The sequence below is a fragment of the Homo sapiens genome, chromosome 5 (genome assembly GCF_000001405.40).
Source record: "Homo sapiens chromosome 5, GRCh38.p14 Primary Assembly".
In the NCBI taxonomy this organism is placed as follows: domain Eukaryota; kingdom Metazoa; phylum Chordata; class Mammalia; order Primates; family Hominidae; genus Homo; species Homo sapiens.
In genome coordinates, this window is record NC_000005.10 from 6,004,047 (window position 1) to 6,076,135 (window position 72,089).

General features: G+C 40.9%; 1 annotated feature.

Annotated features, from left to right (window-relative positions):
• Positions 34,042-34,543: an enhancer, noted in NCBI's record as "NANOG hESC enhancer chr5:6038201-6038702 (GRCh37/hg19 assembly coordinates)". NCBI's record gives its function as "activates a minimal SCP1, AML or CMV promoter by ChIP-STARR-seq in naive H9 embryonic stem cells {active_cell/tissue: H9 hESC(naive)}" and the evidence as "EXISTENCE:reporter gene assay evidence [ECO:0000049][PMID:30033119]".

The window sequence follows — 72,089 nt, forward strand, 5'->3', positions numbered from 1 at the left end:
AGAGTGCCATCTGCTTCTTGCAGACCCTCACTAATGCAGAACTGATAGGACCCCAAGATCTTGGCAGCTTAACTCAAGACAAGCGCATTCTCCCTCTTGTGAAGTCCAACCAGGTAGTTCTGTGAGCTGGTACCCAGACCCCTTTTTTTTACTTGTGGCTCTCAGCTTCTTGAGGCATCTAGGAATGGGAATTGTATAAGCCAGTCCTGGAAGTGGCATCCATCACTTTCTAGAGTTTTGTTTGCCAGGACGTGGTCACCTGGCCTCATCTAAATTCAGAGGACACTGGTCTAGACACTGTCCTGAAGAAAAGGAGATGGGCTTGAGGGAAAACCAGACAATCTCTGCCACACCGTTTAAAACTATTATCAGTGCAGAAAAAAGTATTTTTGCTCCAGTGCATAATATGTTCTATCATGGCAATGTCTGCATCCTGCGCTGATGGGTCCTGGGATGTGGCACAGAGTAGGTGTAGCCTGTTGGGCACCTGTGAAAGGTGGCACAGAATCATGTCAAGCCAGTGGCAAAGATGTTATGATTACTGAAACACTGAACAACTTACTTTTTTGAGACTGTAGGAAAACATGTAGGAAGGTAAAGAGCTCTACTCAAAGAGCACCTTCGTGCTGGAGAACTCCCAAGGGGACCCTAGTGTGACGGGGGATGAGATGCTTCTGCAGAGAGCTGGAAGGGTGCTTGACTGTAGAAGTGACTTGTATATTTTTCTGCTTTTTAGTGTTTTAATCCTACAAGAGTGACAATAAAAATCCTATAGTGTGAAACTCTGGCACTAAGCTGAGAGAACTAGAAAGAAAATTTGGAAAACCTAGATGAAATACACCATTTGGGACACAACTTAGAGAGTCTTTAGAGGAGAGTGGTTTGGTGGTTTTATGTTAAGTGAATTTTCATTACATTTCAGAGCTGGAAGAATCCCATGATCTGCATGTAAGAAAGCTCCAACCAGCTCTGCGAGTCAGTGATTTGCCTGTCATGCCTGGCAGCGAATGAATGAGCAGAGGAAAGACAAGATGCAAGTTTCACTAATTTTCCCAGGTATCTCCTGGGCACTAACTCCCATTTCCCACCAGGGTAGCTAGTTTGACGATGAGCACTTTGTTGACTGCCTTCCCTTTTCTCTCCCACTTCCCCAGTTCCAGCCAGTGATTCCTGCTCTTCCCAAATATACTCCCTGAATTCTTGGCTCAAGTCCTGCCTCAGGAACTCAAAATAAATAATTCATGAACAATATTTGGACTACTTTAAGCACAATAACTGTTACCAGCAACATTCATTTAAGTGGCAATCATGTATTTTTCCTTATTACCTTACAACTCTTTTTTGGTTATAGTATTTATTTCCAAGTATGTCTGTGTGTGCGTTTAGCTCAACAACTCCTTTTTCTTTAGTAATTCCTACAATGGGCACTGAATCAATACTTGCCCAAGTAAAGAAAAACTGAATTGAAAAGACCCAATGAATGACAAGCAGAAGTATGGGGATCTCTGTTTGAGCCATTGTTCAAGGAAATGGCAGAGTAAGAAGGGAAGAAAAATGAAAGGTTGCTTTTCTAAAAGGAGAAGTAGAAGCTGGGAGATGATATTAATAAATCTAGCAGAGAGAACTAGATGCACAGGGCTAAAATAAATAATAAATAAATAAATAAATAAGTAAATAAATAACTGAAGGAGAAAGCAGGAGGGCGCCCCGCTGAACAGTAGAGGGTAAGCCAGTGCAGAGTTCTGAGCAGTTTCAGTTTTGCGTTGTTCCAGCACCAATGGCCCCAGCACCCAGGGAGGAAGTAGTCATTTCAATTCCACAGAAAGCAAGCATCCCTGAGGACTCCCCTCCCCAATCAGTGAGCGGAGACCCTCAGGGCAGGGATCTGGAACCATCAAAAGTCCATGTTAGGGAGACTTCCTAGAACTAGGTAAGTGTCCTTGGTAGGCGGAAACAGGAACAAAGACAATTAAAAGCCCAGGCCAGCACAATGCCTGTAATCCCGGCCTTTGGGGGAGGTTAAGGAGTGAGGATCACTTGAGGCTAGGAGTTTGAGACCAGCCTGGGAAACATAGTGAGAGCCCTGCCTCTAGAAAAATATTAAAAAATTAGCCTGGTGTGGTGGCACACACCTGTAGTCCCAGGTACTCAGGAGGCTGAGATGGGAGAATGGCTTGAGCTCAAGAATTTGAGGCTGCAGGGAGTCGTCATGGAGCCTCTGCACTCCAGCCTGGGTGACAGAGCAAGACCCTGTCTCATAAAAAACTAGATAAATAAGTAAAAGCCCAGATCATTTCAGACACCTCAAGTTAAAATGAAATCTCATTTTCCATGTGATATCATGAGATAGTTAACAGGTTAGGATATCCACCTATTAGGAGGCACACCTGCCATCCTGCATCTAGACCTTGTGGCCATAGCAGCCCAGCGGTTTGACCTGAGATAGTTCCTTGCTGCAACCTGGTCTCGGTTCCACACCCTTCTCCTCAACACCTACCCTCAGCCTCTTGTGCTCAATGATCTCTTTCTATGTTCATTGTACCAGAATGCACCCCGAGGAAAGGGTCTGTTACTGTCATTTGTACTGACACGTTATTGTAAAGGCAAGGCATTACCCTTCCAGGGCCGCAGGGTAGAGCCTTACTGGAGAGGAAGGACCCAGGCACTGACTGCTATAGAGTGCTGGGGTGGGATCTGCCTTGCGCTTCCCCTCCAACCCAGCCCTGGGCTGGTTAGGCACTGCTCCCAGGTTCCCCAGACCCTGTGTTCACCTCTGTGACAGCTCTGAGGACAGCAGGTGTAACTGTCCACTGCCCTAGCTGCATATTCCTCTAGAATGTGGGCACCTGGAGGGCACAGGCTTATTTTTGTAATAAATTTTTGTGTTCTAATGCTTAGCGTGAGGCTTGGTGCTCAGTAAAAGCAGAGTGAGGAGTGAGTGAGTGAGTGAGTGCGTGAGTGAGTGAGTGAGGAGTGAGTGAGTGAGTGAGTGAGTGCGTGAGTGAGTGAGTGAGTGAGTGCGTGAGTGCGTGAGTGAGTGAGTGAGTGAGTGCGTGAGTGAGTGAGTGAGTGAGTGAGGAGTGAGTGAGTGAGTGCGTGAGTGAGTGAGTGAGTGAGTGAGTGCGTGAGTGAGTGAGTGAGTGAGTGCATGGTTACATTGAACATCCACAGGCTCAAACCAAGGATGAAGGGACCTGCACAGCCTTCATCTGTCTCCATGTTCTTCTTTGATCCTTGAGATTTTAAAGGTCCTTAACCCGTCATGCTGAATCTATTTGTCTATTTGGTTGTCTATTTTTGAACTCCTTCCATGTGTATCCTTGTTCTCAGTCAATTCTTCTCTCACCAACTCCCAGCAACTGGAGTGACTTTTGAGACACTTTCCTGTTTCTGATATTTCTGGACTTCAGTGGACATGTCCAGAGACACAAAGAATGATCTTCAACAGGCCTCATTTTGATCTTGATTTCTTTGGACAGAGTTTAACAGTGTCTCAGTACTGCCTTTAAAATTTAATAAAACCCTAGATCTTGGCTATTAGATCGCTAATTAACTGACCTTCTGTTACCTGCTGCTAAAATCTTCTGTTAAATACAATTAAAGTTATTCACTTCCAACATGGGAACCCGCTGTGCCACCCTTTACTCTCAGTGGCCTCTCTCCCATCTGCATGTCTTGTACATCTCTGCACAGGCTTCGCAACAGACTTGCTCCTCCCCTTTTCCAAGATTCAAAAACAGACCAAACTGACTCCACTAGAGTCACTGAAATCCTTCTATGCTCTATCCTCAATTACTTTGAACCACTCTTAGACCCATCCTTCGTCTTTCCCTCCTTCAGAGTTTCTGTCTTCAGGGGACACAGGAAGGTTTGTTTCCTTTCCCTTACCAGGCTTGCCCATCCTGTTTTCTGGAGATGCAACTCCCTCCAGCAAAAAAGCTCAGCTTTACTCTTTGCGGCCTTTTCCACATGGATTTCCAGAGTTATCTGCACCTGCAGTGCTGAAGGTGAGCAGGAAGAGATGACAATCTGGTTAGGCACTGCTCCCAGGCCCCCAGACCCTGCGTTCACCTCTGTGACAGGTCGGAGGACAGCAGGTATAACTGTCCACTGCCCTGTCTGTGTATTCCTCTAGAATGTGAGCACCTGGAGGGGATGGGCTTATTTTTGTAATAAATCTTTGTATTATGCAAGGATTGGTGCTCAGTAAAAACAGAGCATGTGAGTGAGTGAGTGATACACGGTTACCTCCATCTGCCCGAGGGCCCTTAGAGATATTGCCAAGCATGTCTGTCCACTCAAAATGCAAGAATATTCCCATTGCCCAGAAAATCTGAGAGCCTTTGAGAACAGGAAAAACACAAGTAGATTCTATTCATTTCAAGAATAAAGAATCAGCTGTCCAGGACAGCATAGTAACATCTGGATTCTCATTAGCTCCTCACTGGGACATGTCCTAATTTCAGAAGAACACAGTGCAAATGTGTGTCTGTCTTTGGGATCTTCTACCTTGGAGAAGACAAATTTATGAGGATGGACTGGCCTTCTTCAAACTATCTCCCTGAACTCTGTCTCTCCCACGGAGCTGAAGGCCAAGAAGCTAACCTGAAAGAAGCGAAGAAGTGGCTCATCTTTCCTTTGAAAAGAAAGCCATAACTTGTGTGATGTGTGTGATGTGTGTGTGTGTGTGTTTTGGGGGGGTCATGGGGTGAGATGGTGAAAATTACTACTAATCCCACAGAGTATGAATTGTGTCACATCACTCTCTAGAAGGAGCTAAAGACATAACTTAAGAGCCATGAGGAGAAATCCTTTGAGCCTGACTTGAGAGTGAGGATATAGAATGTTCATCCCAAACGCCATTTACCAGCCCTGAGAGAGTCCTCCTCGGTAGTTGGGGTGCTGCTAACAAAGGAGGTTCCCCGAGGCATTTCTGTGGTTTACCGAATTTAAGATGTTTTATATTTTATGCCCTTAAAGAACTTTTTGATTTTTAAAAACTTGTCATTTCTGAAACTTATTTCAGCATAGAACCATCCCTCACCCCCACTGTTGTTTTTCATGTGTTTTCCATTTCAAATGTGGGTCACATGCTGGGGAGGGTAGTCTAGTCTTCCTGCGACAGAGCCGTCCTAGAAAGCATTGTCTTCTGCTTCAACAGTTCCTGCACAGCTGCCAGGCCCTTCTAAGAACTCTACCCTCCTTAGTTCATCTTCCTTATTCTAGCCAACTTTGGGCTTAATTAATATTTCTGTTTCCCCAGGCCAACTTCTTCTCTTCTTGCTCAGTGATCTCATCCACTCAAATGGCTTACACCACTCACCTTCCTTCTGATTTCTAATAAATTGTTTTCTCCAACCCAGACTTGTCTCCTGAGCTTAGAGTCCGTACATTGAAGAGGCTCTTGAATATCTGTGTAGGTACCTCAAGCTCAGTATTGCCCCTTTAAAGCTATGCTTCTTCCATTATTTTCTATATAAGTAATATCAACACTCACCCAGCTACCTACCTTACTTTAGTGCAAAATATTTCCTAACTTAGTGGGAAATATAAATTGAAGTATTTAGGAGCAAAGATGTGAAATGTCTAGAACTTACTTCCAGTGACTTAAAATAAACGTATAGACAGATAAACAGATGGATACGTGGAAAACAAAGGAAGAGGGTCTCATGGAAACAGCGAGTGAATCTGGGTTAAAGATTTGTGGTAGTTCTTTATTCTCTTCCTGAAACTTTTCTCTATAAAATTTTGTCAAAACAAAATTTTATTAAAAAATTGAACCTAGTGTCAGGGCACAGTGGCTCACGCCTGTCATCCCAGCACTTTGGGAGGCCAAGGCAGGTGAATCACCTGAAGGCAGGTGGATCACCTGAAGTCAGGAGTTCAAGACCAGCCTGGCCAACATGATGAAACCCCATCTCTACTAAAAATACAAAATATTCGCTGGGCATGGTGGTGCATGCCTGTAATTCCAGCTACTCAGGAGGCTGAAGCAGGAGAATCACTTGAATCCTGGAGGCAGAGGTTGCAGTGAGCCGAGTTTGTGCCACTGCACTCCAGCCTGGGCAACAAGAGGGAAATTCTGTCAAAAAAAAAAAAAAAAAACAACCTAGTTTCAGTGAAAAAGTAAGTGAAAGGTAAGATGATAAAAACAACAAACTGAGCAAACTGAGATGACCAGGAAGCTGAAAGTAGCTAAAGATAGGATGGAATAAACAAACATATCAAAATCAAAGTATATTACTATATTATAATCTTCTGTTTCTGATTATATGTGGCCTAATCAGTCTGCAATAACGTTGCAACATTTTTAGAAATAAAAAAAAATTCTCTTGAACGTATAGCTAGACTAACAACATTATGAGAACTCTCTAAATTTCTTGCAGAAAAGGCTGAACAAGGAGTGATAGAATTGGGATTGTGCCTGCCATAGGGATGCTTTCTGACCTTAGTAACCATCGATATTTGTTATTGTCATGTGGAAACCAGATGTGCATTGCGTCCCCAGAGGGCAAGGAGTTGAGCTAAGCCTCCTAAACCAAGGTGGAACCGTGAAAGTTACAGTCTCACTAAAATAAAGGACAAGAAAGATAAAATACACATGTGTCAAAGAGAGATAACAGAGAAGTTAACAGAAACTTAGAATCTAGGATGAAATAAATGTGTCCTGAGAATGTATAACCAGTGGCTGCTCACTCATGGATTTATGATTTGAGCTTATATTTTCATAAACTAGAAGCCATCAAGGCAAGAAGTAGAGAAGTTTCTAGTCTGTCATAATATTGGGGGACATTACAAAGGCAAATACAAATTCTCTGGGAAAGAAAAACACTATTAATCTAGTACTTGCATTGATATGTTTCTACCAAATAAAAGTGCAAAATTCAGAACTGCAAAACATAGCAGGCAAAAACCATTCCAAATTAGCAGAAAAAAAACTCCTAAAATATAATATAATTAGCAATATGATATGGATGTGTGTCTCCTCCAAATTTCATGTGGAAATGTAATCCTCTGTGTTGGAGGTGGGGCCTGGTGGGAGGTGTTTTGATCATGGGGGCAGACCCCTCATGAATGGTGTATTAGTCCATTTTCAAGCCGCTGATAAAGACATACCTGAGACTGGGCAATTTACAAAAGAAAGGGATTTAATTAGACTTACAGTTCTACATGGCTGGGGAAGCCTCACAATCACGGCAGAAGGCAAGGAGGAGCAAGTCCTGTCTTAAATGAATGGCAGCAGGCAAATAGAATAGAGAATGAGGAAGATGCAAAAGCAGAACCCCCTGATAAAACCATCAAATCTCATGAGGCTTATTCACTGCCATGAGAACAGTGTGTGGGAAACTGCCCCCATGATTCAGTTATCTCCCACCAGGTCCCTCCCACAACACATGGGAATTGTGGGAATATAATTCAAGATGAGATGTGGGTGGGGACACAGAGCCAAACTATATCCTTCTGCCCCTGGCCCCTGCCAAATCTCATGTCCTTACATTTCAAAATCAACCATGCCTTCCCAACAGTCCTGAAAGTCTTAACTCATTTCAGCATTAACTCAAAAGTCCACAGTCCAAAGTCTCATCTCAGACAAGGCAAGTCCCTTCTGCCTATGAGCCTGTAAAATCAAAAGCAAGCTAGTTATTTCCTAGATACAATGGGGGACAGACATTGGGTAAATACAACCATTCCAAATGGGAGAAATTGGCCAAAACAAAAGGGCTACAGGTCCCAGGCAAGTCTGAAATCCAGTGGGGCAGTAAAATCTTAAAGCTCCAAAATGATCTCCTTTGACTCCATGTCTCACATCCAGGTCACGCTGATGCAAAAGGGGAGTTCCCATGGTTTTGGGCAGCTCCGCCCCTGTGGTTTTGCAAGGTACAGCCTTCCTTCTGGCTGCTGCATGGACCGGCATTAAGTATCTGTGGCTTTTCCAGGTACATGGTGCAAGCTGTCAGTGGATCTACCATTCTGGGGTCTAGAGGATGGTGGCCCTCTTCTCACAGCTCCACTAGGCAGTGCCCCAGTAGGGACTATGTGTGAGGACTCCCACCCCACATTTCCCTTCTGCACTGCCCTAGCAGAGGTTCTCCATGAGAGCCCTGCCCCAGCAGCAAACTTCTGCCTGGACATCCAGGCATTTCCATACATCTTCTGAAATCTAGGCAAAAGTTCCCAAATCTCAGTCTTGACTTCTGTGTGCCCACAGGTTCAACACCACGTGGAAGCTACCAAAGCTTGGGGCTTGCACCATCTGAAGCCACAGTTTGAACTCTACGTTGGCCCCTTTCAGCCATGGCTAGTGCAGCTGGGACACAGGGCACCAAGTCCCTAGGCTGCACACAGCTTGGGGACTCTGGGCATGGCCCATGAAACCACTTTTTCCTCCTAGGCCTCCAGGCCTGTGATGAGAGGGTTGCCATGAAGACCTCTGACATGCACTGGAGACATTGTCCCCATTATCTTGGGGATTAACAATGGGCTCCTCCTTACTTATGCAAATTTCTGCAGTCAGCTTGAATTTCTCCTCAGAAAATGGGTTTTTCTTTTCTATCACATTGTCAGGCTGCAAATTTTCCAAACTTTTTTGCTCTGCTTCCCTTATAAAACTGAATGCCGTTACCAGCACCCAAGTCACCTTTTGAATGTTTTGCTATCTAGAAATTTCTTCTGCCAGATACCCTAAATCATCTCAAGTTCAAAGTTCCACAAATCTCTAGGGAAGGGGAAAAATGCTGCCAGTCTCTTTGCTAAAAGATAACAAGAGTCACCTTTGCTCCCATTCCCAACAAGTTTCACATCTCCATCTGAGACCACCTTAGCATGGACCTCAGCATGGTCCATATCACTATCAGCATTTTTGTCAAAGCCATCCAACAAGTCTCTAAGGAGTTCCAAACTTTCCCACATTTTCCTGTCTTCTTCTGAGCCCTCCAAACTGTTCCAGCCTCTGCCTGTTACCCATTTCCAAAGCCACTTCCACATTTTTGGGCATCTTTTCATCAATGCCCCACTCTACTGGTACCAATTTACTGTATTAGTCCATTTTCACACTGCTGATAAAGGCAGTTAGAGTAGATAATTCTAAGTTCCAATGATTCTAAGAAAATGTGGCTTGGAAATAAACTAGATATTTGATTAGCTATAAATTTACAAAACAAGTATGAATGTTAAAATTTTAAGGGTAACAGTAGTAGTAAAAAAAGTAAACTTTAAAACTTCTAAAACAGTTGAGAAAAAAACAGGAATTTAAGAAAAATAATACACAAATAAATAAGTAAAACTCAGTCACCACCCGCCCCCACAAAAAAAGGCAAATTAGGAGAAAAACAGAACGTAGAAAAAGAGTAAGTAGAAAGAAGAATATAGAAATAGACCTGAGTTGATCAATAATCAAGTTAATATAAGTGACATATAATATAAGTAAATTAATAGAAGTCATCTATAGCGCACATAGTCATCAGTGTGCATCTTTTCAAAAATCATCCATGTATTCTTTGTAAGAATCACATCCAAAAGGCAAAACACACAGTTGTAAATAAGGGATAGAAAAATGTAAACCAAGTGTCTTATTCCCTTTTGTGCTGCTAGGACAAAATACCACAGCCTGGGTAGTTTATAATTGACAGGCATTTATTTGTTACAGTTTTGAGGCTGGGAAGTCCAAGGTCAAGGCCCCAAAATATGTTAAGAACCTTCCTGATGTGTCATCACATTGCAGAAAGCAGAAGGGCAAAGAGACAAACAGGGATCAAACTTGCCGTTTTATAATGGCATTAACCCTATAAAAAGCAGAGCCCTCACGGCCTAATCACCTCTTAAATGTTCCACCTCTTAGTATTGTTACAATGGCAAGTACGTTTCAGCATGAGTTTTGGAGGAGACAAGCATTCAGACCATAGTACAAACTTTAACCAAATCAAAGGAAATACTAGGAGAAACAAAATGTTAGTTTCAGACAAAGTAGACTTTAAGGCAAAATAATCAACGATAAAAATGTCAACATAACGACAATGGGTAACTTCTTCCAGGAAAATTACATATATTTATACAATTTTTAATAAAAACATTTATATCATATATATTTATAACATATATGTGTTTTTATTTTTTTATGCAAACATATAAATGGTTTATATATGCATGTCTCTATTTCTGACATTCAAGACACACAAAGGAAAAAAATAGTAACAGAATTAGAGGTGGAAAAATGTAAAATGTATTATTATTGTGGGAGATTATTAAGACAACCTGTTTCAGTAATCGAGACCTAAATATATGATATGTTTAACATGATAAGGATAGCTTAATGGCACAATTATAAAACATTGATTTTTTTTTTTTTTTGAAACAGAGTCTCACTCTATCACCCAGGCTGAAGTACAGTGGTGCGATCTCGGTTCATTGCAACCTCCACCTCCCGGGTTCAAATGATTCTCCTGCCTCAGCCTCCCGAGTAGCTGGGATTACAGGTGCATGCCATCACGCCCAGCTAATTTTTTTGTATTTTTAGTAGAGATGGGATTTCACCATGTTAGCCAGGATGGTCTCGATCTCCTGACCTCGTGATCCGCCTGCCTCAGCCTCCCAAAGTGCTGGGGTTACAGGCAGGAGCCACCGTGCTCAGCCTAAAACATTGATTTTTAAAGCATATACAGAACCATTTATCCTGAAACACTAACATTTGAACAGTTATTAATATTTATTATGTTATATAGATAAGAAAACCAATCACAATAAACTTCACAGACTATTCCTTCTAACCACATTCAATAAAGTTATAATTTATTCAAAGAAATAATTTAAATGTTAAGAATTTCCAAAAAAGTATATAGAACTTGTACCACAAAGAAGAGTATAATGAAAATTAGACTATATCTAGAAATGGATAATAACGGTACTAATTTTTGAAAGAAAGAACTACAGAAATATTTAGAAATATACTAACATTAGCAAAAAAGAATGATAGAAAATATTTAGTATTATTATTGAACGCAAGAAGTTAAAAAATAACAAATGAATAAACATAAAGAAAGCATTGGAAAGTTATAAGAAACAAGCAGAAGTTAATAAAATAAACAATGTTGGGTTTTTTTTTTTTTTTTTGGATATGAGGTCTTACTCTGTAGTCCAGGTTGGAATGCAGTGGTGTGATGTCAGCTCACTGCAACCTCTGCCTCCTGGACTCAAGGGATCCTCCCACCTCAGCCTCAAAAGCAGTTGGGACTTACAGGCATGAGCCACCACCCCTGGGAATTTTGTAATTTTTCTAGAGACAGAGTTTCACTATGTTGCCCAGGCTAGTCTCGAACTCTTGAACTCAAGCAATCCACCCACCTCGGCCTCCCAAAGTGCTGGGATTACAAGCGTGAGCCACAGCGCCTGGCCAAATAATTCATTTTTTTACAAAAGATAAAAACCCAATGAGATAATTATTTGGGAAAAAAATAATAAAATAGAAAACATCTAGCAAGAATGACAAAGTAATTTTTTTAAAAAAACCCATAAATTTATGAAGTTTTTTAAAATGAGAAATTAAAAGGAAAAGTGTAGTAAAACAAATTAGAAAATAAAGTGAAATGAACAATGTCTTGGGGTGGAGGAACTATAGTATAATGCTAAAAGTAACTCAAGATCAGAATCAGAATAAACTGTATAAAAGTATAGAATTCATATTTAAAATTCGCCAAAACTAAAGCAAATGAAAACAAAATGCCATTCAGATTCAGACAGTTTCAGATGAAAATTCTAACAATAACTTAAAGAACAGACATTCTAACATTTAAAAAATTGTTTAAAGGACCGGAAATAGCAGCGTGTTCTGAAATCTAAGAATGAAGTTGCTTAAAACAGGGACAAGAACATTATAAGAATGGAATTTTACAGACTAATCTCACTATTGACCAGAAGCAGCAAGAATATTAAATATCTTAGCAAACTAAATCCAGTTAGGTATTTTTAAAAATATAGCATAAACACATTGGGTTTATACCAAGAATGCAAGGATGATAAACATTTTAAAATCCATTATTGAGACTGAAAAATGTAGATCAAAAACAATTAACTTAAGACATACAGTAAATGTATTTAATTAAATACAATAAACATTCAAAATAAAGCTTTTTTTAACTATAAAGAGCAAAACTTTTTCTTATTGTAATAAAAAGTAAAAACTTATGACAAACTCAATATTTAATTATAGAAAGATAAAGTAATTTTTTTAAAGTAAGTGGCAAGAACAAAATGTTTTCTCTCACTATATGTTTTTAGTTCTTTTCTGGGTGTCTAAGACAGCACTGTGAAGTAAGAATAAAGAAGAAAATATTAAGGACCTGAACAGTCGATATGTTTGTATGCATGGAAAGCCCTAGAGAAACTAGAGCTAAATTTCTGAAGTTAATAAAAATATTAGAATGTTGATAGTTGTAAAATCAATATATAAAAATGGATTGCATTCTAATAAACCATCAACAAACAGAAAACCTAATTGTAGAAAGTGTCATTTACGGCCGGGTGTGGCGGATCATGCCTATAATCCCAGCACTTTGGGAGGCCGTGGTGGGCAGATCATGAGGTCAGGAGTTCGAGACCAGCCTGGCCAACAAGGAGAAACCCCATCTCTACTAAAAATACAAAAACTATCTGGGCATGGTGGTGGGAGCCTGTAATCCCAGCTACTCGGGGGGCTGAGGCAGGAGAATTGCTTAAAGCTGGGAGGCGGAGGTTGCAGTGAGCTGAGACTGAGCCACTGCACTCCAGCCTGGACTACACAGCGAGACTCCTTCTCAAAAAAAAAAAAAAAAATTAGAAAAAACAGCAAAGCGCACAACGTTAAGGATTAAATTTAACAATAGTAGTGCAGTAACTTTATGGGTAAATATATGAAGCATTATTAATAGTCATAGAAAACAAGCTAACTAAATAAAGAGAGACAGCAGGCCATAGGTGGAAAGATAGGCAAGTCTGCAAATCAGTAGGGAAATGCTGACATACTTAATAAAGAGCATGAGAAAAACTAGTTTTGCTAAAAATCCAAATATTTTGGATAAGGAATACTCGGTTTGCATTCATGTTGAGGGAGAAAGTCCCCCTTGGGTCTTTGAATGCTCCTCTGCCCATGCAAGAGCTGAGCATTTCATGACGCGGGGGAAAAGGACTACTGCCAGATTCAGACAATTACCTGTAGTTGGGAACTGAAAAATCCCCACAGGGTGGGGAGAATCATTTGAGTTCCTGCCACCCAGTACGAAGATATCTTGTTGACTACACAGGGCATTTTTGTAGAGTCCTCAGAAAATCAGTAGGAGTCTCTCCCAAAAAAGTGGAGACAAAATAGCCTAGAGTTAAAGACTGCTTCAGACATATCCTGAAAGATACATAAAACCAAGCTGCCAAAGGACCAAGCTGACCCTCAAATAGTGTGTCTGCTTATACGCCTGCCCAAAGCCACCATGCTCTCAAGCCATAGCGAATATCCAGAGCTCAAAATCATAAAATTCACAACATCTGGAATACAACAAAAATTTAATAGAAATAAGAAAATTTCACTGGATGCTATTAACAAAAAATAAATACCATAAAAAATGAATTTGAAAACATAGTAAAAGAAGCTATATAAGATGAGAAAAAGAAATTTAAGACATTGAACTCACTAAAATTTGTTATAACCTCAAAATCAATATCCGAATCAATGGTCACTCATGGGCGCGCGTAAGACAGTGAAACATTTGAGTCATTCAAAAGGCTCATTGTCAGCTGAGGTTGAATGAAACGGCATTATGTCTTGTTGTTTTAGCTTTCCTACTGTAGAAAAGTGTCTTTTTTGTGGTCTATTCAGTGCCACACTTTTGTGCTTTTTGGTGGTGATTTTGCTGTTTAAAATGTCCCCCAAGCATAATGCTGAAATGCTGCTCCTACGCACAGGAAGGCTGGGATGCACCCTATGGAGAAAATGCATCTTAAGCCTCATTCAGGCGTGACTTACAGTGCGTTGAGTTATGCTGCATGAGTTGCAGTGCCGTTGGCTGTGAGTTCAATGTTAATGAATCAACAATATATAATAAATACGGTAGATTTAAACAGAAACACATAAAACAAAGTTATGTGTTGACTGGTTGATAAAAATGAAGGCCCACAGGAACCTACCTCTGTACTTCCCCTAGGAGCAATGGTTAAGTATTCACTAATTCAGCATCTGTGGTGACTTTGTAGACTATAACTACCATAAATAGTGACAATAGACTACACTTCTTATAGCAATAAAATTGCTACATTTTAATGCAGAAATATTGTAGCAACAACATTAAGAAGATATACCTTCTAATAATAAAGGAATTTCTTGTATTGAAATAACTCTCCAGCCAATAGTAGTTATAGACTGTAAAAAATATAATAAGCAATATTTTGAATGCACTTGTCTGTTACTAAAAATTAGCATAAACTAGAGGAGCTTGACCCTCGAAAGAAGAAAACCACAGTGAAATCTACATGCGTGCAACATTTCCTCCAGGGACAGTCCGCGTTCCTTTGTCACAGTCAGAGAGACCCACGCAAAATCCACACTGGTACCAGCTGAGAAGTCAGCAGGTGGAGTTTGGGCAGCCACTGTGGGTGGGAATGGGGAGGGCATGAGGAAAAGGAAGAAACAGGAGGAAGACCAACATCTCTGCTTATCTCTCGTCAGATCTTGATTGACCCTTCAGCTGTGCATGCGAGAGTCAGAAGGAAAAACTCGCTGAGCAGAGAGCTTAACAGCGTCTACCATGGAAGACAGTGTTTGGAGGCTGAACACCAACCACGTTGAAGGCCTGTTCAACTTCACTTCACATGGGAGGAGAAGGACAAACAGCACTAGAAGGAAATTGAAAGTAGATGAAAATATACTAAGACAGCACGTAGCTGTCTAGGGAAGTTACCGCATGGTCCATGGAAAGAAATTTATGACAGGATGCAGATCACAATAAGGAATCTTTAAAATATCAGTAAGAAAAAATGCATTTTATGTAGAAAAGTTAAATTCCTAGCATTACAGATTTTTCAGTTATAACCATTCCCCTGAAAAGTTCCATCAGAGCCAATAAACAAGCGGGGACAACATCACAGCAATAAATAGTCACTAGTTATCATTTTATATCAAAATGTCAGATTTACTGTATAACATATACAGTTATTATTTGTCAATTAAAAGTGAAAACAAACAAAGAAGTAGTCACAGTACTAACATTTAAAACCCAGAGGAGGAACTCACATGTTGGTGTTTCAGTTTTGACAGACCTACTAGGATGAACTATCCTGAGAGGGCTGTTGCAGAGGGTGTTGATTTCAGCAAGGCATTTGAAATCATTAGATTTTTTTTTAAAGGATAAAGCAGAAATAAATTTAAATTCATGGGCACCTAAGGAAGATGTATTTGGACCTCTGTGCTGTTCTTTGGTGTGCCAGAAGCAGTTCTATCACTTCCTCACTGTAGCTGAAGAGTGGATTCAGTGTTATCCCACAGAACTCACGTGAAACTGGGCAGTACACAAGAGCAGGTGTTTTGGACGTGTCTCATCATAGCTGCTTTAAGAGGAAAAATGATAATAAATGCGTGTATTCCCTGCCCATGTATTTTTGTTGCTAAAATTGTTTTTTAAAATTGTCTTTCCCTGGGAAACCTAAGTAGAGTATCTCCACGTCTGTTTTAGGCAGCTTCTTTTTGGTTTGCGTGCAATTTTTATTTAAAAAAAGTGAAAATTAGGATTTATAGAATCATGAAGTAAGTATGACTCATGCATTCATCATCCACCATCCCTCTTAGTTCTGATTAAAAGATAAACAGGAAGGATTAATAATGTTATTTTATATAACAATATTGGTGGACATTGGTGCCCTTACACGTGGCAGATTTTTTTAAAATCCAAAATAAAGCTTAATGTAAGATTAGAAGAATAATCATGCAAAGTCCACTGAATCTTTGCAATTCATGTGGAGGGAGGCCTTGTTCATGTAAAAATGTCCCACCAGCTCAGGAGATTGGCTGAATATGCTGTCTATATTTTCTAGAAGTAGCTGCTGGAGTTTGTTCTCCAAAGAACTCAGATGGGACTGAGCTGTACACAGGTTGATTTCTCTCCAAGGCTGTCATTGCTTGCAGCTAGCTGTGTGAATGATTTTCCAGTTCCTCACTTATAAATTGAGGACTTGGGATTAGGACAGTTAAGAATCATCCAACCATAATTGTCTAAACTTCTGCTGCTGCCTCAGGTCATCCAACCCTTTAAGCCAGCAGGTGAAGAAGCAGATTCTCCAAAGCAATGCCTGAACTCAACACAACTTGCTCCTCAAGTCGGCATTCCTTCTTGTATTCTTCTATCCAGTGGCTACGGCTGAAGTTTTCATTTAGAGAGCTCAACTAGCTGAGTGATGTACATATGATGGAATCTGGTCCACCTCTAGAAAACTAGGCTCATAACAAAGAGGGGAGTTACCTGATCTATTGAATAAATGGGAGGTAGGCTTATATTACTGACCAAGTTAACGAACATTTCTAAGGGGTAGTTAGTCTTCAAAAAATTTTTGTGTGTATTCATTTTTTTAATCAAATAAGGCTATTAGATGCTATGCTTGTTCAAGATTCCATATAGCTTTTACTCCTAACATGTGACCTTCTGGATGAAAATTGCTTGAAACTCTGGTGTCCATCTCAGCATTTTCTTAAGAAATGGTTGCTACTTTGTTCTCTGTTGCTAGGAACTCAAGAATATAGACGCTCAGGAATGAAATATGGCATTTGTTGGTAACTCTATTGTAACATCATTAGATAGACTATCTCGGAGAAAAACAAAAAGGAATATTATTTTAAGAGATTACAATAGATTTTGTAATAAAGGTTACTAAAAGGGATATTGTAAGAATTATTTCAAAAGTCATAAAATAGATATTAGAAAATTTGTGAATTACAGAAAGCCTTATAAAAATTGTAATAGTAAAAATTATCATTTGTGAAGTACTTGCCACAATATGAGAACTAAGCCCTTCTATATATTATTGATTCATTTCTCCCAAGCCGCATGAAATAGGTAATATTACTAGCTCTTTTATATAGACGAGTAAACTGAGAATTAGTTTACAAATCATTGGTTACACATCCACAACTATGGGTATACAGCTAGCAAGTTAGATTCCATCTCAAATCAAGTGATCAAGGCTAAATTCTTTACCATTGTAATTATCTATCAAGTATTAAATGGTTTTTTTCTTCTGGTCTTTCTATCTTTGTACAGATTTATATTTTTAGAACAAATTGAGATTATACTACCTATACTCAGTTGGTCTAGTTGTGTTGCTAATAACATTGTGAGTATATCTCCATATCATAGACTAATCTTCATAAAATATTGTGTTTAATAGCTCCATGGCATTCTGCTAAGTGATATGTGGTGAAATGTATTAGTTATTTATTGCTCTGTCATCAGTCATTCCAAAATCTCAGAAGCTTAAAGCTGCAGATATGTATAATCTGGCATGGTTTCTGAGAGTCAGGACTCTGGGAGCAGCTAGGCTGATTGGCTCAGGCTTGGATTCTCCCACATGGTCACAGCTGAGATGTTGAGTGGGACCATGGTCATCTCAGGGTTTGACTGAGGCTTGAGCTGCCCACCTCCCTCACGGCACTGCTGGCTGGAGATGTCAATGCCTCACTAAGAAGAACTCGCCTTACATGATGGCAAATGGCTTCCTGCCAGGTGGGAGACATAGGAGAAAGCAAGGAGTGAGTCTCGGTGACTTTTACGAAGTTGTTTCCAATGTCACGTGCCATCACTTCCTGCTTATTATATGTGGTACAAGTAACTCATCAATGCCATCCCACACTCAAAGGCAGGGGAATTAGGGTCCCTCTGGCATAATAAAGAATATTCATGAGAGTGTGGGAATCCTTTCAAACCATAACATCAAATAACTCTACCTTTGCCTTTATATGTTTTCTAATTGAATTCTATTAAGAACATTGTTACCAATAACTTTGTATATAAAACTGTGAATGTTTTTGTCATTTGTTTCAGGATGATGTTCAAGTAAGATGATTAGGATAAAGGATACAGATTTTTTTTAAGTTTATCACACACATTACAGAAGAATGGCACATTTTGAACCAAAGAGGTGGTTCCAGATTGTGGAAGACTGTATTTTCCAAAGGTGACTAATAAAACATATTGTATTTCACATATTATTCTTAAAATGTGATGCTGAAAATATTACAATTGAGAATGGTAGGAGCTACATCCTAGCCCCCTGTTTAGTCTGTTTGGACTGCTACAACAAAATACTTTAGACTGGGTCACTTCTAAACAACAGAAATACATTGTTTACAGTTCTGGAGGCTGAGAAGTCCAGGATGGAGGTGTCAGCAGTTTCAATGTCTGGTGAGGGTCCTCTTCTTCATAGATGGTGCCTTCTAGTTGCATCTTCACACGATGGAAGGGGCAAGCAAGCTCGCTGGGGTCTCTTTTATAAAGGCATCATCCCAATCATGAAGGCTCTTCACTCATGTCCTAAGTGTCCCCCAAAGACTCCATCTTCTAATACTATTACCTTAAGGCTTAGGATCTCAACATAGGAATTTTGAGGGAACACAAACATTCAGGCCATAGCACCTGGGCTTAAATCTAGGTGAAATTTTGTGGCTTCCCCAACCAATAGGGTATGGCAGAAATGACACTATGTGACCTCTGAGTAGGTCTTGATAGATGTTGTGCACTTCTGCTTTATTTTCTTGGAATATTTGCTCTTAGAATCCAGCTGCCATGCTGTGAGGAAGCCAGGCATCCTCAAAGAGAGACCACATGTATGCGCTCTGGATGACACCATAGCTAGGATGGTGGTCACCCGTCGACCTCAACCACTAGACAGGAAGTGAGTGAATCTCCCAGTAATTTCAGCCTCTGGATAACAAGACCTTCCATCTTTCAAGATATCTCAGTTGTCATTCCATGGATCAGAGATGTGCTGCTTCACTGAGTCATGTCTAAGTCAAGATCATGAGCAAAATAAATGGCCAGCAATTCCACTCCAATGTATTCTCCTGAGAAACAATGAAAACATATGTCAATAAAAAGACTTGTATAAGAAAGTTTATAAATATCAAAAACTGGGAAAATTCCACATGTCTATTGAAAGGACAACAACAGGTAGACCATTGCACTGTATCTGTAAAATGGAGAAGCAGCAGGGAAAAGGAACCAAATACTTAGTATACATCCTTTCCAGTCAATCCCCACACTGGCCCATCCCACAGGAGTACATACTGCATGATGCATTTGATCCATGGTGATAAAAACAAGGTGGTGGTTATGAAGGCCAGTGTGGGAGACAGACTGGAAAGGATGCAGTGGGGCTTTCTAGGAGGATGGAAATATTGTGTGTCTTGTGTTGAATATGGCCACACAGAGTTATACTACTGTCAAAAACTTATCAAACACTCAAAATCTATGTATTTTACTGTATGTTAATTATATCTCAGTCTCTTAAAATGGTACCTGTGTAACTGCACCCAGCTTCTAAAATACTTGTACTCTCTCATTCCAACTAGACATATTTAATAGCATCACAGATGGACATTTTCTATTAAACTGTAAGTGGATGGAAAATGAGAAACGGTATTTGTTGAAGGTCATTTTTTACTACAGAGACTTCGTTAATTTAACTTGAGGCTAGAAGATGCCGACAAGTAAGCTAACCACTTGGTGAAATATGGGGTCTAAAGATAGAAACTTAAGCATTAAAGATTCTAGGGGATGAAGATTAAATTAGGCACTCTTGCTACTCATGCTCCCATATGAATTTATTAAGAGGAAATTAGCACAGGCATTGGACATATTACCTAGCCAACACTTCTTCTTACAAGTTGTAGAAAATCATTGCGATAGAAGAAGGGTTATAGTAACATGATTAACAATTGCATTCAAGGTTCTGAAATGCAGTTCTAATTGATATAGGAAAAATCTAGGTGGTGGTGCTTTTATGAAAAGATTAAATTCTGTTCTGGGTCAAGAAGAAAAGCCTGGATGGAAATGTATCCTGTAGCCTCTGCCATCTTGACCTTTGAAAATTAAGAAAAAAGAAAATTACTTGCATAGAGGTGAGCCTTCTCTTTGTTTAGAAAGTGGAGAACTGGTTACATGTCCTTCTCTAACATGAAACTGGACAAATATCACCTCTGTCTCTTTATGTCCCATCAGGTTTAAAAACAGAACATTTAGCTTTCTATATCTCAGAGAATGAATGTGGATGTAACACTAACTGGATAATTGAAGAGGTACCAGTGGCCCCTGTGAATCCTTTCATTTCACTTCTAATGGTTTCGTCAACAATGTGTTAGTAATTTCAGAGAAAGAGGCATGAGGCCAGCTTTTCCACTGCAATTTTTTCCACATCAGATGTGGGGACCTACGGGGTGAGCAAGATGAACCAGTGGGCCATGAAAGAAAATGTAAGAGCTTCTCATTGTATTAAATCTTAATGAGAAAGGAAAGAGTTATCTGTAATGTTTTATTATCAGGTCTCTAATCAAGATGGATAGGCACCCAGAGGAAGCCAGTGGCACCTCACTAGGTTATTTGCCTTACTGACATGCTTTGCAGCTTACATGTGTCACAAGAAGTTCGTTTAAAGATTGTATCATCTAATGTTACTGAGTTATCTTTGGGAATAGAAAATTGATTTCAAAAGTGTGTGCACAGAGATATCAGTTGCACCTCGGTAGTCCAGAGAGCAGAACAGTTTGGCCCAGTCACCCCCAGCAAGGGTCAAAAACAAAACAGGAGCCCCATGTGGACACAGATTCCAGGCGTCCACTTCTAGCTGACATGGAGTCAGTCACAGAAACTGCATATACCCTTTCCCTTAAAACAACAGAAAAAAGAATTTAGGAAATGATGTTTTTCAGGACACTTTACATCAAGCAGTGAAGGACAGTGATTATTGATATGCAGGAAACATGAAGAGAGCCCAAGGATGTGACAGCTTACTATCCAGAGAGATTTTCCAGGCCACAGCACAGAGCAGGAGAAACAGGGGATTGTGGCCGACCACCTCAGGAGAGAGGCAATGCGGAGAGATGGGGAGATATGGGTCATCAGAATTTGCATCACTGAAGAAAGGAGAGGACAGGGCTGTAGGGAGAGAGAGCTGTAGAGATCTTCAGAGCACTGTCCTCAGACAGTCAGCTATGTACTGACCAGCTCCTGTGGCTGAGAAAACTACCCAAGGCCTGGGAAAGAACCACACAGAAGGATTAGAGAATAACGCCCAGTGCTCACCCAGGGCACAAGTAGCACTGGTCTCACTACCCGGACTCTGACCCCGAATTGTTCATAAGACATTGGGTAGAGTACTCAGTTAGATCTTGACTCATTAGAGGGGAGTAATTATCCCTGGAATGACTGGCAGTCCCACCGCCTAACAATTTTTTTTTTCTTTTTTTTGATACGGAGTCTCTGTCGCCCAGGCTGGAGTGCAGTGACGCCATCTCGGCTCACTGCAAGCTCTGCCTTCCGGGTTCAGGCCATTCTCTTGTCTCAGCCTCCTGAGTAGCTGGGACTACAGGCGCCCACCACCACACCCGGCTAATTTTTTGTATTTTTAGTAGAGACAAAAATTTTTTGTATTTTTCATTGTGTTAGCCAGGATGGTCTCGATCCCCTGACCTCATGTGCTGGGATTACAGGCGTGGGCCACAGCGCCTGGCCCCGCCTAACAAATCTTAAAAGCAAGACCCAAAAGGATAGAACTGTTCTTAAGTCTCATAACTGTGCCTCATAACAAACGTCAAGATCATTTATAGGAATGCAGGTAATTCTCCCAAATAAATGACAGCATAAGCAAGCAACAAAAAAATTAGCAGAGCTGATGCTTATTCCTAGAGTAAGATTTTTATCAGGCAAATTATTTTTAAAAAATTCCTTGCACTTACTCTTTTCTTTGCACCTGAAACCATCTTTTTCTGACTGTCTTCATGGTTCCTTCTCACATCCTCCAAATCTATATGCAAATGTCACCTTCTTGTTGAAGCCTTCCCTGAAAACGCAACTAAAAGGGCACTCCACCCCCATAAGCTTTACACATCTATTAATGATGTACAGTTTTTCAGGACTCTCCCCATCACTGACAATACATCAGTAAACAAGACAGATGCAACCTCTACCCTGCTAGAACTTACCTTTTGCCGGGGGAAGATCGATAATGATAAAATAAGTATTTGTTGAATGAAATAAATAACCTAGTCATTATGCTGCCACAAAGTTGGCCAAAACATTTGAATTTGCCAAGAAGTTTATTCTTAAAATAGATTTATATCTGCTATTATTAATCAATAACCTTGGTCAACGTCTATATATAATGCTTTGAGATTAATCAGCTACTGATGAAATAACATATAATAAACCATAAGTACAAAAATATATACATAGGGCATATATTCAAAAATGTTTGATTGATAGTGATGCGTGATCAGCAATGTTTGCAGAGCATCAGTCTAGGTCCAGGCCAACTATGGGAAGAGTGAATGTGTGATGGACCACTCTTCCCATTTCAAGGAGGTACATTGGTCTCCTAAAAGAATATATCATAGAACCTGCCTTTGAGGATGACCAATCTTTTATTTTAACATCTTTGTTTCTGTTGAAATATTCTGTTTGGCTTTCTTCCTATAAGATGGGAAAGAAGAGGAGGAAGAAGGAAGAGCACTATTGATTTTTAAACAGCATTATTTTATGCTCCTGGTGATTGCACCTCTCTCTGTATAAGCTTTGCTTCTCTGAGCCTCAGTAGCAAAAATAACCACAAACACAGAGTCTCAACTAAGTTCCCTGGCATGGGATTTTTTTTATACATCATTTACTGCCTGCTGCAGTGATTACACAATGCAGCCCATAACCTCCAGAGAGAAGAAGGATGAGAGAAAAGCATGCGTACGCGTGGGCTGGGCTGTGCTTGTGTTGTGAATGCAATGAATTCTGTGCTGCCTACTCATACATTTTCTACTAATAACGGGAGGAAAACACACTTGAATCAGAGACTCTTTTTTTCTTTCTGGGTTTGTTGATTTAATATTTCAATAAGTTAGCTAACTGTGGGAATAATTTTAAATCATTGCTTTTATATTTAGACAAGAGAAATAAATTTCTTTTAATGTCAGTGACTTGGCAGGGCACAAGCCCAAGGGATGCCCCTATATTCTATCTCAGTTTGTAGAAAATTAGTTTGATTTATGTGTGTGTGTGTACATATATATATATATATATATATATATATATATATGTACACACACACACACACACACACACGCAAATTGAAAGTAGAATCAGGGTCATCTCAGTTCTACTTTGGAGGAAAATTGAGGTCATGGTCAGATTAAGCAATGACTTTTTAAATTTTTTTCTAAATCAGTGGCTCCTGATTCTTTTGTGATCATAAATTAAGCTATGGAACGTCTCCCAGAGATGGGGGTGAGTGGGGAACACAGAATATTTTTCCATATAATTTCTGGGGACATGGGTCCCTCAGGAAAAATCCCTGCTTCAGATCTAAAATTCAGTGTATACTAGCAATGCCCATGATTTATAATTCAATAGCAGAGACAGAAGCAGGAAAGGGACCTTCATCCTTGAAACAAAAAGAAAGGCTGCTGCATTTACCTAGAAGCTCCCCAAGGCCAAAGTCCTTGTCTTTGATTTTATTTCTGTTTTCACATGGCCTACAGCTATAACGGTTCCTACCTACAGCAAATTTCAGCAAATGAAAGGACTGAGTAGTACTTTTTAGAGCCTCCTGGGTGGCTCTTTTATGTAGGAACAATTCTAACCTGGATCCATCTGGAGGAAGTCATGGTGGGTGACCAGGGTCCACCACTGCCCTTTCCACCCTCTTTGTCACTGTGGTCACCAAGCTCACCTCTCTATTCCCTGTTCTGATGAGGAGGGCCTGGCCTTCTAGGCACAATCTTAGTTGGAAAACCTTTTATCACTCAATAGATGCTTGGCAGCCTTTGCTCTCCCTGCAGCCTTAGAACGCGAGTTTAGTAGGGGTTTAGGGCAGCCCATCACAGAAACAACATGTCTCACCCAGCCTTCCACCAGGAAGGTAATGTGAAGGACAGATCTCCTGTCTCTCCTGCTTCCATGTTAATCCTCCTTGCTGGTTATGCACAAGCTGTTGCTCAGATGTAAGCTTGAGAATGTAGACATAGGACAGCCATGGTGGCTCACGCCTCTAATCCCAGCACTTTAGGAGGCTGAGGAGGGTGGATTGCTTGAAACCAGGAGTTCGAGACCAGCCTGGCCAAGATGGGGAAACCCCGTCCCTAATATAATTACAAAAAAAAAAATTAGACAGGTGTTGTGGCTCATGCCTGTAATCCCAGCTACATCAGGAAGCTGAGGCATGAGAATTACTTGAACCCTGGAGGTGAAGGTTGAAATGAGCCAAGATGGCACAACTGCACTCCAGCCCGGGTGACAGGGTGAGACTCTGTTTCAAAAAAAAAAAAAATGTAGACATAGTAAAACGTGGTGAAATGTATCTGGAAGCATCTAACCACCATGAGGATCCCAATGCCTCCATGGATACCGAGCTTTTACATATTTCCTGACCATGCTTCCCCCGTAAACTTCAACAAGCTTGTTCTGGGGATGAGGCCACACATCAGGAAACACTCCAGCCTCAAGGGAAGCTGTAAGGGAGGCTGCTTCTCGCCAGTCAACCTCCATCAGTCACTGAATGGGGCACCGAAAGAGAGTGAAGGCACCAGCCTGTTGTACTCATGCTGGACCTAGCTTGACCATAGAGGACCCTGCTCTCAGTCTTCCCACCGCTTGACTTCACTTCCTGGATGCCGACGTTCACTTGTGTATCTGAACTCAGTTTCCAATGCTTTTCCGTGAAGTCTTTCTCATTCCCCGCAGTCAGAATTAGTCACTGTTGCCTCTATTGTTCCCAGCCTCCTTTTGCTTTTTGTTTGGTGTTTGCATTTCCATCTAACATCATCTTTTCAAAAAGATGCCCAGGGTCTTGGCTTCAGACAGCAGAGTCTGAGACAACAGGATTGTGTACTACCACTTATTAAGAAGTGTAACCCCAGGAGCAGCAGTGAGGGAAAGGGCAGCAGGCCAGAGCAAGGGGCACTGGCGAACTCACCTCCACTGTTATTAAGTGCAACCATTTATTCAGACTTGTGGGTTTATCTCCCCAGAGACCACATAAGTGGCTGCTCCTCAGTTTAGTCTTTCTGGGAAGGAAAGAGAAATAATCTATCCTCCAGTTCCCTCTCTCATTGGCGACAAGTTCTCCCTATAGGCATTATTTACCCCTGCACTTCCGGGCCGGACATGTGTGGACCCGCAGCAGAACCTGGAAGAGCAAAGGCAGCTGGGAAATGTGTGAGGCCGTCATGTAAGTCATGAGCCTACTGGGTTGTGTGTATGAGAAGGGGTCTGGAAACCACACAAAGCGAAGCACCGTGGTCATGGCTGCCGGGGCTGGAACCATTGGCCAAAGGCTCCGTAAACAGATCCTTAGATAGCCTGCTGTGGTGCACAAGAGGTGTCTAATGTACAGGCATACACAAGCTCTATCTCCCACGTGCCCTAATTAAGTGGGTCATATATGAAATTCCATAAATGTGTCATATATGAAAAATTCTGGAATCTTGAAGTTGGAGGAGAACTTCAGTCTGTTCTACAACCTGACCGAGGAGTCTCTCATGCAGCGTGCTCGACAAAGCCATCTTGACCATGCTTGAAGAACGTGAGCTCTCCCTGAGGCCAACCATCTGCTGCTTGGGGCAGTAATAATCAGAAACCCTCTACCTGCTAAGCTGACAGCTGACTCCCTGCAGACCTCAACAGACCTTCGCTGCTGTTGTCCATTTATACAGAACAAGGGCATTCTCTCTGTTGCACGTCAGGCTTCCACATGGTTTTTGAGTTAAAAATGTTTAGGTTTCAGAATGAATAACCCATAACTAACCACAACAATATGGGTAAATCTCGTAAACATGATGCTGAGCAAAAGAACCCACATGTAAGAAAGTGTGTAGGATAGGATTTCATTCATATCAGGTACGAACGCAGCCGCAGTCACTCTATGCTAGAGCCCTGGGAGAGTGAGAGACAGGTGCATGCAAGGGACTTCTGGAGTGCAGCCAATGTCCTGATCCCTGACCTGGCTGCTGGCTACAGGGTTGTGCAGGTTTGTGAAGTTCATCAAGCCATCCACTTAAGTTGTGTGCTGTTTTCTATGTGAATATTTTGTTCCAATATTTTCTTTTAATGTTGAGTCCTATCAAACATTACTCCTATGAAATAGTGACCATTATCTTTGCACCTCTGTATCGTCTGTCGTATGGTGCTTGGCTGACAATATGACCTTTGGGGGAGCACCCAGTTCTGACAACAATGTGGCCTCAGTCTCAACTATTATGTAAAACAATTTTTATAAATAGATACTAAGCTTCCATTGATGTCACCTTAAATGACTTGGGAAGTTTGGCCATTTTTCAAAATGACAGATTTATAACTTTTGACAATTTTTTCTTCCTACATTTTCCCATATAGTTATCAAGAAACTAAGCATATGGTCAAAACATTCAAGAAACACAGCGGGAAATTCTATGACTCACACACACGTGTTAAGAATGATGTGAAATGGAGCACAAGGTTTTCAGTGTTACATTTCTACCTTAAAATGGTCCACCGTATGTGTTACCTTTCTACCTTGACTGTACCTTACATATGACTTAATAAATCATAATAAATAAATCCATGTGATAGAATTTATTCAGGTATTATAAAGACATGAGAAGTTTTTAATACAAAAAATGTACATTAATAAGCACCCTTGAGAAACACAAAATGTAGCAAGGGACACAGACAAATGAACAAGTGATTGCTCTGTCATATGAATGCTGCTTCACTGAGCTTAGGAGCCTCACGGGAAGTGCCTCTTCCGTAGTCTGTGGGCAGGTTTGGGGAAGCTAGCAACTGATGGAGTTAGGTAACTGATATGGTTTGGATATGTGTCCCTGCCCAAATCTCATGTTGAATTGTAATCCCCAGTATTGGAGGTGGAGCCTGGTGGGATGTGATTGGTCCACAAGGGCAGATCCCTTAGGCCTTGGTGCTGTCCTCATGATAGTGACTGAGATCCCACAAGATCTGGTTGTTTAAAAATGTGGGGCACCTCTTCTCTCTCTTGCCTCTTCTTGCCCCATGTGATGTCCCTGCTCCCCCTTCACTTTCTGCCATGATTGGAAGCTTCCTGTGGCCTCCCTGGAAGCTGAGTCCATGCAAGCACCATGCTTCCTGTACAACCTGCAGAACTGTGAGCCAATTAAACCTCTTTTCTTTATAAATTACTCAGTCTCAGGTATTTCTTTATAGCAATGCAAAAATGGCAATAAACAGTAACAACTGGCTAGGGAAAGGTGCTCTATGAGAGTATGCAAACCTCTAAAGGTAAACAAGAGTGGGAAAATATTTCAGTGGGACCTGGGAATGATCAAACGCAGGTAAGGGAGCTGAGCAGGGAAAGAGGAGAGGAAAGTCACACCATGAAAGCCATGGGGAGCCATATAAGGGCTTTTTGAGGAAGAGTGAAATCATCCATTTGGAGTTTTCAATAGAATGTGCTGGCTGCAATGTTAGGAAGGGTGGAGGATAGCCAGAGGGAGACAGAGAGGCCACCTAGGAGGCTTTGCAGGATTTGTGGTGAGAGGTTGGGTTGGCCTGAATTGAAGCAGTAGCACCGTGGATGAAGAAAAGTAGAGGGTGGTGAGTGTTGCATGGGAGGTAGATTTGTTGGCTCCGATATCACTGCATATGGGTGGTGAGGACGGCAATCACTCAAAAATGGCTCCTGGTTCCCAGCTTGTGCACATGGGCTAAAGTAATGATGTACCAAGACAGAGGTCACAAGATGCTTGGGGCAGCTGCCTGCTGTGCAATTTCACACAACTGTGGGACACCTACGTGGAGATTCTCAGTGGGCAGCTGGGTCCTGGGATCAAGATCTCATGGTAGGAAGTAGTGATGGTTCCAGACACAGCCTCAGGAGTTATTGATGTGGTCCCGGGTGATGTAAGCCATGTGAGGAGATGACAGTCAAGTGGGGATAGAGAGACAGCAAGAGGCAAGGGCAGAAGTGGACTCCCCATGAGCCTGGAATTCGTAGGATGAGCAGAGGAGGAAGAGCCCCCACCCCTCCAGAGGCTGAGCCCACGAGATAGAAAAATGATGAGACAATTGTGACATGGAAAAACAGCACAGGGATCTCCACAGAGTGAGGAGATGAGATCAGGGACACACACACAGGAGGGTTGGAGATGGGGCTTCCCTAGGCCTCTGCACTCTGCACCTGCCTTGGGAGGGACAGCCCTGGTAATCTATGACATGTCTTCAGCATCATTCTTTCATTGTCTTGGATAATAGGTCCTGGCTTCAGGTTAGATGGCTGACTGATGTCCTTATCAGACGGTTGTTTGGCCATACTTTTGTTCTCCCTGGAACAGGCTTTCTCATTCTTTGCAATATGGATAGACTGAAAATTTTCAAAATCTTTAAGTTCTTCCTCTCTTTTGATTAACAATTTCATCGTTAAGACATTTCTCTCTGCTTGCATTTTACTATAAGCAGTTGAGAGAAATCAGGCCACTTCTTCAATAAGTTACTTTGACTTTTCCGCAGCCAAATGCCCAATTTTATTGCTCACAAGTTCTACCTTTCACAAACAGTAAGACAGAAACACAATCTAGCCTAGTTATTTACCACTTTCTAGCAAGCTGGACTTTCTTTCATTGTCCAATAGCATGCTGCTCACTTCCAGTAGGCCATATTTCTACCAACATTCTGCTGAGGATTACTTTGATATTCTCTAAGAAGACTGAGGTTTTCTCTGCAGCGTTCTTCTTCTCCTTCTGAGCCCACACCAGAATCATCTTTAATGGTTTGCTTGGAGCAATGTAGGCCTTTTCTAGCATGTACCTCAAAACTCTTTCAGCCTCTACCTATCACTCAGTTCCAAAGCCATTTCTACATTTTTAGGCATTTGTTACAGCAGCAGCTCCATTTCTTGATACCAATTTCTGTCTTAGGAGTCTCCAAAGAAACAGAATCAAGATATTTAAGGCTGGGTCACACAGTCTTGGAGGCTGTGAAGTTCTATAGTCGGCTCTCTGAAAGCTAGAGGCCTGGGAAAACCCTGCTGTGATGCCTCCCTTTGGAGTGTAGACACAGCTGATAAGCATTAACATTAAAATACAGATAAAATATAGATTGTAACACTGACATAACAGACTCTTTGTAGCAATAAGATACCCAACTCCAACCCAACCTTGGTATAGCATCACATGACGGATAACAGGACCTGAAGGAATATATTTCTTTGACATATTTTGGAATGGCCCTGCAAAGCCATCTATTGTAGGAGAAATTGCATTCTGTAGATAATCTTCTCACCTTAGTAGGTCTTCTCCAGAGAATCTGACACCTTCCAAGTTCCCAAAAGAGACATTTATCATCTATTACCTCTGAAACCTGCTACACAGAGGCTTCATCTACATAACAAGAACCGTGGCTTCCACAACCCCCGTTAGGTTAACTCAAGCATTGCTTTCTGCTGACTTTAATTCTTAAGTCAAAACTTAACTCTTTCAACTAATTTCCAATCAGAAAATCTTTGAATCTACCTATGACCTGTGAGATCCCCATTTTGAGATGTACCATCTTTCCAGGCCAAACCAGTGTATACCTTATATGTATTGATTTATATCTTTGTCTTTAACTTCTGTCTCCCTAAAATGTATAAAACCAAGCTGTAACCCAACCATCTTGGGTACACGTTCTCAGGACCACCCTTCCCACCTAGGCCTGAACTAGCTTTTCAGGTTTTCTTTGGGATCCCCTTGACCACGTGAGGGAGGTCTGTTCAGTCAGTTGGATGGCTTAGAACTTCATTTTTGGTTTACATCTAGTAGGTACAGACATTGGGTACATGAATCCTCCATATTTTTGGTATCTCACAAGGGCATGTTTGAGCCAGAGGATATCTGGAGGTACCAGGACACTGTACACCAGCTGGGGAACTGTGCACCTTTTGCTCTCTGTTTCATGGGACAAGGTGCCAATTCAATAGGAAGTTGACGATGGGCATAACACCTCCTGCTGGGGTGAAGAAAGGGTCATAGTTCTGCATATGACCTTTCCCTTCTTCTAATACTAGCTCTGTCCTTGCCAAGCAATCCAGATAAAGTTTCCCATGTCATTCTTATTTATATATGGCTTTAGAATTAAATAAGATAAAGTCAATAAGGCATTTAGCACAGTACCTGGTATAGAATAATTTTTCATTATCTATCTTATTGTTTTAGCACATTTACAGACTTTATTCTGACTGCGGCTACCTGAAGACTCCAATAACTTAATTTTCATTTTTCAGACGAGTAGACTGAGAGGCTGTGTGATTTGTCCAAACTTCAGCTAAACTGTAACCCTCCTCAGCATTTCAGTGTAATAGTTGACATGGCATGCTCAACAAATACCTACTGATCAGAGCTGGTAATTAAGCCTTTCAGCCAGCACTAGTGGCAACAGAGGCAGATAAACCCTGACTCCAAGTTGAGTACCTGTCAGCCTTGCCACATTTGTGTTTCACACCATGAGCCATGCTCCCCTAGCTCACTCCAGCCCCTTCCTGATGCCTCTTCTGACTTCAGAAAAACCTTCAAAGTCATTTCAGTTGTGCTCTCGATCACTGAGTGTGAAAAAATGGGAGTGCTCCATGCTTTCCAAACAAAAACAAAGAATTTTTCCAAAAAATTCTCAATGACATTTTATGATGTCCTATTGATGAAATGCAGACAAGTATCAACCTCATCAGGCTCACACATTTCCACAGTCTCATTCCTCTGGTTTCTACTGTTTGGGCTCATGGTGAGCTATCCCTTTCTTATTAAGTAGACAAGAGAAAGAGCTCCTGCTTTCCCCTACAGACCATTTAGTTGTGGAGCATTTCTCTTTTATAGCATTTGCTTCTTGGTAGTTCCATGGCTAGCTTCCTTCTTCTTTTTGTCTGTTGCCCACACTCTTAGCTTTTAAATTTTTCATGGGTTTTAGTCTTACACACCTGAGGACAGGTAGTCAGTCTTCAAATCACTAGTCAGTATCACACAAACCTTAATTTTCTAATTGCTAAATACAGAGTTCCTGGATTGTTCCTTGTGAGTGAATCATGACTCAATGGATTGCGTTAACCTTGAAAATCTCTCAGTAACAATTAGCTATCTTAAAAGAGCAAATAGGAATAGTACGATGGTAATTTCAAGCTGTAGAAAAATTCCTCAGCAACTCACCTGAACTTCAAGCAACTGTTCTCCCCCAGAATTGAGAATCTGGATTAAGTGTAAAATAAACTTGCTCTTGTAAAGTTATGTGCTTGTCTTCTGATTACATCTTACTTAAGCGATAAAACTTTTACAGAAAGAGCTACCTGCGTTAGTTGGAAATCACATATGGGCTTCCCAATGACACCTCTGCTTCCATAATACTGTCTTTTATTAGCATTTTTCCCAAATAGTATTCCTGAAATCCATCACTGTGTCAAATCCAATACTTTACATACCTTGAAATATGGAAAAAAGAAGAGATTTGCTTCTTTGGTGTGTCAAAAAAATCAAAATTAAAAAGCTCTTGTATCCTGTAACCAAACAATAGAAATGGGATATTCTGCCTAAAGCAAGGAGATAGAAGAATTTTGGATTAACAGTGAAAGAAATAATAATATAATTGTAATATACAGATGGTTCAAGTTCAGACCAATGAAATATCATAAGTTAGAGATTCAGAAATCATTCTTCAGGTAACTTATACACCTTTGTGTAGATGTGTGTTTACATGTGTGTAAGTTAATTATAGTCAGTGGGATCTAATTAAAGAAATTAATGAAGAGTTTGAGTTATTGAATGTTTTTAAAGAAATGTAAACTACATTGGCTGATGTTTTAACAAGGAGCTTTGATTTATTATTTTAACTAGCATATATCAGTTGTTGACAAGCCACTGGATAGATAATTTAAATATGCTTGAGGGACTCTGAAAAAAAATTCTTATCTTATGCGTACAAATTTATGTGCATAGTTATTTTGCTAGCAATGTCTTTCTTCCCTGAGAGTGCCTAATCCTGTTGAATAATCAAAACTTCTAAATTAGCAGACAATGGCCAAGACATCACTGCATTTGTAAGTTAAGTTATAGTTTCATCATATGAATACATTTTCTTTTTTTCAAAATAAGTAACCTATTTGTGTTTGTGTGTGTGTGTGTGTGTGTGTGTGTGTACCTGCATGTGTGTCAGAGAGAGGGAGAGAGAGTAAGAGAATCTAAACCTCTCTGTAATTATAGAAATTCAATATAAACACAGAAGAAGAGAAAACCACAGCTACCTATACGCTCTCTCTGCCAACCTATGTTGATAATCTCCCCGTACTGTATATCATTTTCTTATTTTCTAGTTCATGTCAAATGATCCTTTTTAATAAATGTTAATCATTATCTAAAATTATTCCTTGTAGAAATGAAAGTGTTTACTCATCTATTAAATCTCGGAAAGTTGTGCTGAATCCATTTTTCTTCCAAACCTCAAAAGAGTAAAATTAGCATGACATGGCTTTACTGTGGGTATTTGTTATTTCAAACAAGGTAAGTTCCATGTCATGACAGAGGAGTTACTAAGGGAAAAATATGTGCTGCAGCAAGCTCAGGCAACAGCATAAGTGCAATAATCTGCATGGTAGAAATGCCACATTCATTACTAGGAATTTTTGTTTGTTTGTTTGTTTTTTGAGACAGAGTCTCGCTCTGTAGCCCAGGCTGGAGGGCAGTGGCGCCAACTCTGCTCACTGCAAGCTCCGCCTCTTGGGTTCACGCCATTCTCTTGCCTCAGCCTCCTGAGTAGCTGGGACTACAGGCGTCCTTCACCACCCCCGGCTAATTATTTTGTGTGCGTGCGTGTGTGTGTGTGTGTGTGTGTGTGTGTGTGTGTTTAGTAGAGACGGGGTTTCACCGTGTTAGCCAGGATGGTCTCGATCTCCTGACCTCGTGATCTGCCTGCCTCGGCCTCCCAAAGTGCTGGGATTACAGGCATGAGCCACCGTGCCCGGCCATGGAATGAAAGTTGGTGAGAAAGGAGATGGTGCCAGTTTTGCTTTCCTGTGAGAACTTTTCAAATTCACTGCAGATGACTTCTCTCTCTGGTGCATTAATGCGGGATATCAGCCTCTGTAAACTCACTTTCAGAGAATGGTCTCATTCTAATGAATAGACATGTCTCTAAAATTTGCACGAGAAAATATCTGGATGTATGGCTTTGATGCCATGCATTAGGAGAGGCTGGTATTCAGAGTAAGCTTGCAGGTAATGTTTTATTACTGAGAGTAATCCAGTGCAGATCAATGTTTTTAACAGTTTAGACTTTCAGACAGCAGGTTTTCTTAAAGCAAGGTGGATAGTTCCGCTATTTACTGGGCAGTCTCTGGAGGGCCCTTCACGCATGCAAAAGACAAAGCTACCTAGTGTGTTCAGTAATACCGAGACCCTACCTATCAGGCAGCAATGGAGTGAGCATTGTGTGCCTGTCTGCATCTCTGCGGATAAAATCTTTGTAGTTTAGAACTCTTGAGGAAACTGTCAGATGCAGACTGCTGTGCACTCGGTGCTGTGGGGTGGGTTAAAGGACTTTCAGAAGCTTTGTTTATTCCCTTCAACATTCTGTGAGCCGTTGTTATGATACCCACAGTCTAGCTGAGGAAACTTAGACAGTGTAAGCAAATGCATGAAGTGCCGCGGCTCATTAGTGGAATAGCTGGGACACCTGTGTGGCTGCACCAAGTAAATGAAGGGGAACAGGCAGGGGATGATGTTAGCCAGCTAGGCAAGGAGCCGCCTCTGCAGGCCACTGTGGGCGTGTGAAGGAGTCTGGCGTGATGATTTTCGTACTTGAAGACGTGAACTCACTGAATTGCATTGGTATGTTATTCAGTTAATGCTTGTCTGGATTAGCCAGCGTCTCTACCCAGTTTTATTGCTCACTGCTGCTTCCAGCATCCAGTTCCTTTATTCTGAATTCAATTCTTCATCACTGATTTCCTTCAGTTACCAAAAGCCACTGAGTGAGAGCGCGTTCCTGATCATTTCCCTGTGTCTTGACTTTTCTGATTCCTAAATTGGCAATTATCTGCCTTGAGCACTTTGAAGAAAACTCCTTTTGTTACGAGGAAGACCCTGATGTCAGTGAAATTGTCATTCCTTTATGAGTAATCTCTCTTTTCTCTGTTTGCCTTCAAGGCTTTTCTCCTCTGTTTGGTGTTAAGAAATTGCACAGCAACACGTGTGTGTGTGTGTGTGTGTGTGTGTGTGTGTGTGTGTGTGTGTACGCTTTATTTATTTATTCTGTTCAGAACTTGGGATGATCCTCAACCGGTCTCTCTTCAGGCCTGAAAAAAAATCTTTGCCACTACTTTTGGAAAATTGACTCTGGCCCCAAATTCTCCCAATCAGAAATGTGTTCAACTTTCTCCCATTAAGCTGTATTCAGTCATTTCCTTAAATAACTATCACTACATCTCTTCATGTCTAATTCTGGGTGATTTCTGCATATTTGTCTTCCAATAAATTCTTCTCTTTTCAAATGTATTAAATGTGCTGTTCAACATTTTTTTTGCTTTTTTAAAAAATCATACTTTTAATTTCTAGAAGTGATCTTTAATTCTTTTTTTATCCTCATTTTTTCATAGTAACCTGCCTTTCCATCACAAACCCTACACTTTTAAAAAATCTCCTCAATAATTTTCAACATTATTTTTTAAGGTAATTTATATTATTTTTATTTATTTAGTTTTGAGACAGGCTCTCACTCTGTTGCCCAGGCTGCAGTGCAGTGCCACAATGACAGCTCACTTAGCCCTGAACTCCTGGGCTCAAGTGACCATCCCACCTCAGCCTTCTTGGGTAGAGTGGGTTTCAAGTGAGTCCCTAAAGGGTGGTTCTGTGTTTCTTTTTTGGTTGCCATGAGGGTATTCCAGCTGTGTGCCATGTTTCTGACAATTCATTACCCTGATGCATAGGTGACATGCATTCCAGCTGCTTGGTAGGCCCTTGTTACATGTTCTCTGGAAGTACCATTTTCCTTCCAAGACTCAGGTATAGGCAAGAAAACTAAAGTTGTTTGCTTTTTGAACTAATCAGCATTTTTCTTCTCCACCTTTTCATTGAATATGTAGTCCTTTGAGGGTCATAATTTTATGCCATAGAGCTTGTGTAGACCCATGGCTTTGATGACACAGATTTGTCACTCCCACCCCCAGCCTTCTTTACCTGTCTTCTGTGCCTAACAGGAAACTGCAGTGAAAGCTGCTGCCCGTACCCTTCTTTTCAAGGCTTTCTCAAATTTTGGCATTGCTGGACGTTTCTCATGCTTTCCTGATGTATTTTCTATATATTTAAAAGTATATTTACTAAAATATATCCAACATTTCTGCCTGTTTCTTAGTTTTTCTGTTGTTGTTTGTTTGTTTGTTTGTTTTTTGCAGGCGGTACAGCACAGTGCCTAGCAGTGTGAACTCTGAAGCCGTTCTGCCTTGGTTCAAATCCCAGTCCCTCTTGGCAGATGCGTGAACTTTGGAATGTTTTAGAACTTCCCTGTTTCAGTTACGCCATCTATAAACTGGAAATTATACTATTACCTGTCTCACAGGGTGGGTAAGAAATAAGTAGGTAAGCATTTGCAAATTGCTTAGAGCTATTTGAAAGCTCTATGTAAGTGGCAGCTACCATTACAATTGTTAGATGCTCAGGTTTTTATAAGGTCAGGTTCCCAGAAATACCTGTCTCCTTCAATCTAATTTTAATACATAAGCACTCTTCCAACCATGTTTTAAATAATTAGTTCAGCTCTGTGTAACAGAAGTTTTCTTTTACAATGGTTATTATGTGCAACAATTGTCTTGTGATGTGCAATTTCCACATCTGCCTTGAAAGGTAGACGTCATCATCTCTGTCTAGAAAATAAGGAAAGGGGAAGTACAGAGAACTCTCAGAGCCTTGGATTAAACTGAGGATTAAATTCCAGTCCAGCTGATTATAAAGTCCTTATTCTTCCCATTTATTTGGAAAACACATGTTTTTATCTCTAGCTTTAGTAATTGCATCTCTTTCAATGACTTATTTATGTAACATAAGACGCTAGACATGTATCCATCCAGTACTCTCTAGTCAGTGCACCTGAATTGCTGTGCTCATGGATGGGAAAAGGAGCTATACCAGTGCTGAAATTGAAGATCTAAACCTCTAACAGGATGCAAAACATCGTGCACAGTGGGCAGGGAGACGGAATGAGCTATGACTTTAGGGTTGTGATTATAATTGAGAAAAATCTAAGAAGGAGTCCAGATTGTCCAACACCATCACATCACTCAGGTAGTCCTTGCCTCACCAGCATTTAACTGAATGAAAGAGTAAAATATTTTCAACAGGCATCAGGAAAATCCCATCTAAAACCCCCCATCCTGTCCCACATCCTGATTCAAAATGCCTTTAAGAAAAGAATAATGAAGATGTAGAGAGCTGGCACAAAATTGATGCCAGCGCCATTCTTAGATGCTTTCTCCCCAATTTGAAAATAAATTCATGGCCTTTGGAATGGAAACTTATGGGTTTCCTCAAAAAACACTGTCCCTGGGCGGATGGGACAGCATTTCAGATGCCTTGGAGAACTTCCTCTTGCTCAGCTGTCATTGTTTCATTTTAGGATAATTGACCAAAATTCTTCACAAACATCTTAAAGTGAATGTTTGCAATTCAATCTGCTTGACAGAACTGGTCGTATTACTTGTTTTGGTCTAATATTTTCCTTTGAACTCTTCTCTATGAGGGAATATAATTCCATTCAGTTTTGTTTGCAGGAATGTAAAGATGCATTAAAAATAACCACAGGATTGAAAAATATCTTTCTATCTGAATTTCTCCCTCTCATTATTCCCAAAATGTTCTCAATGCTTCTATTTCTGGTGGTGTTCTCTGTCCTCATCTGCTGAAAGGTTCAGCCAGATGGGATGAGCTATTTCTCCAAGTTAAGCACCCAGGGTTTTGGCCAAGTAGAGGTGAAAAGACGTTCTGCTGTGGAGAGGTGGGGGCCAGCAAGAGGACAGATGGGAGGCTTGCACGGTTGTGAGACTGCAGATGATTTGTGGGTGCGTCCCCTATGGGTTTTGTATTTTGTCTTCAGTTAGTGCTTCCCTTAGAAAAATTATTTCTCTATGAATAAAAATATTTTGAAAGGAGGTAACTACAGCCTTCTGCTCAGCACCTGGTTTCACCATCCTGTGGTCGGTGAATGTTCCCACTTCAATGTCCTCCACAGACATAGACACCATTGTCTGACCCTCCTCCTCTTTCGAAGCCTCTCTGTCCTTGTTACATGCACCATACTAGCTTATTCCACTTTGCATGAAATAGTTACGTTTCTTCCTATATAACATGTACTTGGAAACACTGGCTCATTCTTTCATATCTATATATATGAAAAGAATTTCCTTGTGGACAAATTGTATTTGTTTCATATATATATATATGAAAGAATGAACCAATGTTTCCAAGTATCTTTATTTTCCTTTCACATACATATGTAGTGTATATATGTCACAGTGCGTCCTTAACCTTGGCAAAATAAACTTTCTAAATTGATTGAGACCGGTCTCAGATACTTTTGATTACATATAGTAACTCTTTTTCCATATTTTAAGAAATTAAGGATGAGTTGTTACAGATAAACGAAGGAAGTCATCATCAGTAGGTGATGTCCAGAAAGAAGAGATTTTCTGCATGTTCTTGGCACATTCTGGGTGATAGGAAGATAGGCTTTAAGTCACAGAAGTGCTGATTCTTAGATGCTGGTGAATTGATTCAATCCAGCACTAATAAGCAGACAAAACAAGAGCCGCAAGACACGCACGCCGAGCATCTTGGCTCCCTTTAGGGAAAGTCAAGAAGGAAAATGGAGCAGAGAGCACAAAACCACGTAGCACCAATATTGTGAGCCAGAGATATCTGTGTTTCCTTTCTGGTTGTTTAAATATGCTGTCTAGACACATTAGGCTCTAATCTCATTTTCTTTGCTCTGCAAAATTGCAAGCTGTGGCACTTGCTGAGAAGCTGTCTGCCATTTTCTCCATTCTGAATAGAGATTGAACAAGACACCTGGAAAATGATGTGAAATGCTGGTCTCGGCAGCAAGAGACATTGCTGCATGGAAAATTCTAGAAACCATGTTGTGAAGATTTGAGTGGGGGAGGAGAGCAAGTAACTAGAGGAGATACAAAGGGAATGCTTGGCTACTTCTCCCTCTCTCCAGTGCCTGCGCTGCTTTATTGCAGAGCAGGTCGCTGTGGGTGGGGAGAGGGACAGGTGGTTGGTCGCGGCCTTTCATGCTCCCACCTTTCCTGTGCCACCTCAACTTCCTTCTGCTGCCCTGCCACCTCTTGTTAAGTGAATTTCAGTTGCCTCAAACTGAAGTGCAAATTTAGGTATTCAGCAAACACATGCCTATGGATATTCCTCCCTCTGCACATGACATCTCCTGCCCCCAGTGACCAGAGGTCACTGCACCAACCAACTCTGAGGTCTCAAGGCTTATCCTAGAGGGAAGAGATTCGGAGCCTGGAGGCCCTGCCCCATCACCCCAGGCCTAGGGCAAAGCTTTAGGAAGATGCTCTCGTCAGAAAACTGTTTCATGATTTGAGCTAGTATAATCTTTATGTAACTTGTCTTTTTTTAATTTACTTGAAAATTTAATTCATTAAAGTATACCTGAAGAATGTTACATTTATCTATCAGTCTGCATCCTAAAGGCCTCAGCGATTTGGAACTCATCAGTTCTCGGCTTGCTTGTCCCATTGTCCCTAAGCTGAGTTTGAGGAAGGAAAAAAAATAAATAAACATAAAAAAGAGTGTGGCCACCTCCTTATAATGTCTTTTCAAAGCAAACCGACCAGGGGTGGGCAAGGGTGCCCTGTTCTGGGCCCCAGCCTCATCTGAGGAGCTGTGGCTCAGTCCCCACCCATTGCACTGAAAAGGCTATTCTTTGAGGAATGTACTTTGCCTGGAGTCACCCTCAGCCCCTACCCCAGCCTCACAGCCACTGAGTCCTGGACACCACATTGGCCTGGGGGCTGCTGGGTAAACCTCCATGCACCCTAGAGCTCCCGTGAAAGGCCACACTCAGCATGGAAGTCACGGTGTACACTGGGTTTTTGTTTTCAGATGTAATAGGCAAATAGCAAAATAAAAACGTCATGCCAGAAGGGCTAACATTGCAAATATCATGTCGTTTGCAGTTTCTTCATGTTCCTTGGAAAATGCTTCGCTTTTCCTCTTTTCCTATTATATTTATTTTCTGTATTCCTGCGGGACAAAAGAAACAAACAGTTGCAAGAGGAACTTACATTCTCTATGTGAAGAGAAAGCAGAGGTCTTAATATAGCTCTGAACTGTCTATAGATTTAATCATCTCACTGGACTCTTTTCTTTTTATTAGGCTTTGCAATAAAATCTCCCTGTCCCTGCTGCCAGCCTGGGTGGCCATCAGTCCTTCTGTGCTGACCACATTTCACTGCACTCCCCAGAGAGAGGAGTCAAGAGAGTAGCCCTCCTGCCACCCACAGGGCGGACTCCAGAGCCAAGCTCATACCTTGGAACAAGGTATGTGAAGGCTCTGCCCATTCTCCTGTCTGCCTCTTGGGTGGTGGGAATGTGCTGTTAATGCTTATCTGGGATGTGCTGCCATCCACACTGTTGCTGAAGCAGTAATCAGAAGAGGTGCCTGGCATAGCTCTGTGCAGCGATCCACCCCACCAGCTGCCCCTCAGGATGTGGGTTCGAAAGTCCTTCAAGGATTTTCACTGTAGAGCCTGGATTCCACTGTGAGAGTAGCACTGCTGGGAAATCTATTAACTGCTCCACTCTGCAGCATTTCCTGAGCATGCTAGTGCTGAGTGCCCTGTGACCATGTGTTCACAGACACAGAGCCAGCCCGAAGGCCCTCGGAGGCCAGCAGGGGAGGAGGAGACAAAGTGGAAAAGCAGCCATCGGTGGGGCAGGTGCCTCCTGGAGGAGCTCGGAGACCGTGAAGGAAGGGGCGTCCACGGCCCGAAGGCCTCAGGTGATAGGAGAGGCTTCGAGTGCTGCAAGAGAGTTGGTCTGAGGCAGGACCTTCTTGATCTTCCTAAAGAGCTCCAGCTTTATTCCACCACCCACAGGGAAGCAGCCAGGACCTAGGGCTGTCACTCAAGGCAGGTAGCAGTGGGCAGGGGCCTGAAACCAGGTGAGGAGGCCCTGGCAGTGTTCCAGGTGACAGGGAGAAGGCAGCCCAGTGCAGGGAGCCGCAGGGGAGGAGGTGGCTCAGGCTTGACATGGAAAGTCCAGGATCTGCTGAACACGGGGGTCCTGTGCAACGGATTGCAGGACTTGGAGTCCTCTGGTTTCCTGGAGACTGCGGCCACACTCTATTTTTTATAGACTGAAAGTTTTGTCCTCCCCGAATTCACATGCTGAGCCTGCACCGCCAATGTGATGGTGTTTGGGGTGGGGCCTTTGGGAGGTGATTAGGTTCAGAGGAGGTCATGAGAGTGGAGCACGCTTGACAGGGTGAGTGCTCTTTTAAGAGGAGAAAGAGGGCCCAGAGTGTGCTCTCACCCTCCTGTGAGGACACAGCAAGAGGCGTCCTCTGCAAGCCTGGAAGTGGACCCTCACCAGGAACCCAATCTGCCAGGGCCTCCAAACCTCCCGCTTTCAGAGCTGCAAAAGATAAATGTCTACTGTGTGAGCCGCTGAGTCCATGGAATTTTGTTATTGGGCTCTTATAGTAGCCCAAGCCGATTAGGACCCAGAGTTAGGGAAGACAGGATGGGAGCAGGTTGCAGGGAGAAAGAAGGATTGGACATATTCCATGGGATCTGTGCTGACATCCTCAGGAAGACTTGCCGAGTTGGCTGGGAGGGAGCCTGGAGTTAGAGACATGTTTTCGGGGCTAGCTGTCTTCAAAGTGCCTGTCACTGCTCTTGGTGATGTGCACATCACCTCCGTGATTCGCGGGAGCCCCTGCACAGCCACCGCTACAAACTCCATTTCAGTGATAAGGAGAGCTGGGCTCAGTGAGATTGTGGAACTTGCCCAAGGCCAGGATCCCAGAACTGCCTGATTTCAGAGCGGTGGAGGGAATGAGGCACTCCACAGTGCGCAGGCTCAACTTTCCATCAGCCACATAGCTGCTATGAAACCACTGTTGTGTCAGACACCCTGACTTTGGGCAGGTGGGGCTGTTGTGACTCTTGCCAACCTCCGGCCTCCTGTGTCCCCTGAAGCTCCCATCCCTCCACGGTCCACTCCCTGGGAAACAGAATCGATGAGGCATGAGTTCTGATGGGACATGGCCCCTCTGAGGAAGCAGGCAGCATATTTAACTGGCAACAAAAGGAGGAACAGGAGAGGCTCTAATGCCCACCGGGCCACCCCAGTGGCAACAGTCCCATCACCCAGATCTGTGTTCTGGAAATGTACGGGACGCAGTCCACGCGTTAGAGATGAGACTGTGACTGTTCACCTAGGTACTCCGGGTGCCGCTCAGGACATTTCCACCTAGAGGTAGACACCCTCCACCACACACACACCTGCGGGTGGGCCAGATGTGCTAGAAGCTCCCCAGTCTCCTTGGAGAAGCTGCTGTGAGACCAGATACTGTGAGACTGTCCTTCACCTGCCAGGTGATGACGTCTTGGCACGACCCCGCTGGCTCATGCCCAGCTCAGTGTGTGGAGTGCCCATGACAGCAGACCCATAGGACTCCATCCGCTCAGAGAAATGTCCCGGCCAGGGTTTGGGGGAGCAGGGGCAGCAGTGACCTCCCCTGGAGGCCTCCCAGCGCTCAGAGTGCGCTCCGGGAACCCCTCTAAAAAATGAGCCTTAAGTCCGCACAGGCTGTCAGCGGCAGCCCCTGGGTCAGACTCCTCAGCTCATTTTCAGACACTTTCCTTCCTGCTCCAGGCTCTGCATGTTCTTCAGCCCCTTAGCCCAGATTTCAGCCGCTGTGATGGTGGAAATCCAAAAAATGGGCGCGAATAAAAGGGTGTCACTATGAGAGTGCGAAAGCCACATCCATATTTGTAAGTGGAAAAATGTGAAGTCTGAACATCTTTAGAGCTTGCAGCGTGCTCTCTGGCAGGAAATGTGAAGAATAGCGGCTGGCCTGGCTCTGCCATCCCAGCTGCCAGGGCCTTGCTCCCCGGCTCTCCTTTGAGAACCGAAGGAGGTTCCCTGCCCCTCCGACGCACCAGCTCCCTCACTCGAAAGACCTAAACTTCCAGCCTCCTCCCGCCCGCCTCGACGGGGCTTTGCCAGTATAGAAACTGCAAGACTTAAAAGGTATCTGCTGGGACACGTGGGGGCGAGGGGCCATCAGCCACCCAGTTGCCCAGCCAGGCAGATTGCCTGTTGTTTTTTTGAAAGTGGCCCGATGAGCAAGAAAAACCTGTATCAAACAGCAAAGCTCCACTATCCCCCAGCCCCCAACCCCTTCCTCTCCTCCATGCAACACCCCCTCTTGTTCCCTGTGCCATTGCACAGCACAAACTACATTCTCAAATAACCCTCCACTGGCTCTACGCCAATATAGTTACGTTTAGAACAAGTAGTAAATTCATTAGAAAGGATTTGGAAGTGATTTATTATGCTATAAAAATGTGAGAAGATAATCCCTCTAAAATACCTGCATTTTCAATTTGCATATTATATTGAAATCCAAATTGATCTGCAAATAAAAGCAATATAAGTTTAAAACTTTGCTATTTATGTATAAAAACACCATATGTCTCCCTTGTCTCTGAATTCACTAGTTTTCTAAAGTGTCATAAGCCTTTTTTGATGTTTTATGTATTTACACATATTTTTGAAGTTCTTAGAATACAAAATTAGGCCTAATGTGTCTTTAATTGATCTGTGGGACATAATGTCAAAGCACAATTTTAACATGTTCTAAGTCTTCAATTTATTTATCAGTGATCGAGGTCCATAACTTTATAATAGCTATCTTTAGGAAAATGAAAGTACTTATTTTTGTTACAGAAGTAAAACATGTTCACTATAGAGACTTTGGAAAGAGAAGAATAAAATAAAAATTATTCTTCCCAATCCCATCGCTCAAAAGTAATCCCTATTGGACTCCAGAGAAATACACAACATTGTTTTCATTATAAGAGGCAGGTGAGTTTCCTGCTAATTCACTTCGCTCAACAGAATGCAAGCCCAGGGTCCTGGGCCAGCGCTTTGGAACCCCACCTGGTCCAGAAAAGCAAGACAAACAGAACTCAGTTCCTTTGAGGGGCAGAAATCAGGAGAACACCTGAATTAATTGTTAAAAATAGACTGCCGCCTGTCTGAAATATGAGAAACCTTGAAAAATATTCCCCACAAATTTTGTAAATCCCCTGAAGAAATACTATAAATCATTCAATCAATGGGACAGTCTTCTTTTGTGGCTGGAGCTGGAGATAAAATAATCAAAAAGGGGAAGCGCAGTGCAGCCTTTGAGGACCTGACAGCTGGCAGTGCCCGGTGCCTCCTCTCCAAAGCAGCTCAGAGCAAGGGCCTCCCTGCCACAAGCCCCACAGTACAGACAGTTCATTAAACAGAAAAACATTTTCCTTTCAAAGATGACTTTCAGATGCTGCATAGGTGAAATTAAGGAGAGATTTAGTTCATGCCTAAAGTCACAAGCACATTCAAATATTTTCCTTCTACTTATGGATGTTTATTCAGATGAAAATAAAAGTGGACATTTTGGATACGCCTCCTAGTCCTTTGGATACTTGGTCTAAATGATAGTGAATGACTGATTGTTACCCTTTTTTAATTTTGAGGTTTGTTTGCCAGATAGCTGCAACTCAGAGCATTGAATCTTCTGAGAATAAATTCTTTACAGACCAGAAAGCTTGCAGTCTGCAAACCATTTAAATGGTTGAGGAGGTGGTGGTTACTCTAATGGTACATGCACACACACACACACACGCTTGTCACACACAGGAGCAAGAACTCTGCACCAGGTACTTTGCCAGGTACCCTACGTTATGCACTGCCTTTTTTTTGCAAGTGAGTTACTGTGATTCCCACCTTGTAAGCAACCAACTAAAACTTCTAGAAGTTAAACCATTTTATTCAAAAATCACACCATGCTGAAGCTGGGATTTGGTGCAGCTCCACTCAGTTTTATCCACTACGACACAACATGGATTGTTTAAAATTGTCAATAGAATGGCGTTAGTCCAATAAGGGAGAAAATGGAAGGAGAAGCTTCATGATGTGGCCTCTGCCGATAGTTTGGGATATTGTACTAAAGGAAGACAAAGCAATTGTAGCGGGAGGGCCTGCCATCTTAGAAGTACAGGATACTAGGTCATACATTTCCTGTTTTGCACTTGTCAAAATTTTGAGATTGGCTTTTTAGAAATAATTAATGCATTCATTTGTTAAACAGGTATTCGTTACACACTATTTACAGGGCATTGGGATAAATGCAAAAAAATTTGTGAAGATACAAATGCATGCATTTGTGAGTATACACATACAACCTCATGTAGCTTATAGTCTATGAGGAATAAATAAATTATTGTTATAATTACTTTTCATGAAAAGTAATTATACTTCAGACATCTATATGCCTGAAGTATAGAACTTCAGGGCAATAGAAATTTAGCCTCCCTTTTAGGAGACAGTACTGGAAGTGCTCCACCGGGCACACCAGCAGCCAGCAGGTCCAGCTGTTTGCCCTCAGGCACAACATGCTGCCTCCTGTGGGGACAACTCTAGGACTGAAGCTAATACCTACTGCATGGCCCACTAAGTAACTGCGATTATTAGAACTGCTATCACTATTATTGCTGAATAAAGCCATCCCCTGCTGATCTGTCCCCCATCAGAAATACTCTTACATGGCTTCACTGAAGTGTATTTTATGCAAAAGGAAATTCACTCAATTTGCATGAGCAGTTTGCTGAGTTATGATAAAAGTACACAGTTGTGCAATCATCACAACAATCAAGTTTTAAAGCAGCCACATCATCCCCCAAATTTCCCTCAGATCCCCCTTGCAGAAAAAGTATTGCACAGAACTCAGTACCCGCTCATGAAAAAAACTTTCAGGAAATTAGGAGTGGAAATTCCTCAACCTGAGAGCATCTGTGAAAAACCTCCAGCTAATCAGATATTTGATAGAGAAAGGCTAATGGTCTTATGACCACAAATGAGACACAGATGTCCACATTCATCAGTTCTATTAAGCGTTGTATAGGATGTACTAGCTAGAGCAATTGAGCAAGAAAAAATAAAGACATACAGATTAGAAAGGAATAAGTAGCCTCTACTTACAGACAACATGATTCTGAATACAAAACGTCCTAAAGAATGTAAAAGCAGTAAAACAGATAAGGGAGTTCAACAACATTACAGGATACAAGTTGATATAAAAAATTATATTTTTCTGCACTAGAAGACAAAAAGTTCAGAATTGAAATTTTAAAAGACAAATCTATTTACAATAACATAAAAAATAACGAAGAATGAATATGACAAAATATTTGCAGAACTTTTTCACTAAAATCCACAAAATAACTAACAGAAATTAATAAATGGAGATGTATTGAGTTCTTTGATTGAAAGACTCAATAGGAATATTCCTCAAATTGGTCTATAGCTATGACGTAATCCTTATCAATATCCCAGGAGGCATTTTATAGAAACTGACAAAATGATTGAAATTGTATATGGAAATGCAAAGGACCTAGAGTAACCAAATAATTTTAAAGTAAAAGAACAAAATCAGTGGACTAATTATCTGATTTCAAAATTCGCCATAAAATCATAGTAAGCAAGAGAATAAAGTATCGCCATAACAATACATATATAGATCAATTCATTGAGATTTTATCTATGGTCCAGCATAAGGTATATCCTGGTGATAACTCTAGTCAAACTTGAAAAGTGTGTAGATACTTCTGTTATTGGGTAGGGTATTTTATCCATCTTAATTAAGTCGTTAGTTGATAGTGCTGTTCGCCTTCTCTATATGTATGGATTTATTCTATCAGTTACTGATAGAGACATATTACAGTCTCCAACTATAATAGCTAATATGTCTAGTTCTCTTTTAATTCTGTGAGTTTTTCCTTTATTTATTATGGGTATCTGTTTTTAGGCGCATAAATATAATTGTTATATATTCCTGTTCTAGTTTCCCTTTTATCATTATGAAATGCTTATTTTTGTCTCTAGTGTTGCCTTAAGATATATTTTGCCTGATATTTAAATAGCTATTCTATTTGCCGTGTGGTTAATATATTCAGGGTACATATTTTTACATCTTTTTATGTTCATCCTAGGTATGTCTTTGAATGTAAAGTGCATCTTTTTTAGGTAACATATAGCTGTATCTTGCTGTATCATCCAGTTTGATAATTTTTAACTGTGATTCAATTGTTCACTCCATTCCCATTTAATGTAATATTGACAGGGCTGAATTTGTACCTGCCATTTGGTGATTTTCTTTTTGTTCTTCTGATCCTATTTTACTAATTTCACTTGTTTTAAACAAATATTTTAGTACATACTTTAATTATTTTTTACTCTTTAGCTATGTTTCTGTACATGTTTTTAGTGGTTGCTCTAGCTTATCAAAATCTAACTTAATATTAACTTATTTCTGGTAAAATGCTGAAACTTAATGATATTATAGTTTCATTATATTATAGCTTTATTACACCCTTTCTTTTCTTTGTGAGATTCTTGTCATACATATTTCATATACATACATGTTGATTCCAAAAATACAGTGTCACAATTTTAAACAGCCACATGTCTTTTAAAGAAATTAAGAGGGAGAAACGAAGAAACATCTCTTTCAGCTTTGCCCACATATTTACTTTTTCTGGTGTACTTCGTTCTAACTTTTACCTCCAAGTTACCATCTAGAGATACTCACTCAGCTTGATGGCCTTCTCTTAGCAGTTCGTGTAGGGAAGTTCTGCTAGCAATATATTTTCTGTTACTTTCTTGAGAGTGCATTTTTTTTTGAAGGATCATTTTGCTGGATATTGAGTTCTTGCCAGATGGATTTTTCAGGGGTTTTTGATTTTTCTTCTTTCAGTATGCTCTTTGAATATACCATTCAAATGTCTTCTCACCTTCACTGTTTATAATGAGACGAAGTCAGGTGTTAACTTCATTGTTCCACTGTGTGTGATAAGTCAACTTTTTTCTTGTTGCTTCCAAGATTTTATCTTTGACTTTCATCATTCTGACTGTTGTGTTGTGTAGGTTTTGTTTTCTTTGCATTTATTCCATTTTAGGTTCACTAACATTCTGTAAGTTACATCTTTCACCAACTTTGGAAAGTTTCACCCTTTAGTTTTTAAAATATTTTCTCTGACTCTCTCTTTCTCTCTTTTTTCTTCTTGGACTCCAATTACATATATGTTTGAATGCTTGTTATTATCCCAGAGAGCTGAGAAAATGTTTACTGGTCTTTAAATATTTTCTCTCTGTTTTTTCACTGAATGATTTCTATTGATATTTCTTCAAGTTAAATCTTTCTTCTTACATATTAAATCTGCTATTAAATCCATCTAGTGTTTTATTTCAATTATTGTATGTATTAGTTCTAGAATTTTCATTTATTTTTTAAAAAATAGTTTCCATTTTTCTCTTGAGGTTCCATATTTGTTTACATATTATTAGCATATTTTCTTTTAGTTATTTGTACTTTTTAAAAATATTAGAATATATAGATGATAGTAACTTAAAAATCTGTCTGCTAAATCCAGTAGAGTCTGAATCTGAATTAGATGTTTTTTATCAATAGCTTTTTTCCCCTTAGCATGTGACTTATTTTTTCTGTTTTTGAACACCTAGTAATTCTTGCTTTGAAATTGGACATTATAGAGAACACATTTTTAGCAACTTTGGATTCTATTTTGCCTTTGAGGTTTTTTGGTTATTTGTTTTAATAGATAATTAATTTACCTGAACACAAACTTTGAAATCTATCCCCTTGCCATCACCACTTTTTCTGTTCATACAGTTTTGAGCCTGAACCCATACGGTTCTCTCATGTACTTGAGTAGCTTAGTGGTCAGATAATAATTTGAGCAGATGTTACTCTTCATCGCAAGCTAGCCAGACTTCCATGTTTGGCTGCTAGCTTGATGTGGGTTGGGGAACACACTCAAGAGTGGATCAAATTCGTAAGTCTCCCCAGGATTTTGTTTTATGCCAGTCTCTTTCTGTCTGCACCTGCACATGGAATTCAGCAGTCACCATGGATGTGCATTGAGTTTATTGTCTCATTCCTTGTATGCTTTCTTGCTTCCAAAATCTCCAACTAAATTTATAGCTTCTCTGTCATCATCTCAAGCCAAGTTTGCCATCCATGAGTGATAGAGCTTGGATTTCCGCTTCCAGAACGAGATGAAAAGGTCCATAGGCAAGAATGCTACACACTCATCATTTTAACCTAATACGGTAGCAGTTTTTCCTGGGAAAGTGTTTCTCACATTTTTGTCTACATTTGATCATTCCTCAGTGCCCTGAAATTATTGTTTCAATATTTTGTCCAGTTTCATTATTCTTTACTGTGGGGAAAACTGCCTGATCTATTCATACCATTAGTATTCAAAGTTTGTTTCTTCAAATTCATGTTCATAATAATAATCCTCATGAGAAAAATCTTGGTTTATTGAGACTCAGGGTTTTCCGTATCTTTTCTCCATCATAAAAGTGAAATAACAAATGTGTAATGTATTAACATTATACTCTACCAAAGTACTGATCTAGCTTGAAATAATAACAGCTAAACATAGCTCTTCTTGTGTGTCAATCAGTGTTCTAAGTACTTTACATTGTAACCTATTTAATTCCTATATAAGGAAACCATATAAGAAAAGCATTAATATCATGCCTGTATTAGTCTATTTTCACACTGCTGTGAAGAACTACCTGACACTAGGTAATTTATAAAGGAATGAGGTTGAATTGGCTTATGGTTCTGCATGTCTGGGGAAGCCTCAGGAAACTTACAATCGTGGTGGAAGACAAAGGGGAAGCAAGGCACATCTTATATGGCTGTAGGAGAGAGAGAGAGAGAGAGCAAAGGGGGAAGTGTCACACACTTTTAAGCCATCAGATCTCATGAAAACGCACTCTCTGTCATGAGAACAGCAAGAGGAAAATGTCCCCCGCACCCCCAATCCAATAACCTCCTGGCAAGCTCCTCTTCCAATTAGACATGAGATTTGGGAGGGGTCAGGGGCAGAATTATATAGTTTGGATTTGTGTCCCCACCCAAATCTTATGTCAAATTGGACGTGGGGCCTAGTGGGAGGTGATTGGGTCTTGGGGATGGGTTTTCCCCTTGATGTTCTCATGATAATGCGTGAGTTCTCATTAAATTTTTAAAATTTAATTACAGCCCTGCTGGGTTTCAGACTTGCATGGGGCCTGTAGCCTCTTGGTTTTGTCCTATTTCTCCCTTTTGCAATGGGAGCATTTACCCAATGCCTGTACCCCCCTTGTATCTTGGAAGTAACTAACTTGTTTATGATTTTACAGGCTCATAGGCAGAAGGGACTTGCCTTATCTCAGATGATACTTGGACTTTTGAGTTAATGCTAGAATGAGTTAAGACTTTTGGGAGACTCTTTGGAAGGCATGATTGGTTTTGAAATGTGAGAAGGATGTGAGATTTGGGAGGGGCTAGTGGTGGAATGATATGGTTTGGCTCTATGTTCCCACCAAAATCTCATCTTGAATTGTAATCACCACATGTCAGAGGAGGGTCCTGGTGAGAGGTGATTGAATCACGGTTTATGAATTTCTTCATAAATTACCCCATCTCAGGTAGTTCTTTATAGTAGTGTGAGAACGGCTTAATACAATGCCCTTTCTACAGATAAGAACCAAGGCTCAGGAAGAAGAACTGATTGATTAAAGCTATGCAACTAATTAGTAATGAAGTCAGGAATCAATCATGCTGGTTACTGAGTCCATGCCTGAGACACTGCACTCTTCCATCTCTTAAGTTCCTGAAACTGTGACTCAGGAAGATCCAACATCAAATCTACCATGGCACCTCACAGTGCTGCACTTATACTTGCTGTCTTCCACTCGACATCAGCATACTGGCTTGTTCTCTGATAATGCCTACAAGATCCAGCTTCACAAAATTCCTTTAGTTTATATGCAGAAATGAGAAGACTGTGTTTTTGTGCATTTTTACAATTTACATGTACTGTTTTTTAACTCTGGGTACATGAGGAAAATAAACGTCTGTGTTAAATGAAAGCAGGCCACCAATTTCTGAGGTACCATACTGAGAACTTCCCTGTATGATAATGTCATGGAAATATCACATCTGATTCTTTCAAGCAGTACTCAAACCAAGGCTCAGAATATTGGAGTGGATTCAAACAAATGTATTCCATCTACGTCCATTCAGCCTGATTTGGCCATGAAATGATGGCCAAGAAAGGGAAGGAGGGCACCTGTGGATGTGTGAAGAGTGGAGAGGAGGTATAGGAGGAGCAGAGGTTGGGACTCAGTTTTTCACAGCCAAAAGTATACAGGAGGAAATCACTTGCTCCACGATATACAATTTGCCCCAAACTGCTTTTGAAGGAGATAGCTTGTGGTGTGATTAAATCATGCTTATAGTCAGATCATCTGAAAAGCATCCAGGTAGATTCCTAGGTTATATTGAGAGTGGAAGAACTGCTGCAAGATGACACAAAATTAGCAGCCCCAACATTCTTGCTCATGCATTTCATATGATGGGTTAATTTCCCCCGATAGGCGCATGCTTATGATTCCAGTAATGTGCTTAATGAAGCTTGTGAATGGTTGTCCACTGTATTGATTTTTAACCCAGATTTGAAATTACTTTATCATTGTTTGCATCGTTTCATTTTGCATTATTTGTAGTATCTTTTTATTTCTTCATTTTTTTCTCTAACTTATTGAGATAAATACAAACTTTTTTATAGTTTATCTTCTTTAATAGTGATAGCAGTCTTTATATACAGAATTTTTATTTTGTTCCATAAGTTTTCATATAAGCATTCTATTTTGTGGCTTTCTAAATAACTTTAATTTCAGTTCTGATTTTCTCTAACTCACGATTATCTAAAACAGTTGTTGCTAATATCGAAAGAAGTAAGGTATTCTTATTGCCTTTTATCACTTATTTCTAACTTTTATTAGCTTATAATTAGAGAATATGAACTACAAAAAACTACTATTGTAAATGAGTTATGACTTTTATAGGTAAGTACATATCCATTTTTGCAAATAATCCATATGCAGTATGCACATCTATAAAACACTCTCTGAAGAAAATACATTTCTCTATATCTATGTCTTGTTACTTACTTATACATCTATAAATTTTTTGATTAACCTATGTTCTTTGTTTTCTAGTGGAAATATGTGATTGAGTGATGTTTGTGCATGCTTTGCACCATAACTATTCTGTTCGTACTTATTTTTTTGTTACATATTGAATGTTAAGTTGTTTGGTGTATTATGGTTTATTATTGGTGCAGTTTATTTATAAACGAGGACTCTGGCTATTAATATAAAATCCTCGTATATTGTTTAGAGTTTTCAACATTAAATTCTACCCCATCTCATGTTAAAGTTGGTTCCATAGCTTTCCTGTTTGTTTACTTGTATCTGGAATCTCTTCATGAACTTCTTTATTTTCAACCTTCCACTTTTTACTCACTTGGTTTTGCTTATTTTTTGTAGACATAATATAGCCAGGTTTATTAGTGTTTTGTTTATTTGTGTTTGTTTGGTTTGACCCAATCTAAAAATGGTTTTTCTGTGTAGCCCAAGAATAAGAGCAGTGACCTAGATTTGAATCTTCCCCCACAGCCACCAAAAATACTTTATTAAAAAAAAAAAAAAAACAGGGCAAATAGAATCCCACATAACACAAACCTTCAGCACAACTATAGAGAAACCACATGGAACTGCCTGCATATAGAAAGATCAACACCAAACTCCATCAGAGGCAATGCTCATCCCCCATATCAATGGCTGCTAATATTAGTCAGTGAAAGTTTGCCAAAAAACATGACATGTTCATGGTCCCAAAGTGATATGGTTTGGCTGTGTCCCTACCCAACCTCATCTTGAATTGTAGCTCCCGTAATCCCCACACGTCATGGGAGGGACCTGGTGGGAGGTAATTGAATCATGGGGGCAGGATTTTCTTGTGCTGTTCTTGTGATAGTGAATAAGTCTCATGAGATCTGGTGGTTTATGAAGGGCGGTTCCCCAGCACATGCCCTCTTTCCTGCCGCCATGTAAGATGTGCCTTTGCTCCTCATTCACCTTCTGCCATGATTGTGAGGCCTCTCCAGACATGTAGAACTCTGAGCCCATTAAATCTCTTTTTCTTTATAAATTATCCAGTCTCAGGTACTTCTTCATAACAGTATGAAAATGGACTAATACCCAAAGCATCTCTCCACAAATGACTTCATTACAAGTGGAAGAAAATAGTAACTTTATGGTGGAAAGGCCTGGTGAACCCTGCTTTTGTGAAGCAATCAAAGGCAACTTCACCAGCAAAGAGACAAGGGGATATTCTGTGTTTTTTATATGATGCACAGAGAGGGACACACATCACTTACATAAAAGTCCTGCAAAATTGAATTGAATCTAACCCAAATCTAATGCAGAGGAACCTTATGCAAACCCAAACCAAGGGTCACTTTAGGAAATAACTGGCCAGAGTTCCTCCAAAATGCCAGTGTCTTAAAAGACAGAGAAAGGTTGAGGAGTTCTCCCAAACAGAGGAAATTAATTATGTATGACAACTGAAAGTGATGTGTGAGCCTGAAGTGGATCCTGAGCAGGAAAAAGAAATTTGCTATAAATGACATTATAGGGACAAATGGTAAATTATCAATATGAAATCTAGATTCAATAATGGCCTATGATGGGGCACAGTGGCTCACACCTATAATCCCAGCACTTTGGGAGGCCGAGACAGGCAGATCACCTGAGGCCAGGAGTTCAAGAGCAGCCTGGCCAACATGGTGAAACCCCATCTCTACTAAAAATACAAAAATTAGCCAGGTGTGTTGGTGCACGCCTGTAATCTCAGCTACTCAGGAGGCTGAGGCATAAGAATTGCTTGAACCCAGGAGGCGGAGGTTACAGTGAGCCAAGATCAAACCACTGCACTCCAGCCTGGGTGACAAGAGTGAAACTCCATCTCAAAATAATAATAATAGCCTATGAATTTCCTAATTTTGACAATTTTCCTGTGGTTATGTTAGAGGAAATCCTGCTTTTCAGGGAATTCATACTGAACTATTTAAGAGTCAAGGGTCACCTTGTTTATAATTTACCATCAAATAGGTCAGAAAACTATTGCAAATGTACAGAAAGAAATGTACAGAAAATAAAATATATATAACAAGATAAAAATGTATTATTCTGATGAAGGTTATACAGGAAATCATAGTAGCCTTATGTCTTTTCTGTAAAGTTGAAATTTTATCGAATACAAAGTTTAGCAAGAAAGAAACAATTATACACATTCATGTTTGAATTGATTTACTTGGTTTTATTCCCATCCTCTTAGCTTAAATTTACTAGTTTTGTGTGTGTTTCCTCTTTTTCCCTCTCTTTCATATGTTTGCTGCTTTGGTCAACTTGCTCCAGCTTCCCTTTTATCGCTATTACTTGGAAGTTTCTGTGCATTTCCCATTCATGTGGATATCTTCCGTTTCCCCAAGATTATAATTCTCTGACTTTGACGATCGATGAGAGCAAGACACCACCTATTTCTTCCACATGAGGCACAGTAAAACAGGCCCCTCTGTCTCACGAGGCAAGAGGCAGAAAGGATTCTCTTTCTTTTGCTCCTCACCTTGTATTTCTTGTCCTAATTACTGTAATTGCTCCGCCCTCCATCACCAAACCAGCAATCTTAGCCTCATCCTCCACCCCTTCAGGTGTTCACTGAGTTGTGTACCTTCCACCCCAGTGCCGTGGACCAAGCCCGTGCTGCTTCTCCACTCGCGGGCCACACACTCCCCAGATCCCGTGCTGCTCCGAATATATCAACACGCACCCCAGCTGTCCCCTTCCACTCCATCTCCGTGTTATCCCTGTGTTAGCTTTTGGATGCAAATGTCTTACCATGTCACTTCCTGACTTTAACCCCCAACAGGTCTCCGATTACTTGACAGTAAAGTCAAGTGAAAATGAAGGTCACAGAATCCCTCACTGTGTATCTCCCATCTGCTGTGCCAGGCACCTCCTTTCCCCTGACCCAGGTTCCTGCTCCTCTCAGCCTAACCAGACTCACTCCTGGGGCCTCCGCTCTTGGTAGGTAATGGGTTCTCAATTTGGAAGCCCTTCCGCCTCCTGTCTGCCCAACTCGTCTTTACCCCTTAACATCTGAAATCACCACTGCCTCTGAGCTCTCCTTGGGTGCCCCTGCTAGAGCCATTGCTCCTGGGTCCTCTTAGTATCTCTAGCACAGCATTCATCAACTCGAATTGGAGCAATGGGAACGCGTCATGCAGACAGTGTATCATGTTTACCTTGGGTTCCTTGGTGTCTAGCATGGTGCCTCTGCAGACAATTGGGACTCAATACACAAGCGCGTGTGCACGGGGAAAGCGAAAAGGCAAGGTGACAGGACCACTGACATTTCACGGTCCACATAAGAAACAGAACTTGTGAAGGTGTGAGGGGGGTGGTTTCTCCATGAATGCAGAACCGGTCCTGCACTCCCCATCCAGGCTGAGCCCCAGGAATGTCCTCCACTTGCCCTTCACTCACTTCATTCACATGCCACACAGTAGGGCTGGAGTGATGCCTTTCTGTGCCCACAATATCTGTCTTCCTTTCAAAATAATCACATGAGGACGAGATTAAAACTGCCCTTATGATGCCTGCCAGGCAGATAAGTCGAATTCCCGTGCTGAAGAGGCAGCTGACAAGGATCCTGGCCTTTCAGATTCTGCCAATCAGTTAACCCCGCCGCCAGGGGAAGAAGGAGAACTCTTTGGAAAAACCCCTCCCCAGATAAAGGCAGCCTGCTGCCTGACGGTCTTGAAACAGAACCCGCCAACAGCCACTCCTGATCCTGCCTCCCTCCCATCTAGGCTTTGCCGAGCCTTCTGCGTATGCTGGGATCACTCTCACACCCAAATGAAAGAAAACAACAGCTTACATTTCAATAAATTAAATGGGATTAAAACAAAAAACACAGAATGATGTAGTGATTTCTAATTTGAGGGCACAAAGGCAGAAGGAGAGGGGGCAGGTTCTTAATGGAGCTCCCGATGGCCATGAAATGTAGGGAAAAGCCATTTCCATAAATTATGGAAATACACGCTGGCCTCAAGTGCATCCCATTTTCATATTGTTTTGCTGCCTTAATGACACAGGCTATTTTTGTAACATCTGTTTTTAGGGACCCTCCCTTTCTCCTGCACTTCATTAGAAATTCAGCAGCTCTCTTCTCTAATGAGTGCTCACTGGCACTGGGAAATGGATGGTGTGCCTTTTTGTTGCTGCGTGGGCGGTAATGCTTGAGTGGAAATGCTTCAGGAACAGAGCATGATCTGGGACTAGTACCTGGATGGTATGGTAGCCAATGCGGTGTGCCACACAGAGGAGCATGCTTTCCAGGAGAGGCCAGAGGCATGGGGAAGATGTCTGGTGACCGTGTTTTGATCATAAACAAGCAGATGCTACGTGTACCCTTCTCAAACGGCAGTGTGAATCCAAAGGGTCTAATATAGACTGTGTTTGATGAAACTTTAAAAAAGTCTGACTTTATTTATTTATACAGCAAGTTACTATATTTCTTGAAGTTGAAAGCACACCTAGAAATTAAGCCCCACCATCAAATACTGAAAAGTAGAGATGAACACAGGGGCTGTTTGAGAGTTTGTCGCAATGCATGACAAGCTTCTCAGGTTCAGGCTGCCAAGAGGCTCTATCTGCAGTAAGTCCCCATTTGTTAAAGGGACAGGCGTGGAGCTCCACACCGGTCCTGGGATTAAAGGGAAGCAAGAAAAGGAGGAAAGGGAGAAACAAGGAAAGTGGGACAATAGGAAGCAGGAGGAGCCTGGGGAGCAGGTGGAAGGCATCACACGCTCCATCTTGACTTACAACGGAGCTGTGTCCCAGGGGCCCCCTCCAAGCATCCACCGGCCCCACAAGTCCTGAGCATCCACCGCAGCACTGATCCCCAGTCTGGCAGGACCCTGAACACAACAGCAGGAAATGGTCTCTTCAGTTGAGGCAAGTCCAGGTGAGAGCATGTTACCTGTGCTCTACATGCCATAGTTTCATTCTGAGATTTTGAGTTCTGTATCTTAGCATGAACCGTGTAGGTCTTCCTATTATTAAGATATGGTGATATGTTTTCCAGCATGTAACATCTAAATCTAAAATTCAAAGGATAAAACTTTGAGAATTACAAGATAGATGCTTTCTGAAGACACAAGACCATTGTGATACAGACTAGCCAGGTTGCTGGCTGTCAACCACTTAAACTAGAATTAAAAGAAACTCCTCTTGTTTCATTTCCTAACTTCTGTTCCTCAGTATCCTCTTCCTATCTTCTTCCAACTCCAACCTCATCCCTGCCCCCGCACACATGTGCACACACGTTCTCTCTCTCTGTCTCTCTCTCTCTTTCCCCCTCCTTCCTTGTCCCAACTTGTCCAACATGTCCTGGTGCCTCCACTTTTCAGTTAGTTTGAGTGATCATAGATGGTACTAGTTTCTGTTTGCTGCAGTAAGAAGAGAGAGAACAGAGGTTTAACTTTCACAGCATTGATTCCAGGCTGGCATTTGTCCTTCTGCCCTGGCCTCCAAATCTCGGTTTCTGCCTGGAGGCAGCCCATGCCAGCCCATGCCATGGACCCGGGCAGCTCTGCATTGCAGAAGCCGTTGACAGCCTGAGGTGGGATTGATCTGATGATATGTTCATGCAGCTGCCACCTCATTTGGTTTGCCATTCGATCCAGACCTTTAAAAGTACAATTTGACAGAATTTTTTAAATTCAGAATTCCAGGCTGGGAAGTGGAAAATCTTTCTCATTTGGAAACAACTGTGAAACACATTGGTTCAAAGAGGAATTCCCTGTAACTGATATACAAATGATTCTCACATAAAAATAAACAAAATACAGGGAAACAAATGCAAGGTAGGTGTCGGGCACTCACGGAGAGAATGCCTGTGATGAAGCTGTTCCCCCTCCTGCCATGCTCCTGAGCCTCCTCATCTTTGAGTCACCTCCTGCACCCCTGAAAAGAAGAGAATGGTAGCTTTTCTACCCTTTCACGAGCTTCTTTATTCCTTGATTTCTTTTAGGCATTTTGAGAGGAAGTCTTTCTGGGACTATAGGAAAATGGGGAGAACAGAATGTGGGTCACCAGGCTCCTTTGTCATGGTGAGAGGGTGTGCTTGGTAAGGCTCCAGACTGTATTCTGAAGCCACATGTTGAAGCTGTTTATCTTCTGCCAAGGAATATTTTTCCCAGCATCAAGTGAAAGTTTGGAAAAGCAGAGACCTAGCATATCACTTCGATTTCTCTTAGCATCTCCTAACCATTTGTCCTTGGGTGCCTCCAGCCAGCTCTTCAATGACTGAGACTATGCGCTGTGGTCCTCATCAAGCTCCCACAGGGGCAATCTGATGATGATCCTTCCCGTGTATCTTCTGTCCCTACTACTTCCACCAAGCACAGCCCCTGCTCCACTCCCTGCTCTAGGGTTTCCCGGAGACACGGAGACCCTTGCCAAACACAACCTGAAGTTCCCAAGGAGGGGTGGGGGAAACTTTTGAACCATGTGTGATAGATGGCTAAATTCTCCTTTTTTCTCCGGATGTGAGGTCCTGAGATGTGTCCTGATATACATGGAGTGGTCAGTAGCCCTTGACATCAGGTGGCAGCCTTCACAAAAGGCACCTTGGACTGGCCCCCTTTCCTTCCATGCCCACCTCACACCCCTGGGCCCTCCTTCCAGCCTCCTTAGTAGCCTAGCTGCCTGCACCTAGTAATACAGCCTTGCCTGTGCTTCGTGGGAAATCCAGACAAAGACACAAATTGGTACAGTCAAAGTCGACAGTGGTATCACTATCATCTGCGTATTTGACTTTGAAACATATCCTGAGGGATTTGTCACAATATTATTTAACACAGAATTCATGTTACTAAAAAGTCTTGTACTTTATATTTTACCAAGTTTACAAGAGCTGATAGAATAAAGTTCTCATTTTTATTTAATTCACTAGGCAAAGAGTGTCTGATGTCTCGGGCCCTGAAGAGTCCAGATAGGAAACAGTCAATGCAGAGGAGGACACAGCTATTTCTTTCCCTGATTTAGTTGAATGTGGCTCGGGATTTTGTGCCAACTTTAAAGAGGTATGCCTCTGATATGGTTTGGCTGTGTCCCCACCCAAATCTCATCTTGAATCGTAGCTCCCATAATTCTCACGTGTTGTGGGAGGGACCCAGTGGGAGACAATTGAATCAGCGGGTTGGTTTCTCACATACTGCTCTCATGGTAGTGAATAGTCTCATGACATCTGATGATTTTATAAGGGGAAACCCCTTTTACTTGGCTCTCATTCTGTCTTGTCTGCCACCATGTCAGGCATGACTTTCACCTTCTGCCATGATTGTGAGGCCTCCCCAGCCATGTGGAACTGTGAGTCCATTAAACATCTTTTCCTTTCTAAATTACCCAGTCTCAGGTATGTCTTTATCAGCAGCATGGAAAAGGACCAATATAGCCTCCCTCTGGATTCTTGCTGAGCTTAAACTCAATTAGATCTTGTGCTCTTTCTTCTTGTTTATGCTATTGTCAAGACAGCTCTTTCCAAACTATGCTTACATAGTTTCATTTTATTTGTTTGTTTTTACCTCTTAAATTGCATTAACTGGTTATTCTAGAATGTCTATTGTTATACAAATAAGCCCTTCTTTTGCGGCCAGGTGTCTGAAAAAATAATAAGAAAGAACTGAAATATTTTTTCTTTACTTCATGGCTTAACCTGTAGTGTTTATCATGGGCTTGGTATTCCTCAGATGTGTAAGAAAAGAAAAGAATTTTTTATTAAACTATTTTTGAATTCTTCATTATGCTAATAATCACTGTCAAAATTGTTAGATAACCTACATTAAATGAAGCAATTCTTTGAAAGACACAATATTTCAAAACCATCACAAAAAGAAATAGACAATCTGAACAGGCCTATATTTATTAAAGAAATTGAATCAATAATTTTTCACCTTCCAAAACAAAAGCATCAGGCACTGATAGGTTCACAGGTGAATTCTACCAAAGGCTTAAGGAAGAAATTATATCAATTCTCTTAGAGAATTAGAAATAGAAAAAATAGATACAAAGTGAAAGGTTCCTAGCTCATTCTATGGAGCCAGAATTACCCTAATAACAAAACCAGACAAAGACATTTCAAAAAAAGAAAACTATAAACCAATACCTCTCATGAATATGGATGCAAAAGTCCTCACCAAAATATTAACAAAATGAATCCAATGATGTATAAACAGAATTATACACTATGACCAAGTGGGATTTATCTCAGAAATGCAAGGCTAGTTCAACATTTGAAAATCAATTAATGTAATTCATCACATAACTGAAAAAAAGAAAAATTATATGTTCATATCAATAGACACAGAAAAAGCATTGACAAAACCCAACATCTACTCATGATGTTATAAAAATCCAGTGAACTTAAGAATAGAGGGAAACTTCCTCAACTTCATAAAGAATGGCTACAAAAATCTGCAACTAACATCATACCTCATAGTGAGAAACTATTAATAGAAGCTTTCCCACTGAGATCAGGAACAAGGAAAGGATGTCCTCTCTCATCACTCCTTTGCAACATTACTATGGAAGTCCTAGATAATGTAATAAAAAATATGAAAGTATGCAGATTCTTAAGGGTGAGGGGAAACCATTGTTGTTCACAGATGACATAATTGTCTTTGTAGAAAATCCCAAAACAAATAAACAAAAAAGGCCTTGGAACAAATAAGCCAATATAGCAGGGTTGCAGGATATAGGGTTAATATACAAAAGTAAATTACTTCCCTATGTGCTAGCAAATAACACATGGAAATCAAAAACAATATTGTTTATATTAGCACCAAAAAAAAAAAAAACACTTAGGGATAAATCTAGCAAAATCTACATGAAGAAAACAAAACTTGAATAAAATAAATCAAAGAACTAAATGGAGAGATATTCCAAATTGATGAATAGCAAGACTCAATATTATCAAGATGTCAGATTGAAGATTCAATGTATTCTTCTATAGATCCAATGCATTCTTAATCAAAACCCCAACAAATTATTTTGCAAATACAGACAAGCTGATTCTAAAGTTTATATGGAGAGGCAAAATATCAAGAATAGCCAACAAAATATCGAAGAAAAAGAACAAAATCAGAGGACTGACACTACCTGACTTCATGACTTATCAGTAATCAAGAAAGTATAATATTAGTCAATAAATAAATAAAGAGATCAAGAAAAAAAAGCCCAGAAAGACACTTATAAATACAGTAAACTATACAGATATCATAAACTAATATAAGTAAACACTTATAAATATACTAAATACTTATAAATATAATAAAGTAGTATTTGACAAAGATGCAAAGGCAATACAATGGCACAAAGATAGTTTTTTCAACATATAATATTAGAACAACTTGACATCCACATGCAAAACAAAAAAGGAATCTAGGCACAGATCTTATCCCTTTCACAAAAATTAACTCCAAGTCAATTACAGACCTAAGTATAACATGTAAATATATAAAACTCCTAGAAGATAACACAGGAGAAAATCTAAATGGCTTTGGGTATGGCAATGGCTTTTTCAATGCAACACCAAAAGCACAATTTGTGAAAGAAATAATTACTAAGCTGGACTTCATTAATATTGAAAACTTCTACTCTATGAAAGACAATGTAAAGAAAATGAGAAGACAAGCCACAGACTGGAGAAAATATTTGCAAAAGTTATATTGGAAAAAGAACTCCTATCCACAATGCAAAGAACTCTTAAAATTCAACAGTAATAAAACAGCCCAATTAAAAAACAGTCCAACGTCCTTAACAGATACCTCATCAAAGAAGTTATAACTATATAGATAACAAATAAGTACATGAAAAGATGCTTCATTTCAAATGTCACTGGGAAAATGAAAATTAAAACCACAATGAGATACCACTGTACCTATTAGAGCGTCCAAAATCTGGAACATTGACAACACTAAATGCTGGCGAGGATGTGGAGCAACAGGAACTCTCATTCATTGCTGGTGGGAATGCAAAATGGTACAGGCACTGTGGAAGACAGTTTGGCAATTTCTTACAAAACTAAACAAATTCTTACCATACACTCCAGCAGTTGTGCTCCCTGGTAGCTACCCAAAAGAGTTTAAACTGTGTATCCACACAAAATCCTACAGAAGGATGTTTATAGCAGTTTTATACATAATGTCCCAAACTTGGAAGCAAACAAAATGTCCTTCAGTAGGTGAATGGATAAATAAACTGTGATACATTTTGGACAATAGAGTATTATTCAGCACTCAAAATAAATGAGCTATCAAACCATGAAAATCACAGAGAAGCCTTAAATGCATATTAGTAAGCAAAAGAAGCCATTCTGAAAAGGCTGCATATGGTATGGTCCAACTACATGATATACTGAAAAAGGCAAAACTTTGGAGACAGTAAAAAGATCACTGGTTGTCAAGGGTTAGAAGAAGGGAAGGATGAATAGTTGAAGTACACTCAGGTTCCAATCAAATCACACTTAGTATTCCATGCTTACTTAATACAGTGTGGTCTGATGCCCTGTCTCATAGCAGATGGGAAGCACAGAAGCAGGGGAAATACAGCAGACTTTCACAGGAGGAACAGTGACAGGCAGGGAGGTGGTCACCAACAACCTCACACTGGGAGAAGCAGCCAGGAGCCCAGGGGCACACATGGCTCTGTGTGAACACATCTATCATAATGAACGTGCACATCAGGGAAAGGTTAAAGCCAGTTCTGCAGCTGCTGCCTAAGAAGGCAGGAAAACACTTAATGCATTTTTGGAGAGACATATCCACAAAAGATGAAAAGAAATATTAGTGCAGGAGGGGGTGCACATCAGAGAATGGAAGATTAATTCTTACGAAAATGCCATTTCCTGATAATACTGCATGAATCTGGTATTTTATAGAATACATCTGCTGTTTTGCTTGCAGAATTGGATAAGGTTTACTTGAACAATGGGAGAATATGCTAATTGTCTTATTGTGTGTCTTCATTGCTGGACTCAGGTTGGCGAGGTGGTTTTTAAGACGTTTCTGACCTCAGTCATTGGTAAGGGACTTTATTCTACTGTCATCCTGTCATCTTTATGCAGAAGATTGCTAAAGAGATTTTTGCTTAGATAGATTGATTAGAACAGCTGAGCTGAAGCAACTTGATTAGAATATAGATGGTCACATGCCGTTTTTCATAGCAGCCTTGCAGTGTGCCTCTTTCTATGCATGGTTTCCCCTGCTTTGAAATTCTTCATGCTTTCCTGGGACATTGTGATGGGACACTTGATCAGCTGATCCTGGGGCTGGGTTCATGGAGGTCGTGCTTTTAGATCACCCTGCATAAGGCCACCCTGCATAAGGCTACCTGACTGGGAGTCCCTTGGGTAATCAACATGCAGAAGAATGGTAGAGAAAGCCTACACGCACTCCAGGTATGCCCACATTAGGTATAAACGTCTCATGTGTAAATGTACCAGCTGGGTTAGGCCAAACAAGCCTTCATTAAAATATATCTGCTCTGTATTATTCCAACACATAAGCCAGGCTTGCTCAGATTGCATTTTTTCAAATTCTGGGAAAAAAAAAGTGCATCAAGATACTGTGAAGGGTCTTCAGAAAGTTCATTAAAAATACAAATTATTTTAAAAATCTAGGCATAGATTTAAAAAATTTTTTGCACCAAAATAAACTTGTACGAACTTGTTATAATATGTCTAAACAGAATCTAGTTTGAGGTACTAAGAAGGATAAGACATCAGTTTGATAAGCGCCCCTGTCAGAGCAACATGAATTCAGCTACAACTGAATTAAGAACAAGCACCAAATTTATGAAGAAGCTTGGAAAAACAGTGAAATCATTTATGCTCTACAAAAAAATGTATGAGACCATAGTGCCCTAAAGAAATTAGCACTTTACAAATGGATAGCTTATTTTAGGAAGGAAGCGGGTGATGTTGAAGATGAAACCCACAGCAGCAGACCACCCACATCATTTTTTTTTCACTTGTTTTGGTTTTACTAGAGGCTCAGGTGGCCACATCAGTTTCTGAGGAAAAAAAAAAAAACATTGTTCATAATCTAATTGAAGTGGACTGACAAGTAACAGCAGAAACAACAGCCAACACTATAGACATCTCAACTGCTTCAGCTTACACAATTCTGACTGAAAACTAAAAGTTTAGCAAAGTTTCCGCACAATGGTTGCCAAAACCATTGTGTCCAGATCAAGCTGCAGACAAAGCAGAGCTTTCAATGGAAATTTTAACCAACTGGGACCAAGATTCTGAAGTATTTGTTTGAAGAATTGTAACAGGAAATGAAACATTGCTTTACCAGTATGATCCTGAAAACAAGGCACAATCCAGCAATGGCTACCAGGAAGTGGAAGTGGCCCAGTCAAAGCAAAGGAAGATTTGTTGAGAGCAACGGTCAAGGTAACGGTTTTTTCGGATGCTCAATGCATTTTACTTATTGACTTTCTGAAGGGTCAAAGAATACATCTCCTTATCAGGACAGTGTTTTGAGAAAGATAGCCAAAGCTTTAGCAGAGAATCACCGGAGAAAGCTTCACCAGAGCATCCTTCCCCACTACAACAATGCTTCTGCTTATTCTTCTCATCAAACAATGGCAATTTTTAAAAAGTTTTGATGGGAAATCATTAGGTATCCAGCTTAACAGTCTTGATTTGGCTCCTGATTTTTGTTTTAATTGAGGCAGAGTCTTGTTCTGCTGCCCAGGCTGGAGTGCAGTGGCGCAATCTCGGCTCACTGCAACCTCCGCCTCTAGGGTTCAAGCGATTCTCCCACCTCAGCCTCCTGAGTAGCTGGGATTCCAGGCATGCACCACCATGTCTGGCTAATTTTTGTATTTTTAGTAGAGACAGGGTTTCACCATGTTGGCCAAGCTGGTCTTGAATTCCTGGCCTCAAGTGACCCACCCGTGTCAGCCTCCCAAAGTGCTGGGATTACAGGTGTGAGACGCCACGCCCAACCCTGATTTGGCTTATTTTGACTTCTTCTTTTCCATTATTAAAAAAAAAAAATCTCTAAAGGGCAATAATTTTTCTTCAGTTAATAATGTAAGAAAGACTGCATTGACATGGTTAAATCCCCAAGATTCTCAGTTCTTTAGGGATGGACTGCATGTCTGGCCTCTTCTTCCAATGTGGGATTGTCAGTGACCACCTCCCTGCCTGTCATTGAGCCTCCCGCAATAGCCTGCTGGATTTCCCCTGCTTCTGCGCTTCTTCTCTGCTGTGAGACAGGGCACCAGACCATGCTGCATATTAAGTAAGCATGGCATACTAAGTGTGATTTGATTGAAATCTGAGTGAAGGCTCAGGCTTTTAGGGAGCTGTTTTAGGGATATTAAAGATCTCTTTGGTTTTTCTTTGAGAGTAGGCATGTCCCATAGGAATGAGGATGGGAGGACCTCCAATTAACAGGGTTATGACCATCCACCAAAGCTACACATCTGAGAAGTTGAAGAAATACTGGTGCCTGATTCCACCTTGGAAGATCAAAATTTAATTGGGTTAAACGGAAACCTGAAGGTCATGACTTTTTAAAGCCTATGAGGTAAAAATATGCACTTGGCTCTGAGCACCTTGGTGCTAGAACAGGACTTCTGCGGAAAATAGGATCTTAATGACAGGAATAAGTCTGGTCTAGGTGGTGGTTGTACTTCATGGGTGTAATGGATTGAATCATGTCTCTCCAAAAAGTTTTCATGTTGAAGTCCTCACCCCCAGAACATCAGAATGTGACCTTATTTAGAAACAGAGGGTTTTTGTAGATATAATTAGTTAAGATGAGATCATACTGGAGTAAAGTTGGCCTCTAATCCAATATAAATATGTCCTTATAAATTGGACACAAAGACATACACTCAGGGAAATCGCAAATGAAGAGGAAGGCAGAGAACTACAAGCCAAGAAAAGCCAAAGATTTCTAGCAAGCCACCAGAGGCTGGGAGAGAGGCATGGAACAGATTTCTTCATCATAGCTCTCACAAGAAACTAAATTTGCTGACTCCTTGATCTCAGACTTTGGGCTTCCAGAACCGTGAAGCAATAAAATTCTGTTGTTTAGGCAACCCAGTTTGTGGCATTTTGTTATGGCAGCCCAAGCGAACTAAAACAATAAGCATGGCTATAAATTCTCAGAATTTGCATCCCGAATGAGCATGAGACACACTCCTTTATTGAGCATCTGCTGTAGATCAAATCCAATAAAGGTGTTGAGAGAACACGCTACTGATTCAAAAGGAAAAGAGGGAGCTTTGTTTCTAAATTCACCTGGTAATTTTTGTCTCACATAATCAAGTCAGATTGCTTTACAGATAGGCAAAGCACAATGGGAGTAAGGACTCCAAACACAAAATCTATAGTGACACTCCTTCCTCTGATTTGCATGTGCAAATAGCATGGGGAGCTGTGTGTTTAACTAATTCATAGTCATAAATGTAAAATGTACTGAAATTTGCATTGCAAAATATTCTTGCTCCAGATGCTGAGTTTATGAGAATTTCTGTTGCTTTTTAAATTACAATCTTACAAAGATTCTAGGAGATCAGATATTACTGAGTCTATTCCATTTTAGGATCAATGCAAAGCTGTATTTTAGACTAGTTGTATATGTAAGATAATTTTGCAGTTTCCAATATAACCACTGGCCTTTAGTAAAATGTATCTTCCACATAAATCTTTACTTGTTAACGTTTTATGAAAGTTAGTGTAGAGATACAATTTTCAAGTGTGTTTGAATAAAACAGGAGCCACTTTAGATAAATTAAAACAAAGTCTTTTTCTCAAGGAAAAAATAGAAAAGCTGACATTTCATACAACAGCAACACTTTTGCTGTTTTTCTCTAGACATTTTACCCGTTACTGATGTATAATAAACAAGAGATATCGTTGAAGTCCAAATAACTTTTTTTTATAATATTTGCTGCTCAAACTTTTTCAAGCATATCATTTGAATGGAAGAAGGTACTAGAATTGTTAAGAAAAGACAAAATTGGGAAGCTTGTGAGATGCAGACTCATGGGCTGGAATGTATCCCAAGAGCTCCTGGGATTTAGAAGATGTTAGGACATTGGGCCCCAGGGTAAGGGAACCCTCCATGACCCAACTCTCCTATGTCTGAAGTACATGAGCCTCCCTGAGTGGCTCATTGGATGAGCCAGGGGTTTTGTCCAGTATGCAAGTGAATCAGTCAGGATCATAAAGTGACTACACACAATTTCACACAGTCCATGATGAAATAAAGTAAGTTACAGACACTGTGATAACCAGGATCTGGGTACCCTTTGACTTTTATCTAAGTGTTTTGAGTTAAGATAACTGACTGATAATACTACATTTCTTTAGAAGCTTCTTTGTTATTAAACGTTTTCACTGTCTTAGCCAGGAATGGAGTATCCTAATGTATGAGTTAGACCATACAGGGACCAAACCAGCAGGAGCATTCTAGAGCTCTGACAGAGGTGCATGGATTCTGGGAGGAAGGCAGGGGCACTTCAGAGTAAGACAATAAGTTCATCATCAGCCTTTCTCTTTCTTTACCATGGGCTTAAACTTAGCAACTGCTCCCATCAATGTTTTGTTTTTTGTTTTTTTGAGATGGATTTTTGCTCTGTCACCCAGGCTGGAGTGCAATGGCAGGATCTTGGCTCACTGCAACCTCCGCCTCTCAGGTTCAAAGAATTCTCCTGCCTCAGCCTCCCAAGTAGCTGGAATTACAGGCGCCCACCACCACGCCCAGCTAATTTTTTGTATTTTTGGTGGAGACAGGGTTTCACAATGTTGGCCAGGCTGGTTTCAAACTCCTGACCTCAGATGATCCAGCCAGCTTGGCCTCCCAAAGTCCTGGGATTACAGGCATGAGCCACCACTGCTCCCGTCAGTGTTGAATCACTTTCTGGAGACAAAATCAGTTCACTGTATTGAACCTAATTTTAATGTTGGTTCTCTTTTCTCGGACAAGTTATAAGGGTTCCTGCCCTAGTTCCAGCCTTGGTGTCCCTGCATTCATGTAATATTCCAGAGTCTGTAAAGGATAATCTCTCCATTCCATTTCAGGTTGGTATCATTGGCAGTCTATTGATGAAGTGCCCACTAGGCACAAAGGACTATAGTCAACATTGGGAAAACAGGAAGCTGAACATATGATCATTGCTCTCAATAAGGGGTTGAGACATCCCACACAAAAGCACAATTTGAGGGAGTGAGTGATAAATCTCTATGAAGGGGATATGCAGAAGTGAAGTTGAAGGTCAAAGAATGGTGATGAGAACAGTCACACCGTCTCCCTGGCATCAGTTTCCTTTCCTCTTACATGAAAGTCTCCGGCATACATTGAGGAGCTCCACAGCCCTGGGAAACGATTCCAGTTCCAGGGTCCAGGGGTGGAGCCCACACCCAGATCAAGCCCTGCCGCCTGTGCCCATGGACACAGGAGTTGGTTGAGGCGTAGGTCTGTTGGTGGGGTAAGGGGGGGTCATCTGCTTAAGTCTTTCCAGGTAGAAGAAACCTCAGGACTTTGCTGAGAATGCTGGGACAATGGCATTTGTCCTCTGCTCATTGGGAATAAAGAACACATGGCTCTGAAGCTGTTGTCAGTTCTTTCGGGAATGTGGGAGAACCTGCCTAAGGGAATTGTTGGGAAACATAGAGACAGAAACTGCCTGCACTGCCATCAGTGGAGCCCTGGAAAGCATTATGCGGGGCTCTGTTCTTCCCCTGGACTGCCCACCTGCTCAGTTATTTAAGCCAGGGTTAGGAAGGCTTTTTCTTTTTTTAAAAAATTATACTTTAAGTTCTGGGATACATGTGCAGAACATGCAGGTTTGTTACGTAGGTATACACGCGCCATGGTGGTTTGCTGCACCCATCAACCCTTCACCTACATTAGGTGTTTCTCCTAATGTTATCCCTCCTCTAGGCCCCCACCCCCGACAGGCCCCAGTGTGTGATGTTCCCCCTGCTCGTGTTCTTGTGTTCTCATTGTTCATCTCCCACTTTTGAGTGGGAACACGTGGTGTTGGTTTTCTGTTCCTGTGTTAGTTTGCTGAGAATGATGGTTTCCAGCTTCATCCATGTCCATGAAAAGGACAGGAACTCATGCTTTTTTATGGCTGTATAGTATTCCATGGTGTATATGTGCCATATTTTCTCTATCCAGTCTATCATTGATGGGCATTTGGGTTGGTTCCAAGTCTTTGCTATTGTGAATAGTTCTGCAATAAATATACACATGCATCTCACGTCAGTTAGAATGGCAATCATTAAAAAGTCAGGACAACAGATGCTGGAGAGGATGTGGAGAAATAGGAACACTTTTACATTGTTGGTAGGAGTGCAAATTAGTTCAACCATTGTGGAAGACAATGTGGTAATTCCTCAAGGATCTAGAACCAGAAATACCATTTGACCCAGCCATCCCATTACTGGGTATATGCCCAAAGGATTATAAATCATTCTACTATAAAGGAAAGCTTTTTCTATAAAGCATCAGATAATAAATATTTTTAGCTTTGTGTATCATGCAGTATCTGTTGCAGCTACTCAACTCTGCCATTGCATTGGGAAAGCAATCCTGGAAATTATATAAAGGAAGGCATGTTGGTATGTTTCATAAAACTTATTTATGAACACTAAAATCTGAATTTCATATAATTTTCATGAGTTATGAAATATTGTTCTTCTTTGGACTTTTTTTCCACCCACCAGAAAGCATAAGTCATCCTTAGGTCATGAGCTTTACAAAAACAGGCAACAGGCCAGATTTGTCCTATGGACTATAGTTTGCTCTGACCCTTGATGTAATGCAATAAATTCCTATCTTTTTTTATTTTGAGGGGAAAGTTATGTGTTCCATTATGCACAATCTAAAACATCCTAACGGAAAATGAAGACTTCATTAAAAAGGGGACATTTAAACCACATTTTCAGAAATCAGTAGAATTTGGACATGAAAATACAGTACAAAGAAATGACATGAGAAAATAAAGAGATTAAAAAATGCTCATGCTAGAAGTAAAGTTTGTTTTCTAGGGGGATATAAATGCACGGACCCACCAACACACAAGGAAATCATATGACCATAAAATTTGGGAATTTCTGAATCTTGTGTATTTTCTTGGAAATACAGCGTCCATTAACATATTAAATTCTCTGAGAAGTTCTGGGTAAAGAAACACTCTGTTTATCTTTGTTTAGCCGAGAACTTTCCAAGCATATTTGTTGATGAAACAACATTTTGGTGGCCTACCTGTTAGTCTCACTTAGAACAGTACTCAGGGTATACCAACACGAGCACCCTGAAAGTGAGTGATATGTTTGGACAGGTCCAGTGAGGACATTGACAGTTCCCATTTAAATGAAAGAAGTGTTAAACCTAAACAAGCAGAATAGACACCATGGATGCCCCAACCAGACAGGACCTTATTACAAAACTTCAGAGAGGAGGTAATGAGAACCTGAACTACACAAATCTGTATCTGAAATAGAAAGAAAAGGAGCAAGATCAGATTTAGAGGACAAGGGGGAGAGACTGGTCAAAATAACCAGACCCTTAGCCTAGAAGACTGAAAATGAAAAGAGAAACAGATTTCATGAAGTAAGTTTAGATTTGTTACATCGACTCTGAGCTATTTATTGGACAGCTGAAGTACCTGGTGGGCCTTCAGAAGAGAAACCACGAAGAATGTTGGGGACTTGCTCATCATCTACCTAGAGATGATGGTTAAGACCCAAGACCATGTGCAATCACTAAAAAGGATGGGAAGAAAAGGCAATTAATGAAGATTCACACACATCTTTAAGGGAAGGGAGGCAAATTTGGTCAAAAAGGTAGAAAGAGTACCATGAACACTATGGCCACATTGTTGCCAGGAAAGGGGTTCCCAATTCAGACCCCAAGAGAAGGTTCTGGAATCTCACACAAGAAAGAATTCAAGGCGAGTCACAGAGTGCAGTGAGAAGAGAGAGTATATTGAAAGCCACTCCATTACAGGGTAGGGCATCCTCAGAAATCAGGTAGAGGAACACACCAACCTCGTTTTAAGCTCTTCTTATATAGGAGTTGTCTATGTGAAGACTAAACCAAGTTGTGCCTATGTGTGGGTGGGCCGACAGCATGACAAAATTTATTATTTTTATTAATTTAAAGAAAACTATCATTGACATTTTAGTGTGTAAGTACATCAAAGCATAACTATAATTATCTGAAAGCATCTATTGTTATGGGCATTGGGACATCTGCACTTTCTGTTGTCCTGGAAGTTTGTCCTTGCAGGCATTCTAAGCTGCTTAGTTGGCTGTAAACATCATAGGACCATGGGTCGTAACTGGCGAGGAATGTGCCTTGCTACTTTTAAGATGAAGTTGATTTTAAAATAGTGTCACTCTAGCTCTCCTAGGCTCCTGCTTTCCGAACAGCATAAGCCAAAAGGGACAGTTTAAGAAGGAGAAACTGGTCAAACATGTCAAGAATAGAGAAAGGATAGGCAGGACCAAAAGACGGCCCTTCAGTGAACTTCTGAGAAATTCCTTTAGGGCAGTGAGAGCAGAAGCCCAGTTGCAAAGGAAGCCATGGTCAGTGGGCGGGGAGAGAAGGCATCTGGGGGACAGAGTTTCACTATTCCTTTTAGAAAGTTGGCAATGAAAACAATGGAAGAAATTCCACGGACTTTTGTGGGGAAAAATAAATGCATTCCATGGGAAAAGCTATTTAAGAAAAGAGAGAAGAGAGCAGTTGATGAAAGTGAAGTAATGAATGAAGATAAAAAAGGAACATGGGAGGGAGGTAGGAGGTGCAGAAGGGAGATAAAGGAAGCCCAGCAGAGCCATTGCCTCAACAGTGAGGACAGAGAAACAGAGCAGGAGACAGCTGGATTGAGACGGAGCACCAGACACATGGCATGGTTCTCATCTTCATGAACTGAGGAGCAGAGGCATTTTTGCACATGGAAGGGAGTAGCCATGGGTGCTATGGAGAGGAAATGGGCTCCGACCTCTCATATGCAGGGTAAATGTCTCCTTATCTGTGCAACTGAGACAATGATCCAAAGGCATGGCCCACAAGATGTAATAAATGCTGACTACATTGGCTACACAGTCAAACCTCAGTAAATTTTAGCTTCTGTCTTTCCATCTGCCTTTCCTTCTTCCCTCCTCCTTTCTATGTTCATTTCTTCTCCCTTCCTATTTTCCTCTTCCCTCTTTTCTTCATTCTTTCCATGGAGAGGAAAAGTTTGCAACATCCACGGTTGACGATATTACAGGGAATGCATTAATGATCTCTTTCTTCAGTCTTTCCCCAAGTCATACCCTCCCAACCAAACACACATGGCTACTGAGATGCTTCATTGCCTTCCTTTTATATTTCCTATGTATTTACCCATAGCCTTCCTGCCAGTTCAGTTTCATAAGTAAACTCCAACATCTGAGGGCTCTGAGTGTGCTTAAGTGCATCATAGCCACCATCCCGGCTGTGGGAAGAATCCCAGGAAAATATTCCAGGCAAATTAAAACCCATTCTCTTTCTAAAGACTTCCAGCA